This window comes from Acinonyx jubatus, chromosome C1 (genome assembly GCF_027475565.1).
Source record: "Acinonyx jubatus isolate Ajub_Pintada_27869175 chromosome C1, VMU_Ajub_asm_v1.0, whole genome shotgun sequence".
In the NCBI taxonomy this organism is placed as follows: domain Eukaryota; kingdom Metazoa; phylum Chordata; class Mammalia; order Carnivora; family Felidae; genus Acinonyx; species Acinonyx jubatus.
Genome location: NC_069381.1, coordinates 5426721 through 5487344, shown reverse-complemented (window position 1 = coordinate 5487344; position 60624 = coordinate 5426721). Strand labels below are relative to the sequence as shown.

Genomic DNA, 60624 nt, shown 5'->3' with positions numbered 1-60624 from the left:
GACTTCGGTCCCCTTACTAAGGGCAGAGACAGGGAATTCCCTAAAAACAAAACAAAACAGACCAAAAAAAAAAAAAAAAAACGCAAACAAAACGCTGAGATTCTTCTTCAGGTGAGTATAATGTTCGCATCCCTTTGGGAACCAAGACCCTCGAATAGAGAGCACATCACCAGACTCTGGGAGGAGACCGTCGGCTACGCTAAAAATAAGACTTCACATCAAATGTTTCCCAGCTTAAGAAACGTACTTGCCTTTCACTGTGGGCTTTGATCCTTCCGACAATCCCACAGCGCAGCACAGACAGGTTCTTGACCTCTAAAGAGACGAGGGTTTCCTCCTTTTTACGATGGGTGACGACCTCAGCCCCTTGTGACGGGCTGCTGGCCTCGAGGATCCGGCCGACCGACGCGGCACACGCGTTTCTCTGCGCTGACGGGGAGCAAGGTCTCCAGACGACAGTGCGTCAAAACGAGGGGCGGAAAAGTGGAACAAACCGCACAATCCCTTTTGTATAAAGTGTGAAAGACCCGCCTCACCTAGCTCAGTGATCGGCGCACAGTAGGCGCTCGATAAGCCGTGTGGCCCCTTCCCGGTCCTACTATTCAGCACCCGGGGAATGGACGGAAGCCTTTCCCAAATCATACGGAAAGACGGGTACCGACTCCCCCTTCGGAAGGGCAGGCTGGCGGCCGCTGCCCCAGACGGGCCCCAGGAACGGAGCCCGGCCGCCTTCTGCCCCGCGCTGGGCTGCGTCCTGCCAGGGAATTTTCTTTCCCAAGGAGGTTGAGCTCCGGGGTAAAGCTTCATTTCTGGAGCCCCTGGCCTCCCTAGCCCTCCCGGAGAGCTGGGCAGACCCCAGGAGCTCTCGAAACTGCAGCTACTGTCCCTGAGGTTGTGTGGGCGGAGTGGTACCAAAGTCCCTCCGAGTTTGACCTCCGGTGACCCCAGGCCTGGGAGGCGCCATCCGGTTGGGCTGGGGGGGCCACACTCCTCAACTCCAGGTACTTCCAAATGTAGCCAGCCTCCCCCCCACCGCCAAACTTCAGTGCCCAGGTTTGGTGTGCCTCCCCCCCAGCCTCCCACCCCCCCAACTTCCTGGAAGAAGGAGAGCAGGTGTGCTCAGCACAGAGCAGCAGCTAGAGAGGGTGGAGGCTTCACCTGCTATCACTGTGCCTAAAGCCATAATTCTTGACCAAGCCAGGAAAGGCCCGAGCCTTAGATAAGGCGCCCCGCGGTCCCTGCCCCAAACCCTGTCCGGAAAAACCCTTCACTACAACACCTGAGCTCTGATAAAGGCTCCCCGTAGAAGTGCTCTTTTCATCGTCGGCCATTCTAGAACCACCTTTTTTTGGCTGCCCTGAGGGCAAAAAAATGCAAAAAAAAAAAAAAAACGTTTCCCTTCCTTTAGATCCCTCCAAAATTCCAGGGAGTTTATTCGGAGCTAGGGGCTGGCTGGTAAAACCCCGGTAACGTGGGAGAGTTTACAACTGCTCACTAGTAACATTTTCAGGTCGGTAATTTGGGACTTTCAAAGTCCCAGGTCTCTGGGTTTTCTTTCCTTAGTCAAAGTGTATCTTCTCGACCTGTCAGCTTCGTCCAGCTGATCTCTAAATTCACCCCACTCAACCCCAATCGCGCTCTCTGGCTCCCCACACAGAATCTCCATTTGACCTTGTGTTCAAGATGGGACAATTGTCCCAGAGGCCCCACTGCCTCCCCCTCCTGTGCCTGGAGCTTCCCATCCGGGGCCTGCAGCAGGCCTTCTCAGCAGGGCCTTTGAGCCAAGTAGGGTTGGGTCCCTCCTCCACGGCTCAGAGTCAGTTCCAGGCCTTGCCTCCCCAGCCTCGCCTCCGAGTTCCCCCTCAACCGGCCCTCTTGCTGTCCCTCCACACCCCACACTCCTCCTGCCTCAGGCCCTTTGCATGTCTGGCTTCTCCTTCCTCAAATGCTAACAGACTTGCCTCGTGCACACCCAAGACTCCACATTTTCTGAGGTCCCCTTCCAGAGAGGACTTCCCTAACATGGCTGCAGAAAAAAACCCCATCGCTGCCTCCTTACCCCACTTTTCTTCTCAGAACACAAAGTCTCTCCTGCTGCCGTCTCTCCCCTAGCCGTGTCTTTACAGCTTCATCGTTTCCCAAAATGTAGTTACATATCTGCATTAAAAAAATGATCTGCCTTGCCTCCTAGCCCAGGGGTCAGCAAGCTGCAGCCCGAGGGCCAAATCCCCACCGCTCCCTGGATTTAGGAGTTTTGTTGGACACAACCATCATCCCTGCCTCACGTGTGTCTTTTGTCTGTTTTGGTGCTACAAGGCCAGCTGAGTAACCGCGACGAGGCTTTGTGACCCACGTTTAAAATGGTTACCAGCTGGCCTTTCCAGAGAGTTTGCTGACAGCTGTTGTTTGCCAGAGGACGGAGAGGGGGAAAGGAACAGGAGGAAGAAAAGGTACCGCGCGATGAGGCTGTCTGCCTACGTGCTGGCTCTACGTCAGTTGTGCGGAGCAGCTCAGCTCCCCGTGCAGAAGCCGGAACTCCGTTCCGCCCCTCGGCCGGGCAGTACACGCCGGTCACGGGGAGACAGAAAAGCCAGGGGAACCTGCTGGGTCCTGGGAACAACCCAGGAGTCGCTCTGGCTCAGCTACAGATGGATCTGCCTTCCTGGGCGGGCTCTCCTCGGGGACAGGGTGGCTGCCGGTGGCTCCAGGCGCCCTGCCCGTCCTCCTGACCACTCGGCGGAGAGAACGCCGCCAGCAGGCTCGGCCGAGGCCCCGGGGTGGAGCCGCGCTGGCTGGTGGGCCCGGGCCCCTGGTGCCGGTCACCAGAGGAAGGGAAAACGGAGGCCGGGCCAGCCTCGGAAGGTTTTCACTTCCACCTGAAGACTCCTTCTGCGACGTCAAAAGGAACTGGTCTACAAAAATTCACCATTACAGCCAACTTGGTTGGTATTTTTTAATAGCACGTTAATGATACGCAATTGACAAATGAGAGAACATCACGGCCTCTTAAATCCTTGCTTTTATGCCTTTCCTTCTTCTGCGACAAATGTGTTCACTATTCGTTCACCTCAGCAGCCGTATCAACAGCTAACAGCTGCAAGTGAGGCTGATCATGAACTTGATTTCACAAACAAAAAAGGGGAAACCAGAGATAAATGAAAACCATCAGGAGCTCGCTAAATGCCATCTACGGTGCAATCCAGGTTCAGGACCGTCGGGGGGGGGGGGGGGGGGACACGAGGCAGGCGGGGAAGGCCTGTGCGGCTGCCGCCACCGGCCCACACCGCTGGGGGCAGTGACCACGATCCTCCGCACGGTGACGGCTCCTTTCGCTTAAAGTGAACACGGGGACAGTGACTGCGGACGGCCCGTTTCTCTAACTCCTTCTCGAAGGTTTCCGCTCTAATCCTTAAGCACGAGCGGGGCCTTCACTTGGTCAGCCACGTCCTTCCCACTCAGCGCTTCAACAATCGCAAGAGCAAACTCGAAGCTGGTTCCAGGCCCGCGGCTCGTGAGGATCAGGCCGTCCTTCTCCACGCGGTTCTCGGAGTAGCTGTAATGACCTTCGGAGGAAGAACAAGAGAGGGCTGCGTCCGAACGGGCTCCGCTGGGAACACTGTCACTCCGCCCTGCAATCCAAATCCCCGTTACCGCACAAGATGGGTCTCACAGAAATTTCCAAAAACCCCAAAACCCAACCCCACGACAAGGGCAGCTGGAGGTGGTGGCGGCGGCCCGGCCCCGCGCGGAGATGCTACGGCGGCGTGTGCAGCGGAGGGAGAGGAACTGACGGCCGCGGCGGAATGACACGAACACACGGAGGTCAAGTGCAGTTGCAGAAGACCTTGTAAGTGGGCAGGGCAGCGGGAGGGAGGCCGAGCGTTCACATTTCTGTCACCAACCAACGCTCAAGGGTCCGCCCTGTGCACTGAAGGGAAAGCAGAAGGGGCCCCCCGAAACGTGCCGCTTTGGTACAGCGACTACTCTGGGCTGAAGGCACCGGACAGACGGCAACCGCAGGGAGAGGCTTTCTCTGAGCCCCCCTCGCCCCCGCCCTGCCTGAAGACAGGCCCTAAGGGACTCGGCCGTCGTGTCCCTTCCGGGAGCCCATCAGCCGGGGAGGATGGACTCTTGTCCCAGGAGACAGGAGACCAGAAGTGGACACCAGACAGACTCTGTCACAAACCATCCCACCTCCCATCTCGTCTCCCAAGGGCCCCTTCATCTTTCCTGAAAATCATTCAGGTCTCCTGAAAGGCCTAGGTCCCTGCTCCCCCTTCCCTACAGACTGCCTGTCACACAGACTCCTGTCACATGGACTCCCTGTCACACGGACTGCCTGCATCACGCACAGACTCTATCTCAAAAACAAACTAGCAAAAATAAGGGGCGCCTGGTGGCTCAGTCGGTTGGGCATCCGACTTCGGCTCAGGTCATGATCTCGCGATTCGTGGGTTCGAGCCCCACGTCGGGCTCTGTAGGGACAGCTCGGAGCCTGGAGCCTGCTTCAGATTCTGTGTCTCCCCCTCTCTCTGTCCCTCCCCAGCTCACCCTCTGTCTCTCCCTCTCTAATATAAATGAACATTTAAAAAAACATTAAAAAAAAACAACTAGCAAAAACAACACAGAACACACAGGGAGGAGGAGGTGTGTGGAAGGAGAAACACCACTCATTTCTCAGGAACCACTTTCCTTCCGTGTCCCCCGATTGGCTTTTGGGGGGAAATACAGTAAAACCAGCATATGCTTCTCCTATGTCCAAATTCAGTGGATGACGGGACATCTGGGCAGATCACAGCCACAAAGCTGGGAACCTTCAGCGTCAGCTCCCCAAGGCCTCCCCTTCCACACACATGGTCACCAAACCCTCCTAATGCACGGGCCACCCGGCCCTAAGTCCTCGGGAGCAGCCGCGCCCCCACGACCCGGCCCCCCAGCTCCCACTGCCCAGAAAGCTCTCACCTCCTCCAGCGCCCCTCAGAGGCGGCATCTGGGACCGCTCCCCGGATCAGGCCCCTGGATCGCACCACTGGGGCCCCCGGCACTGACAGGACGTGAAAATAGTGTGTCTCCTGCTTTACCGCCTGCCCTTTAAAAGGCCGGGCCCTCAGCCACCCCACGTGGCCTAGGACACTAACGGACCCACGGAGGTGCCCCCAAGCATCAGGTGAACGTTGCCTCCTCTCTGCATCTGCGGCCTTCATGCAGGATCTCCATGTTCCGGCCCTGCCTTCCACCTGTCCTTCCCTCCACTCTCTGCTCAGCGCCACAAAAAAGGTCACCTTTCCAAAGTGCACGTCGGAGCTTATCCAGTTCTGCTCCCAGGAGAGGCCTTTGCCTACTTTCTCCAGCACCTAAAGGCGACTCTGTTCCACATCCTGGCAGGCACGCCCTCTGGGTCTGGCCTGCACAAAGACTGGACCAGAAGGAACCAAAGGGGAGACCGAAAAGAACGTGCCATCCAGGTGGGAGGGAGCTCATGGTGACCTGGGTGGGGCCAGGGGTGACAGGGAAATGAAGGTGTGAGAAATCACGTAGAAAACAAAATGCCCACAACTCCGAGCAGGACTGAACACGGGGAGGTGGTGAAGAGAACGCCCAGCTGTCTGTCCTACAACTGGGTGGATGGTGGCACCACACCGAGACCAAGGACACAAAGAACAGACTGAGGGGAGGGGCCGCCGCCCCTGAGACTAGTCTCCCCCTACTGCCAGATTCAGTGCCCGCACCACCGGGCTCTCCCATCAGATAGCTTGGGCTTGTTCCTTTTTCTGTTCTCAGAGCCACGGAGGAGCTCAGGAAATGCTTGTTCGATGTCTACAGACAGAAAATGGTCACCTGATCTAATGAACCCCCTTACAGCCGAAGTGATCTGCTTCTGCCGTATTCACGAGCTTTAGAAACCACGCGATGATGTTCACGTCCTTTCCAAGTGGTGGAGACCTTCAGTAGATTAGGTCTTCCTGTCCTCGTTACAAATCCAGTCACCTGGGGGACGCCCGGGGGGCTCGGTCAGTTGAACATCTGACTTTGGCTCAGGTTATGACCTCACCGTTCGTGCTGACCGGGCAGAGCCTGCTTCGGATCCTCTGTCCCCCTCCATCTCTGTCCCTCCCTTGCTTGCCCTCTCTTTCGAAATTAAACAAACATTAAAAACAAAAATCGAGTCACCCACTGAAATAACGAAATACCGCACACGAACATCTTCCTAGTGGTCAGCCAGTTAAGCATCGGACTCCGGCTCAGATCATGATCTCCTGGTCTGTGGGTTCGAGCCCCGCCTCAGGCTCTAGGCTGACAGCGTGGAGCCGGTTTTGGATCCTGTGTCTCCCTCCCTGCCCCTCCCCTGCTCTCTCTCTCTCAAAAATAAACAGACACCGAAAGACAAATTTCCTAGTTACCCTGCCGCAGAGGAAGAGCATCTCTGGGTTGACGTCTAACCTCATTTACTGACGGCTGAACCAGGCCGAGACATCTTCAGATGCCCAACCAGGAAACCCACTGGGTCTCGTCTTCCAGGGCGGCGAGATGCACGGCCTGGACTGGGGCTGGGTGAGGCCATTTCTGAACGGCTAGCTGAACGCTCTCTTCGTGGGTAAAGTATTACAACCACGGCTTGCACCAGTTACGGACAATTCAAGGTTCCAGGACTCTTTTCACAATTCCAGCCTGAAGAGCAGGTCTACGCTCGCCGGCTACCTCCACCTAGCGGCGACGCCGGACAAGGACACCGCGCGCCCCAGGGCTGCGAGGCAGGTGGGCACGCCTCAGCCGACTTGGATTCACGAACTCTGCAAATCCACACCCCATGGTCCACTGGCACAAAGCATTAGTTGCCGACTTCTTTTTAATTTTAACCAAACACTCCAGAGCCAGGAAGGAAGGCTCTTCAGAGCAGCAGCAGCCAAGGGAGCCTAGACACGAGGGGTTGGCACCTAATGGCTGCTTTTTATTGGTCAGTGGCTCCTCAAGAGAGTAGTTGCTGGAGAGACCCGAAGTCCCCGAGAGCCCGAGACATTCACTATCTTGCCCGTTAAGAAAAGTCACCGACCTCTGGGAATGGCAGCCCTGGGTTCCAATTCCAGGTCTGCCATTTAGTAGCTGTCCCATGTCGCTAAACCTCGCCTTTCTCTTCTGTAAAATGGGGTTGACACCAACCCCCCGGGGCTGCCACGGGAGTCCGATCAAGTGGAAGGCCCGGAAAGAGCGGTGGTGTTACTCAGCAGGCAGCAGCCGGGGGAGGACGGCCGTTCACCGCCGTGTTCCCAGCGCTCGGCCGGGAGCCGGGACCGACCGGCCCTCCACCCCCTGCGCGGGCTCGCGCCAGGCCACGTTCTGGGTGCGTCACACACACTGACTCACGGGGCCTGTCAACGACCCTGTGAGGCGAGGGCTACTGATATCCTCATGTCAGGATGGAAACCGGGGCCGGGAGGGGGAAGGAGCCCGCCCACGGCCGGCCCCACACTGCCTGGCCCAGGGCCACAGCCCTTCACTGCTCACCTTCGTGACGGGGGGCTTCGGGTGCTTTCGAGAACAGACACATAGCAAGCGAAAAGACTATTAAAGTAACAATTTCTTCATTTAAAAACTGAGACACGGGAGGACTGCGCCCTTCAGACCGGATTGCTTATGTGAGTAAAAGTTTCACGCCGCTCTGCCAGGTACGTGAGGAGGACCAGGGCCCCCAGGAGTGATTACGGCCTCGCTCCTCAGGCGCCCTGAGAGGGCAGATACTCAACCGGTCTTTCCCCACAGGAGGACTCACCGGCTGAACCCAGCACCTCGTAACTTAACGCGCGCGGGAGCCACACCGGGACAGAGGTGGGCTCGAGCTCCAGCCCGACTCCGGGCAAGTGGCCCGGCCTCCGGGAGCCGGTGTCCTCTTCCGGAAAGCCAACAGCTGCCTCGCTGGGCACCGGGGCCCGGGTGGCTCCGTGGAGATCACGCCCGCGAGTGCACCTGACCAGCGCCGAGGGTTAACGACCTAAGCTCTCCTGTTCCCGACCCACCTCCGTGTTCTTGAGGCAGGAAAACAGACACAACAGATCCACATTCGGATAAAGGAGGAACGCGGCCGACTGGACGCGTCCCCCCCCCCAACATGTCGTAACCACTAAAGGAAGCCTGATTCCGATCTTTCCGACTCTCTAAAACCTGTCCGTTAGCCCACGTTAGAAATGCCCGGCAGCCAGAGCCCTCTGTAAAAAAACCCCACTTTTCACATAGATGGTTTTATCGACAACTGAGGATCTAGCAGCTCCAAAAAAGTGATAAGATATGTAAGACAATACTACCTTGGATCATGTTTGAAAATATTCTGAACATCCAACACCAAGAGCAAACCCGGACGTAAATGACGGATTTGAGGTGGTGATGCCGTGTCCATGCAGATTCATCGACTGTGACAAAGGTACCCCTCTGGTGAGGGAGAGGAAGGCGAGGGAGACCGCGTGTGCAGGCAGGGCGTGCGGGAGGCCTGCACTTTCGGCTCCATTTTGCAGCGAGCCTAACACTGCTCTAAAAAGCAGCACCTCTTCGTTAAAGACAGAGCAACAGGGGCGCCTGAGTGGCTCAGTCGGTTGAGCGGGTCAGGATCTCACGGCTCATTAGTTCGAGCCCCACATTGGGCTCTGGGCCGACGGCTCGGAGCCCGGAGCCGGCCTCGGATTCTGCGTCTCCCTCCGTCTGCCCCTCCGCCGCTTGCGCTCTGTCTCTCGCGTTGTCTCAAAAATAAATAAACATTAAAAAAAAAGACAAAGCAACACCGTGCAAATGCGCCACCCGGCCCGGCCGTGAGAAGATGACGAGGAGATGTTACCCGCCTACTTTGTGTGAGGTCAGAATGAGCCTCGAGTGGGGCTGAGACCGGGGACAAAATCTACCGCTGCCTGTTTCCCAATCAGCTGCCACCATTATTGTTTCCTCTTCCAGTCCATTCGCTGGTGTTTGGCTGGCGATGTTTCACACACGGCCAGCCTCCCGGTTTCCTTGCTGGCTCCATGCCAGCCGAACCACTTCTGGCTTCTAACTGGAAATTTCAGACGCTCTTGCAATCATCCACAACAGTGTGTAGTTTTCTTTCTCTCTGCAAGTTCCAGAGTCTCTGTCTCTCTGGTGCGTGCACTCCAGGGACAGATGGCAAAGGGAGAAGCCACCTGTCTGGCAAAAGACACTACCTGGCTGGTGTTCCGAGTGTCACACTGAGAAGCCGCGGCTGTTACTGAGGGAGCATCGTCACACAGTTGTACGTTTACGTGGCTGGTTACACTGCGCTGTCGTAAACTGCACGTTGCCTTCTGGTTTTAAATTCGACGTGTGTGTCCTGTGTCTGTAAGCTGTTCCCTCCCGGAGGACAGAGACCACGGCAGGCTCTGCACTGTGAGCGCAGAGACTGATCCAGGCCTCGAACTCCTGAGCCGTGAGCTCAGGACCTGAGTTGAGATCAAGAGTCCTACATTGAACAGACTGAGCCACCCAGGCGCCCCAATGGCGTGCTTCTTTTACAGCCTCTGAGTAAGTAACCGGTCACGCAAAGAATTAAAGAAATACCTGATAGATTACTCTCCTGCCCCCAGAAAAGGATACAAGATTGTAAACCTAAGATTAGGCTTAAAAAGCAACATGCAGGGGTGCCTGGGGGGCTCAGTCAGTTGAGCATCCAACTTTTGATCTCTGTTCAGGTTGTGATCCCAGGGTCGTGGGAACGAACCAGTGTCAGGCCCCATGCTGGGAGTGGAGCCTGCTTAAGATTCTCTCTCCCCCGCTCTGCCGCTTCCCCGTTTGCACTCTCTCTCTTTCCCTCTCTCTCAAAAAAAAAAAAAAGTTGCAGAGCAATATATTTAACAGACTTCATTTGAATAAAATTATTAAACTACAAAGGATAATGAGTGTATGTGGAGAAAATTCTAGAGTTACACAAGAAACTTTCTAACAGAAATTACCTCTGAAAAGCAGAAAGGGGGTGAGGAAGAAAGAGAAAACGCAAATTTATGTTTTTACTTCACCCCCCTTTTGCACTGTTTGCACTTTTCACCATGAATAGAAATTGTTTTCATAAAAATAAATGAAACTTAACAGTCTAGCTGATATTTATGAAAGAAACATGTCACCTAAGGAACAGACCTGCCACCCAGGGAGAGAGCAACATTCACTTTACTTTGGACTGTGGGCAAAAGGGCATCTTCTGAAATTGCTGTCGAGGTTTGAAGTTTACCCTCAAGTGTCTGGCAAGGTGGTAAAAACCTGAGTCAGCCTGGCATTTCATAACCACGCCCATCCAGGACGACCGGGGCTCCGGCTGGCCTCTGCTCGTCAGCCCTTGCGCCCCGTCAGGGCGCACACACGGGCACACGCACCACCTCCCCCCACCGCTCGCTCCCTCTCCGGCGGCGACACCGGCGAAGCAGGTGAGGAACACGCCATGCCTCAACCCGCGGAGAGTCCCTCTACGTAAGGTGACCAGGCAGGACACAAAGCTGAGTCACAGCTTTCTGAGAAGGTCTTTCCGTACATGAAAACAGAAGCACAGGGTGCCTGGGCGGCTCAGCAGGTTAAGCGTCTGACTCTTGGTTTCGGCTCAGGCCATGGGTTCGAGCCCCGTGTCGGGCTCCGCACTGCTGGTGTGGCGCCTGTGGGGATTCTGCCTCTCCCTCTCTCCCTGCCCCTCCACCACTCACTCTACCTCTCTCAAGAAAAACTTTAAAAGGATGCTTTAAATACATAAAATATAAGCATATACTTACTCCCATTCATCATTTTGTCTTTAGCAAGCGGGTGTGTCGTAACTTTGCTTCCAAAACCTATTTCATGAGCCAAGAGAGCCGTAGGACCTAAGAAGAAGATTAATAAAAAGACTTAATTAAGTGTGGATATAAAAAAACTAATGGTTTAAAAATTGCAACGGAAGAATTTTTCAAAACCAGGAGGCTCTCACCTAACATATCCTGATGATTCTGAAATTAAACACCTTTTAGTATGAGAGGCACGGTTTGTTTCTAATAAACCATCTGCTGAGCACATCTGGCAGAAGTGTACAAGCTCAAAATCCTTCACCAGCCATCTCACCAAATGATACGGAGCAGCGTCAGATAAACAGTGTGTGGTCCCTCAAGGAACTGCAGGCAAGCCTGCCGGGGATTCCCGGAGGGGAGACCGCCAAGGCCTTACTCTCGGCAAATGGAAGATTTAGTCACACACTAAAGGCAGCTGGCACTCTCCAAACTTCTGGACTTGACTGCTACTTCACAGACTCATTTTGGTTTTCTACTTAAAAATGAGCACTCACTCATCCGTCTATCCATCCGTACATCCCAGGTGACTAGGACACTGCCCAGCCCTGAAGAAGACACACCTGTGAAATGCCCAGAAATCTGGAGACATAAAGGCACCAGCGTTTCTTTATTAATAACCACTAACGACCATGCACAGATGTCCGCTTCTGATCCTCTAAAATAGGCAGTTGCTAACAGGAGATTTTGATCCAAATGTACTCACTGAAAATGGTCAATTTCATGGAGCATCACAACCATGTTTTGTATGTAATGTTTCTCAGACAAGGACGACAACAAAGACATTTTATGACTTTGTCATGTTACCCTGAAAGTATAAAAAAAAAAATTCTACCTTTTTTCTCTAAGCCTCACGTCACACCTAGAAAAACAGGCTTCAGAACAGCAACGCGACCCTCAAAACAGGTCAGGATGCAACGCCGTGGCCGGGACCCGAGGACAGAGCCCATACGCTTCAGCTTCAGCCACCCCGCCCACCTGCTCTGACCTTTCATTTTTCAACCCAGTTCCAAGGAAAAGGGAGCTACAGACTACACCTGCCGGCTAGATCATAGCAGCTGCACACAGGAAGATCAACAAATACTGCTTAATTACATAAGCTTTCCACCTGACAGGCCAATCCCGATTTATATCTCCTAAATCAAAGTCCTCAGATAGATCTGATGTCCCTCTCACCTTATTTTTACCCATGTACGAGACAGCTATGTATGGTGGCAAATTGTAAGTCTGTAAAGACTGAATGATTACCACTCAATATTTATGTGAATGGACTCATCAGTTTCCCTTAATTCTTACACTGTAAGATGTTAAGAAGTAACTACCTACATGATCTTGTATTTTATGAAAGCAAACCTCCAGAGGTGACCGTACAGTGAGGAGAACAATCGCTCGTACGTAAGTTAGAAATTTTTAGGCTGTTCCCTTCAGTTGATGAAACTGCTGCCTACGGTAATGTTAATAAATTTACGTTTCGGCCAAACATAGGACTTTAGTGATGGCTTATTCACCCTGATAAGCCCATAATTTCTGCTTTCTGGAGCTTAAGATTCCTATTTGGAGAATTCGAGAAGAAATATTTAACTCCCATTACTTGAGATTTTGGCAGATGAAAATACTGCTGCGTGTATGCGGGGATCCGAGAGCACCGCAGCGGGAGCCCCTGGGCAGCCAAGACACTACGGCCAACAGCGCCACCGTGTGGTGACTCACGCAGACAACACCTCGGTCACCCCAGCTCCTCCAAGCCCTTGCAGGTTGTACCTAGACCCAGTCTCCAGGCTCCTTTCCCTCCAGACCCAGAGTGAATCTCATTTTACTTTCTTATCCAGATAGTCTGCCCTCCAGTTTCTGTCTCAAGCACTCAATACTCGGGGCTAAGCCAACAGTCTTTCAGTTCAGTAAGCAGCCCCCGCTTCCTAACTGCGACACTGAAGAACCACCTTATTTTTCTCCACACTTCCTACTTTCTGCAGCACCAGAAGGCCAGGCAGCACAGGATATTCAACGATACAAACACCGTATTAGAGCACTGTTTATGTCAACAGCGATTTAAATGATTCTAAAGTCTAGGCTCCTTAGCACAGCATTCGAGCTGCCTGAGCACAAAACAGTGAACCAGATATGGCCAATCATCCAGCCACCTCAGTGATACAAAAGGACAAACCCACGAGTGGCTTTTCCTTTCAGCCAACTCATAAGGGAACAAATCCAGACCAAAACCTCCCTTAGGTTAGAGAACCTAAGAATGAGGCCGTGGCCAGGGGCTGAGAGTGACTGGACCAAGTCCTCGTACATCGAAGAGGACCTGGGACCCCCACCCAGAGAGAGGCACCTGCGCGGGCGGTAGGGACCGCAGGGTCCTCCAGCGAGGACAGACCTGGGCCCCCAGGGCAGGTCAAGAGGCTGGTGCTGCCTGGAACCCAAGGACAGGGCCTGCCAGGGTGGTCACCTCTGTGGTCCCTCCCAGGCTCCAATGCAGGGGTCCTCGAACATCCGGGTCTTTAGGAACCCCCCCTGAGCTTTTACGTGAGTTACATCTACCTGTAACTGCCGTGTTAGAAGTCAGAAATTACAACTGGGACATTTTTACGACACAAGAATGCGGGAGCACGTGTGCCACACCCCAATGGTGGCATCATCACACTCTCCATAAGAAGGAAAAGGACAAATAACATCAGGATCTGCTTTCACCTTATGACACCTTTGAAAGAGCTCTGAGAACGTCTGCTGTAACGCCAAGTCCCCAGGGTCCCCGACTTGTAACTTCTTTAACAGATCCACTGTACTGAACAAAACACTGTGTCATCAAACCATCCATCTAGTCACTGATTTACTTGCTCTTTTGACAAATGTCCCAGAAAGACCTATAACAAAGAATTGCACTCTGGAAAGATGCAAGATGGCGGGACATCATGATACTGGAGCATCAAGAACGGATTTCACGGTGGTTCCAGAAAAGAAAGTATTACTGACTTCCAAAGATGTGGGGACATCCAGGAAGCACGAACAACCTTCTTCTTCTAACTTACGTGACAGACAGTACAGTGCCCGAAACCAAACATTCCACGCTGAGGACCAGGCGGAAAGCACCCGAGGCCTCAGAACCCGCAGGGCAGGCACAGGACAGAGCTGTTACGTTCACGTCTGACCGATTCTTGCTGACTGGTGCTGGCAGACCTAGTTTCTGGCACAGAGATTTGCTGTAACAAGCTGTTTACTGAATTCCAGAGGGCGTTATTTTCCTCAGAGGTCAACCAAAGACGGAAAACATGTAGTTTCACAGAACGCAGACCAAAAAGCACAGAGAAGCAGAAAAGAGAGCTGTACTCATTTCTGAAATGACACTGAGTTCATGCCGCCCAAACTAAATATGCCCATACAGATGCCCTGCACGCTCTGTGAAGGGAAAGAAGTATCTGGAACAAAATCTCACAATTAAAGGCTACCCCATCACGTATTTTTGGGAGAAACCCAACAACACATTTTAACACAGGATGGTTCTGCACGTTACCTGCACAGATAGCGGCAATAAGGCCCTTCCTTTTTTCTTGTTCCTTCAGTATCTCTTTCACAGCAGCAGACTATTCAAAGAAAACCCAAACACATCAAGTTATCATTAAGCCACAGCCAATGGCCAGCTGGAAACTGGGAGAGAATCTGCTTTTAGTTTAAAATGCAAGATCTTCAATCTATTTTCTAATAGTATTTCTAAATCATTAATAGAAAAATTCTCAAATTCATAGTTTCTACATTTTTAAACCTAATCAAGGTGTTTGTTACAGGAGAAGGGCATTCTTTTCTTAAAGGTGTTTAAAGATGAGACAAGAAAAGCAATTCCCCTTGGGCACGCTGACCCCTGCCGCTTTGTGCTCCGCGGAGAAAGCAGAAGGGGGGGGGGGGGGGGACATGTGGTGTCTGGAGCGTTTTCAGAAGGCAGAACCAGGAACAGGGCCCGGCAGCGTCCCAAACGTCTGATTCCACCTGCCTTGCACGCTGCTGTCTCTTGCCCCTCCCTCCCCTCTCTCTTCCCACAGGTGGACTCGATGAAGACTTCGATGAAGAAGCAGGGGCCTATTCCGATGCCATTTTCACGCAAGCTGGCATTTCCAGCCTCTGCAGCCCCCGCCCCCCCCCCCCCCCCCGCAGCCCTAGTGTTGAGCAGACAGCCAGTCTCTTATCTTTCTATGCTTAAACCTTCATAAGACACAAAATTAGGTTCATTTTTCTACTGTGGGGGAGGAAAAAAGAAGTCTTACATTCGGACTGTATTCACAGAATCTGTTCCCAAATTAACCGTTCCACCAATTCTGCTCACTCATATAGTAAATGTCATTAGGGATGTTTTTCCTAAATAAGCTACAACACCATTTTGTTCACTTCACCTGTTTCTAGTTTACTCCCAGCCTCCTTCCTGAAATATTTTAGTAACAACAAGACCAACAGAACATGGGCAGATGCTGAAGTACTTCCTTTACACGGTTTTTACCTCAGATAAATTCTGTGCACCCAGGTTACCTCCCGGCAGAACCACTACATCGTAAGGTCCCTGCAGTTTAAAAACAAAACAAAAAAAGTAAACAAACACTTTTCATCTGAGATGTGCACCAAAGTGATAGTCCGATAATACTTTCACGTTTTAAACGTGGGTCACAGCAAAAAACTGTTCATGGAAGCACAGCTAAACAAATTAAGATATATATCTCTATGATGGATTGTTGTTGTAACTAGCAAAAAATCTGAATATAGTAACAGGAAAGGATGCCCGTGTTGCAGGATTACAGGGGTAGCGTGATCTCATTCTTATAAAAAGGGAGGAAAAAAAGGGGGCGCTTGGCTGGCTCAGTCGGTGGAGCACGAGACTCTGGATCTCGGGGTTGTGAGTTTGGGCCCCATGTTGAGCGTAGAGCTCACTTAAAAAAACAACAACGCAGATGTGTGTGTATGTCCCTGACACACACGGGGTCTACAGGTACCCACACACGGAAGAGAGCTCAGCTGCTAATGAGATGTGGTGTGGGTTGGTGGGGCGAGGACAATGAGAACGGGGACATTTAACATTTTCACTCTGTAGGTATACACGGTCTACACGCATTATTTTTTCAACGATAATGTGCACAGTAATAAAAATAATTAAAAGAACAATTTCAAGTAAAATGCACAGAAAAAGGTTTTTTACCTCTATGAAAAATGAAACTTAGGGGAGAATAATGATACAGTATTTTAGTATCCCAAACACCTAACATCCTACAAATCTGCTGATTCCAAACTTGATTCAATTCATGAAATGGAATTTGATGTAACAATACTTTAAGATGTTAAAAAAATTTTTTAAAAGTTTAGTCATTAGCATTTTAAAAATTTAGTACATACTTAGTGCAACATATACTACTCAGAATTACTCAAGACTATGAACATTCCGTTTTCAAACCAAGCAAAACTACCAACTAAACAAAGTGTGTGAAGTACAGAATTTCTTTCACTCCTTTTAGAATCTGATAAACAGACACAAAAGGTAACCACGGTTCTAAAATACCCAGACACCACAAGATGAAAAAGACCAGAGAAGAGCGAGTGTTTACTTCTACTTGGCCACTCGAAACATGCTATTTAGAATGTTTTCAGCAATTTTTATGTAAATACCAACATTCCTGTACCCCACAATCTGGCACTGAAATAGGTGAATTTATTAGGAAGGAATAAACTTTTCTCTATGCATCTGAGGCCAGCTGAGCATGGGAATCATGCTCCGGGTTCCTCAGCAGGGCACAAGTGGCCGTCCATGAGCTGCCTCCACTTTTTTTTTCTGCCACATCTATACCCTGAGAGCACAGAGCCCACACCCCTATCACACTGGCCATTAAGCAATGAACTACATGAAAGGGTGTGCAAAAGCATCTGTGCACATGTGGGTGAGCTTGCGTCTGAGGACAGGGCCCTCAGCTCTTGACAGATTCCCCGGTGTTAGCTGCCACCAAAGGTAACTGTCAACATAAAGTGACACTATTTAACAACAATTCTTAATGCTCCCTTAATCACACCACTAATCAACTACGAGCTGTTCACATAAAATGAATCACATAACTATGTCTGGGACACTGAAAAAGGAAAGGCAAAAAGGAACTTTTGCATAAAGAATAAGAAATGAGGGGCGCCTGGGTGGCTCAGTCGGTTATGCGTCCGACTTCGGCTCAGGTCATGATCTCACCTGCTTCGGATGCTGTGACTCCCTCTCTCTCTGCCCCTCCCCTGCTCACATTCTGTCTCTCTCTCTCTCAAAAGTAAATAAACATTTTAAAAAAAAGAAGAAATGAACAGGAAATGTGGCAGGTGATTCCTTCTATCAGGTACGTCATAACAGGAGGCTAAGCTGCCTGCGAGGCCAGAAGAATCCTGATGAAAACGTCCCACCCCCCCAGCCAGCACAGGCAGTAGGGAACTGCCAGATTCCATGGATACAAAAAAGGAAGAGTCCCTGACTTCCCAGGGCTTATTATAGTGGGGAAGACATCCAAGCAAAGTAACTTTCTTAAAATAAGTCTGTGCTCACAGCCTTAAATGTAGTCAAAAGACATTTCAAGAAACTGACAAAGAAGGCACAGGAAGGAGTAATTCCAGGTATGGAGAACAAACCTCTTTTTTTGCATCTTCCAGACTGGCATCCGGACAAATGAGAACATCTCGGCTACACTGTACCGGGTCTTTCCCAGCCAGACCCGCAATGGTGACTTTAATCTAGGAGAAAGACATCATCACATTTAACACTGAAACATAAATCTAGAGTAACATTTTCACAGCTGCTGTGTTTTAAAATAACTTGGCAGGAAATACTGCGACAAAACCATGCTGCCTTGCAGCCAGTAAGTTAGCTAAATATATTTAATAACCAGGTCTGTCCCGGTTTGCCTGAGACAGTCCTGATTTACAGATGCTGTCCCGGGACCCTGTCTGGTGAGTGTCCTTTCTCCCACAAGTGTCCTTTCTGGTTTGGGCGACAATTACATGATCATCCTGTTAATAATCCATCTTACAAAGTTACTGTTGTCATTTAAGCGTCATGGAATTTTCTGAAGATACAAAGACAAGTTAAAACAATGAAATCCTACTTTAGCTTGAAAAATGTACAAAGTTGACATAAGCAAGAACTGGTACCGGCAACATGGGAATTTTCCTACACTGCTGGTGGGTCCACATGTTGGTACTTTGGGGAGTTGACAAAATCTGGTAAGGCCAACTATGGGCTGTCCTTTGGCCTAACAATTCCACTCTCAGTCATAAAACCTGGAAAAACTTCCACACATTTGCATAAAGAAACCCGTACGAGAATATTACAGAACTGAAATGGCACAAAACTGGAACAGAGCAGACTGCAGCATATTCGTACAGCATAATACTAAGCAGCAATTTTAAATAAACGAAGTGCATCTGTGTGGCTTCACTTATGGGAACCAGAGAAATGAAGGTAATAGACCCTGGGACCAGACTGCTAGGGTCTGAGTACCGGCTCTTCTAAGTCTACAATGTCGACACTTCATCTAGTGTCGTTGTGCCTCAGTTTCTTCAGTTGTACAATGAGAATGGCAATAACTCACAGGGCTGTTGGAAGAGTTAAACAAGTTTACGTTAAGTACTTAGAATGACACCTAGCATCAGTAAATGCTATTTAAGTGCTCACTATGGATGCATATATGCATACACACACACACACACAGACACATGCAAAATGCAGCTGCAGTTTAATGCTACTTTGAAGACATGCATGGGATGGACACACACCAGTGAGGGGACAGAGCTATCTCTGGGGCAAGAAGGGGAATAGTATTGGGGAAATTTACAGAGGGCTGTGTAATGCTTTATTTGTTTTAAGCACCTGTTCCTAAAGGGGCACCTGGGTGGCTCAGTCAGCCGACCATCCGACTTTTGATTTCAGCTCAGGTCATGATCTCTCGGTTCATGGGCTCAAGCCCCACACTGGGCTTTGCGCTGATAGCACACGGAGCCTGCCTGGAATTCTCTCTCTCCTCCCTCTCTACCTGCTCACATATGCACGTGCTCTCTCTCTCAAAATAAATAAACAAACAACAAAAAAAACTGTTTTAAAGCATCTATTCCTCTGGAAGTGGGTCTAAAAGAAACATGGCAAAATACTAACATGTACTAAACGTGGGCAGTGAATAAACAGGTAATTGTTATTATACAGTCTTCTGTATTTGTGGGTGTTTGAAATATTTTATAAAGTACACTGAATATTATTTTATTCAAAATGACTTCAAAACCCAAAAATTTTGAAAAAGGTAGAAGACATCAGGGGACTTACTCCGGCTCGCCTCATGACATCTACAGGAATGACTGTCTCCATCTCCTCTGCTCCTTTGGCCAGGATGACCAGAGCTCTTTTGGAAGCCATTTTTGTGTTGTACTTTTTAAAGACTTAATTAAAAAAAAAAAAAAAAGAATTAAAAAAAACTTCCATTGCAACCCTAAAGCAGCCAGAACCTTTAAGCTTAGTAACATTTTTAAGCAGGGTAACTAGGTGCCTCTTAGGGGAAAAGTTCGGAGAGACAAACATTTAAAAAAAAAAAAAAAGCACCTTAGGTTAATATTGGTTTACACAGAATTTCAACGGCTGGATTTCTGAGAGAACACAGTAAGGTTGTTAATACGTGATAGTACCACTCGGATTTCCTTCGACCATATTTTTTAAAAACCCAGGATACAGTAACACACAGGCCTTGCATTTCACACAAAGTAGGGAGATAGTTTTCTTTTTGTTAGCACTATTTCAGAGAAACGACTAAACTTAAATTTCACGGGGAAAAGCTGCACACAGTCTTTGGCAATTAGCCAGTGAGATTTTTGGAGGGGATTTTTTTTTTAAGTTCCAATAACTGTACGAAAAATTCTGGAAAGTTAACGGTGTTAAATATTTTATCACACTCTTTGATGACGCAGAAAGATGGGAATCCCCCACTACATTCAACCCAACTGGATTCTCTCTCTGCACTTTGCCCTCTCGTTGCAAATGGCAGCTAGCTAAGCAAGGGTCTGGATAGTTCTTAGCCTGTTCTTTTTCTGCAGCTTGTTGTCCATGCAAATCAGAAGCTGATAAATGCACTCCCACAAACACAGCACTGGCCAGTTCCAAACTGCCGGACACCCTGCACACAATCCTGGAGGGTCCGAGGTCGCCCCGTGCGCTCCTGGCCGAAGGCCGCCCGTTCCGCAGACGCGGCGGGGCCTCGTCCCTCGGCGCCCCCTTCCGAAGCCCGCGCCGGGATGCCCGCGGCCCCCTCGCCACCCTCAGCGCTCCCGAGACCCCGACCCGAACCTCGACTCTGCCCAATCCCGCGTCGGGGACGACCGAACGGAACCAGAACCGGACTAAACGGGTCGCACGCACACACGTACGCCCGTCGCCAGGGTTCACGCCCTCAGCCCCGCACTGCGCAGACGCGCGCCCCCCGGCTTCACGTCCTGCCCCGCCTCCCCGGTACTGCGCAGACGCCCGCCGCGCAGACTTCACGTCTTCCCCCCCCACCCCCCGCCCGCCTCACAGCCCTATAATGCGCAGGCGCACGACGCCCAGCTTCTTGTTCTGCCCCTCCCCCCCTCCCCCCGGTATTGCGCAGACGCCCGCCGCCCAGGTCCCCACTTCCTCCTCAGCTCTGAGCTGCACCGACTCGAGCGGCTCGCTAGCTTACGTCACATCCGGCCGAGCCCACCTTGGACCGCTGCGAGGTACGGCTCGCCTTTCCGCGCCCTGACTCTGCGTCTAGGGGACGTCTTCAGTTGGAGCACCCAACGCGAGGAGAGTCCCGTGGGCTCACGCGTGCTCACGGAATCTCCCCCGCCCCGAGTGGCGCGGTCTGGCCTGCCCTCGGCGCCGCTCGAGTTAACTCGCTTTTCCCCACGGGCCGGAGGCGCCCGTCGGGACCCCTTCGGGAGCTGTGGCGGTTTGCTTTAAACGTGCGTTTTCCTGGAGTGGAGTTGTGCCTTCACGCTTCTGTGCACTTGGCTTTCCTTTCTTGGAGGGCCTGCCCGTGTCCCCCTCCCCCCGCACCCCCCACCTGTTCCCGACCTCGTCGCCCCAGGGCGGGCTGCAGGTCCTCGGTCTCTGGCGACTCTTAGCATTATTTGCATGCGGTAATTTCACGTGTGCTAGTTTCTCGAAAGTTCTTTTTTTCTAAAGATCCCAGGGTGTGGAGCCCTGCTGAGCACAGTGATCTGACAGTCCCTTTAATGACATCTGTTTAAGTTACAATCTCAGATTTCGGTTTTACAAATGTTAATTGAATACTGACGCCTTTCCCAAAGTTTTTATTTATTTTGAGAGAATCCCAAGGAGGCTCTGCACTGTCAGGCAGAGCCTGAGCCTGATGCGGGCCTCGAACTCCTAAACCATGGGATCATGACCAGAGCCAGAACCAAAAGCCAGATGCTTAACCGACAGAGCCGCCCAGGCGCCCCTGAATGCTGACGGTTTAACCCATTTCAAAAACCAAGTTGATCAAAGTTACATTGAACAGATGGACTCCCAGCCTTGTCCCCATGTGGTTCCATCCCTGCTGCTGCCTACCGGTAACCTTATATTCGTTTCCCGGCCATCTTTCCAGTGTTTCCTTATGCAAGCATAAGCAAATACACTTTTACTTCTTTCTCATGGAAATGTAGCAGATTATATTGTTGTGTCCTTCACCTCGCACTGCCACCAGCTTATTAAACGAATGTGGTGGAGATTTTTCCTTATCAAAAAGAACTTCCTCTCTTTTTTCCAGATAGTATGGCATTGTGGAATGTCCCATAGTTTATTTACCGATGCCCTACTGATAAGACTTAGGTTATTTCCAGCTGTTTTTTGTACAGACAGCACTGCACTGAATAACCTTATTTATATGTCCTACTTGTGTAGGTGAAACTGGAGAGGAAATTCTCAGAAGTGTGAATACACTGGAGCAACTCCATGCAAGTTGAGTGAGTCACTTAGCACTCTCACCAGTAATGGGTGAGCTCAGTCTTCTAAGTATGTCAGGTTCTTGACATTTCAGTTTAGATGTTAAAAACATGATTATTTTCAAGAAATAACTTCCATTCCTTTGTTCGTTCACGAAGCACTTGAATAGGTTTCATGAGATCCTTACAATGGTGGTGAGCACGGTTTTTGTTTAATTTTAAGAATTGTAAGTAGATTTCTTCATGCACCACTGCGTTGTGCAAAAATTTTTGACTATCTTTAATCTTTTGGCATTTGAAAAAGACATTTGGGGAGTTCTGGAATGACTTCGTCTTTGACAATTTGCCAAGGAAGCAGGCAAAAGCCACCCGGTTTTAGTTTTGAGTATGGTGGGGAAAGAGGCAAGTGGTCAGATGTGTTTCAAAAAGGTGGGATTTTAGGTAGTTGGAGGAAGACCCAAGAGAAGATGGGCTGTTGGGTTCCAGTCCCCATAGCATGGGGAGACAGTAAGGAGACATCCATGCCGGTGGCCTGCTGTCGTGCGAGGTAGGACAGAAAAAGGGAAAGGCAGATGGTTTTAGTTAAAGGGAAAGAGGGAATGAACCTGACTGAGCACTCCTGAGACATCTGCATCACCAACAGGATCTGAAATCGACCTGGGTCAGTATCAGTGTTTATCCAATGAATACATCACACACAGCGTTCACAACTAAAGTATTACTTTTGGTAGATTGGATTATCTTTTAGAAATGTTCACTCTCTCCTCTTTGACCTGCATGAGTGGGGGATACTCCCTGCCCGTTGACTTTGCGTTTGCCCTTGTTTTCGCTAATAGAATGTCAACAGTCGAGGCCCGATGAAAGTTCTGAAAAGCACTGACCTGCTGATCAGGCGTGCTCTCTAGGAGTTTTCCGCTGCCGTCGGAAGAGCTTTCCTCCAGGGCCGCTGCTGCCCCTTCAACCCGGGTTTCAGAATGAACACAGGTGGAACAGAGCTGCCTCGGCCAACCCGCACCTGCACCTGAAGGAGTCACCGTAGCCAAATGGTGCCCAGTAGCTCAGATTTTGTTACACCTCAGCTCAGTGATTCAACTTTAAAAGATTTATAATGAAAACCAGCAGTCTTCTGACTCAGGCCTTCCTACCCCTCAGCCCTGCTTTCCAGAGGCAAATACTTTCAGCTCCTTAAATTATTTCCTGTAGTTCTGTGAATACGGTTGACCCTCGGACAACATACACGTGAACTGCGTGCGTCTGCTTGTGCTCGGGTTTTTTTCAATGGACGCAGTTCAGTACTCTGAATATTTTCTCTAATGATTTAACATTTTGTATTCGCTAGGTTTATTACAAGGCTACAGTACATATAAAATATAACAAACAAAATATGTTAACTGACTGTTATCAGGTTTCCCCCATCAACTGTAGACTATTAACAGTTAAGTCTTGGGGCACCCAGGTGGCTCAGTGGGTTAAGCGTCCGACTTCGGCTCAGGTCGAGATCTCGCAGTCCGTGAATTTGAGCCCTACATCGGGCTCTGTGCTGACAGCTCAGAGCCTGGAGCCTATTTCAGATTCTGTGTCTCCCTCTCTCTGACCCTCCCCCATTCATGCTCTGTCTCTCTCTGTCTCAAAAATAAATAAACGTTAAAAAAAATTTTTTTAAAAAAGGAATTGTTAAAAAAAAAACAAACAGTTAAGTCTTCCCCGGAGTCAAAAGTTACATGTGCATTTCTGACTGCCTAAGGGGACAGGGGGTGTCAGTGCCCCTAACCCTTGTATTTTTCCGAGAGCCAAGTGTATTTTTAAATAATACTCTAATACTGTTGTTTCTCCTTCTTGGTTTTAGACATTGTATATTGACTTCCTGGAAAACATACTTTCCATTTGACAGATGCAGAGGTTGAGGGTCCGGAGGGGTGAAATGACTGTAAAAGGTCCTGCAGAACCTTGGTTAAATTCTCATACCAAATTTCACACTCTGCCACCATAAACTCTTATCAGTATTAGTAGGTCCACAACACTCATGACACTCTCTTAACTTTCTAGTTCATACCTATTTCGCATCACACATTTGCAGAATAAAACAAAAAAAAAATTAAACCATTCACAAAAAAATAATTGCTCTATTACTGGTAGCGAAGAGGCCTCCTAATTAAGTCCTTTATTTCCGGGCAGAAAAACCTCATTCTATTCACTTCTTTTATTCGGTATTTGACAAGTCTTTATGCACAAATACCAGCTAAAGGACTGGCTGTTTTCAAGGAGCTTAAAATCAGTTTCAATTTATAGCAGTTGCAACATTTAATTAAAAGATACTGTTCCGCCTTGCTGAGCTCAAAATCCAACAATGGAGAAATGATGTCGATAATGTTAGTGACGGAGTTCAGGACATGCTATCTCCAAATATGTCACGTTGGCACATTATTTTGACTTAAAGGCATTTTTTGTTTTTTAATTTTTTTTAACTTTATTTCTTTTGAGACGGGGAGAAAGCATTTGAGCACAGGTCGGGGAGGGGCAGAGAGTGGGAGAGAGAATTCCAAGCAGGCTCCACAGTGTCAGTTTAAGCCCACAAACTGTGGGACCATGACATGAGCCGAAGTCAAGAGTCGGACGCTTAACTGACTGAGCCACCCAGGCACCCCGAGTTACAGGCATTTTTGTAAACAACAGGTGCAAGAAAGGTGCTCAGCTTCCCATTTTTTCTTCCTGAAAGCGGAAGGTGAAATCCCAGCACCAGGAGGAAAGAAACCTCGTCAGAGAGGAACTTGAGTCTGGAAGAATTTTCACACAGAGACCTTAAAATAACTTCCTTGAGCCTTCCCTGTTTTATTTTAGTTGCTTTGCCACAATAGCCACAATTGTTCAACCCCGTATGTAAACATTTAGCTTTTGTCCCTTCTTTGTGTCATTTTCTCATGAAAGCCCCTGGGTCATGTAACACACTAAGTTTGTGTACTTTTGTCCTGTTAACCTTTTTTTGTGAATTTAGTTCTCAGGCTCTGCCAGAGAGCCTAAGGAGGCAAAACTTTCGCCTGCCCAACGTTAACAGGCCACCAGTGGCCATTCTGATCCTAATTCCAAAAAACAACTCTCCCCCAAATTAGCCTGATCACCATAAATAGCAAAGAAACTGCTGCCAGGTTTTCATGCCTCATATTTCGCATCTCATCTCAGTAAAAGACTCTTTCTATTAATGTGAATGTATCTTTTATGTCACTGATAGTACCTATTTAGCATTTTGTCTTTTGTTTACTTATTATGTGTCTTCCTCTAATCCTGTGAACTCAGTAGGACCTTCCTGTCTCGGTCCATAGCATCTATCACAGTCCCTGGCACACAGCCGGTGCTCAATACTTGCTAAGCATTATCTTAACTTCACCTAGATGTTCCTTGCTTTGACTATCGCTGTAGGCTAACACTTTGTAATACAACACTACAGTTAACAACGTGGCTCCAACCAATTTCTGATCCCTATTTTAATCTTAGTCTCCACGTCTAATTCATTTCACCGCACAGCGAACAGGAACTTTTATGGACAGTGGATAAGGTAACTTTCTTTCCATCCGTTTCCTGGGTTCACTAAAAAGGGCGAGGGCGCTAAACTGGAGTTACTGGGTGGAAGGAAGCCATTTGCGGAATTCAACGAATGTATTTTTCAACATCCACTGAAGGATGGTTCGGGGCAAGCTCCGGAGACGTCCGGCAGAGACGGCGAATTTCCCCTCCGAGCACCCGAAAGGTTAGGTCGGCGAAACAGGAGAAGAGTGGGCGAGTCCTGACATTTGAGGCAGCGCTGGCGCAAGGGGGAAATTCTGACACCGAGGCCTGCGAGGGGCCCGGGGGGTGGCTTCGCCTCTGCTTCCCCCCCCGGTGTGAAAGCCCCCCGAGCGTGGGCCACCCGGCACCCATCCCACTGCCCTCCAGGAGCCGGAGGCCAGCAGCCCGCCCGCAGTGACGTCAGGCCCGCGGCCGGCGGCCGGCGCCCGGGATTGGTCGGGCCGCGCCGCAGTGGGCGGGGCGCTGCGCGAGGGGGCGGGGCGGCCGGCCGAGTCCGAGGTCCAGGTCGCGCGTCCCGTTCCCTGTGGGCGGGCGGAAGTATCTGAGCGACCCGCCGGACACGGTGGGGGTCACCGTCGCACCCTTGCGACACCGCGAACTTCCGGGGAAGGTTGCGGCCCGCGTAGGCGAGGCAGGAAGTTCACCCTTCCCGCCTCCTCAGCTCAGATTGGTTCCGGTGGCGGACGCCAGCGGGCGCGCGGGGTCACAGAGGGCTCCACCGTGGCTTTGGGGGAGGATCTGCGGAGCCCGGCGTCGGAATCGAGGCTGTGCCGCGCTCGCCTCGTTTGCTCTCACGTCTCTCCGGGTCTTGGTGGGAAACACTGCTCTGCTCTCAACTGGCATCTTACTGCTGGAAGAGACAGTAGGGTCTGATTGGGGCTTCGGTACTGGGTTATCAAAAGCTTTCAAACACCCCCCCGTTTGTAAGACGTGAATAGGAATGCCCGCCCTTAGTTTGGTGAGGACCTAGTGAGATCTTACGTAAAAAAAGAGCTCAGAGGAATTGAAACGTGGCTGGTCCCTGCGGCGGTGCTTTAGTCCTGTTCTGCTGCAGTGTTTGCAGATTCCAGTGATCTTGGGATCACGGTGATCCGGGAGCCACGCCGACGTTTCTCTCGCTGGTCAAAGTGATCAGCTACTCCTCCCAGCAGTACACGTGTGAATCTAGCAGAACCTTGTGACTCCTTGCTCCTGCCCTTTGACTGTATCCTGTATCCCTTTCTTTTCTCTAGCCCACTTAGTGTACGTGGGGGCACCCACGGTGAACACGTTTTGGCAAGCTTTGGCACGCCCGCGTAGTGCTGTGGATCCGCTGGCTTCGGCCGCGCGCGCCCATGTAGGAGATGACAATCAACAGAAGGTATGCTCATGCGTTCAAAGCCCTCCACACTGGGGTTCAAACATCTTCCAAACCTTTCACGTTCTTACCTTACTCTCCCTCATTCATTTTTTCTGTTCCTTGAACATGCGCTGTACTTTACCTCCTCCATGCTTTGGCATAAAGCAGTTCCCTCTAACTGGAATGCCATCTGCTTCCCACGCCAGCCTTTCAAGCCTTTCTCCATCCTGCAAAACCCCGTTCCCTTGTCAAGCGCTCCAGGAGAAGGTATATTCCCACAGCACTTTGTCCTCCTATTACAGAATCTGTAAGGCTGTACGGCCTTATCTTGGTTATGGGTATAAACGCCTTCCTTCCTCTCTAGGCTGTGAAGGCTGTTGGGATGGTGTCCTATCCAGATATGCCTCGCAAGGCAGCAAAATTCACTCACGAAGCATCTATTGAGTGCCTGTCCTGTGCCCAGCACTGCTCTGGGTGTCCGGGACGCAGCCGTGAAAAAAACACCTCCCCTATGATAGAGCTGATGTCCATGAGAGTGCGAGAAGACAGTCAGCAATTGCATGGATGACTGTGGGTGCCAGGTGGCGATATGTGCTAGGAAGGCAAGTACAAGGGAGAGGAGATGGAGAATCACAGGGTGGTGCTCTTTTAGAGAGGAGAAGACCTGGGTAAGATGAGGGGACAAGTCACCTAGAAGGTGAGAGGGCAGGATCTGAGACGAGAGAGCAGCGAAGGCCCAGGAGTGGGAGTGTGGTCCATCCGTCCGAGAGGGGCAGGACACAAAGCAGGAGAAGTGACAGATCAGGTCCTGGGCACACTTGCATCAGACATTCAGTAGATGCTTGTGAGTTGAACTTACTGAATTGCTAAGGGATAGAGAATAATTTAATGACAGTAACAATGAAACTTGGAAATTGTTTGAGTGGTATAGACCTAGTAGGCGTACCTAAGTACCCACAACTTACGCGCAGGTATGTTGGAGCTCTCATTTAGTGCAGCGTTATCGAATGGACAAAAAAATCTTTTTTTTCTTTTTTTTTCGAGAGAGGGAGCAAGTGAGTGAGGAGCAGAGAGAGAGAGAGAGAGAGGGAGAACCCCAAGAGGGGCAGGGAGAGAGAGAGAAGCAGGGCTCACGTTCACCCGAAGTGGGAGTTGAACTCACAAACGTAAGATCATGACCTGAGCCCAAGTCAGATGCTTAACGACAGCCACCCAGGCACCCCCGAAAATCTTAGTGAAAACCAATGGTTTATGAAATGGCCCTCCATGATAATGAACATTCCGGAAGAAAAGGAGGCAGGTTTTGTGAAGGAAGATATGGGTTGACGTGTGAGTGGAATCATTTGGGAGACGATTCTGATCACCATTAAAAAGTTCAAAAGGAAACCAAATCCATCCTCTGATGCTGTCTTGCTTTTGATTTGGAGGAAAAATACTTGTGTGTCAGTTGACAGATATACTTGTATATGAGTTGACAGAAGTCGAGCTTAGGAAATAGTTGGATGTGTCTGTGTATTTGTTAATTATAGAAGCACTCTCCTTCCCCAGGGCTAAGGGGAACGCTAGGGAGAGGAGGCCAGTACTCCACAGGCAGAAGCTGGCTTTCAGCAGAAAGTCATAAGCTTCAGGATAACCTTGCTTGTTGGGGTGACTTTTCTTTCATCCTAGTTATCAGCTGCAGGCCACAAAACATTTCCCTCTAAGTGACCTGTGGCAGCTATCTCTCTCCAGTAGAATTTTCAAATGCAGACCACTTGCTTACTTAAGAAGCTTTGGTTCCATGCTCTTAAATGTTAAAAAGTTAACCTAGCTTCCTCCAAAACGTGGCTGCTATTGGTTCCAGCCTTCATCACATTTCTCGAGGTTGAAATTGACTGTCAGTTTATTGCCAATCCTTCACATCGATGAGATCAGATCAGATGTGGTTTCCGACTCAGCTCGCAAACCACTACGTCGGCAGTCTCAGGCTCAGTCTCAGGCTGAGTCAAATATCTTTGTGTTCATTCACAGGAACGAGTAGCTCCCAGGTTAGTCAGAGCCCTTGGCCAAATGCTAAGGGAGCCTGGGAATGAGAACACCTGGGCTCAGGCCTTGGCATCTCCTTGCTCTAAAGGTGGCTGTCTGGTGTGCTGAGAAAATGCATGTGCTCGAATTCCAGCCTGTCTGCGTTTAAGCCCAGCTCCCTCCATGCTAGCTGGATGATCCTGAACGAGTTCCCCGACCCTCACGCCTCAGGATCCCCGTATGAGTTAGGGCCCTCACTTCATAGAGTTAGGATCAAAGGAGGTCACAGAGATGAAGCTGGAACGTTGGTCCGTAGTGGACACTCTGGTGCCGCCATTAACGCTTGGCTCAGTCACTTGAGTTCTCTCAACTTCTGTTTCTTTCACATTAGAAGAGTAACAGCAGCTCTTGCCTTGTAGACTCGTTCAGAGGCTGCGTGTTCAGTGTGCTGAGTAGAACATCAGCGACGCAGGCAGCAACCGACAAGTACTGGCTATTATTAAGCATTAGAAGACATTGATTTGTCAGTGTTGCAACCTGTCTAAATTCGTTGGCGAAGGGCCCATAGGAGAGGAACACGGGAAGTGATAGACCATAAAAATGTGCCACCTTGATGGGGATGGTGAGGGATAGAAATTGTACAGAGGGACCTTTTGCCTTAAGGTGCAGCCATAGGATCTGTATAAAGATTTGGAAGAAGAAAGGAAGAGCAAATTCCCAGAGCTAAAAGCAAGCATTGAGTGTCTGTCTCAACACAAGACATGAAAGGCAGCAAGGAGGCCTTGTGCATAGAGGTTGTGATCCTGGGGTCCTCAGATGCCCCAGGGGCACAGATAACATTCAGGGGTCTATGAAGCTGGACAGGGAAAATCACATCTTTTATTTTCACTAACCTCTAGCAGAAATCTAGTATTTCCCTCAATCTTGAATTTAAAACTCCTCATAAAGAAAAAAAATTTCTTTAAAAAAAAAAAAAGGGGCGCCTGGGTGGCTCAGTCGGTTGAGCATCCGACTTCGGCTCAGGTCGTGATCTCACGGTCCGTGAGTTTGAGCCCCGGGTCGGGCTCTGTGCTGATAGCTTGGAGCCTGGAGCCGGCTTCAGATTCTGTGTCCCCCTCTCTCTCTGCCCCACCCCTGCTTGTGCTCTGTCTCTCTCTGTCTTTCAAAAATGAATAAACATAAAAAAAATGTTTTTTGAATTTAAAAATCCCCGGAGCATAGCCAAGGGAGCGGAACCTGTGATATTGCACCAGTAGAAATCAGTTATTTTCATATCACGTTACGGTTATTGCAGATACCCAAAAATACCATTTACACTCCTGATTAATCTGTAATTAGGACAGGTATGTCTTAATGAAGGAATCCATCTATTACCATACATTGCAAGTTGACTTTAAATTTTTTTTTTAACGTTTTATTTTATTTTTTGAGAGACAGAGACAGAGAGCAAGCAGGAGAGGGGCAGAGAGAGAGGGAGAATCCGAAGCTGGCTCCAGGCTCTTGAGCTGTCGGCACAGAGCCCCATGCGGGGCCCGAACCCACGCACGCGAGATCATGACCTGAGCCGAAGTCGGAGGCTCCATCGACTGAGCCATCCAGACAAGTTGGCTTTTTAAATATTTGGTGGGTAGATTTCCAAACAACTGGTTTCCTCTGTCATCCTTTGTATTATATTTTACAAACTTAAGAAGCGAATTCCATGAGGGGTCCACAAGCATAGAGTCCACAGGATTGAAGGGTACTGAGCACAGAACGGTGAAGAGTCCTTGTTAAGAGCAAGGGCTCCAGAGCCAGCCAGCCAGCCAGGTCTGAACCCTTTCTCTGCTTCTTCCCGGCCAGGTGACACTGGGCAGCCTACCCGGGTTCTCCGTGCTCCGGTCCTCTCATCTGTAAAGTAGGGACAGAGGCTGTTGGAAGGTATGATTGGCATAATCTATGTAAACGCATACAATAGAGCCTTGCAGGAGTAAGGCCGCAGCAAATGTTAGCGACCAGCACAAAAGCATCTTATGTGAGCCGCACGGAAGGGAAACTGTAAAACTTAGGCTGGGATACACCCACCAGCATGATCTCACAAGGGAGAGGGGAGGAAAACGTTAGGTCATGAAGAGGGAGGCAGACTATGAGACTGGAGTTAACAAACTCGTTTGTTCATTTACCCGTTGATTCATTCGGCAAAGGTTTCTTGAATGCCTGCTTCGTGCCTCTCAATATTGTCACCGACGTTTGCGGGGCCTAGAGCAGGTGTAGAAATGGCACTCGCATACCGTTTCATATGTAAGAGTGGCAAATCAAGCTGAAGACGTGTTAAATGTGTTCTGTTTTTCTACTCCAACAGAGAAGTCTTCAAAAGAACAAAATAAAAATAGTATTCTTTCTATGTGACCAAGTTGGGAAAATATCAGTGATGACTGAATTTAATGATTGCAGATGCCTGAATGTACTCTGATGGTCTGGAAATGTTTAAATGGGTGGTGAAGACACATAACTCGTAAATTACTATCTGTTTGCTCCATACAATTTCTTTCTCTTGCCTTCATTTCACTTGTTGAGAACTTCACATAATCCGTGCTTTGCTGACAGTACTGACTTGAAGGAGTAAAAGAATAAAATATAATTGTACTCAAAGAACACAGACTTTATATGCGTGTGATGTAAATTGTAAATGTGAATATGCAGAATTTTTCAATTCAAATTATTTTTTGTTTTCGAAAAGTTATTCTACTAAAAGCTTTAAAGTTATTAAAATAAAATTATAATTGATACATGTCAAATATCTAAAATTATTTAAATATATCTGAGGCTTTTTATTTTTGAAATGTAATTAAATTCCATTAAATATTTTTCACAGAAATTTAAACCTCTGCAATTCTGAGGTTCAATGTCCTTCTTGTTGATTTTAGTAAAGAACCAATATTAAAATTCTTTTCTTAAAAATGTTCATTTATTTATTTAAGTAAGCTCTGTGCCCAACATGGGGGCTCTGACTTCGGCTCAGGTCACAATCTCACGGTTCGTAGGTTTGAGCCCCGTGTCGGGCTCTGTGCCGACAGCTCGGAGCCTGGAGCCTGCTTCGGATGCTGTGTCTCCCTCTTTCTCTGTCCCTCCCCTGCTCGCGCTGTCTCTCTCTCTCTCTGCCTCTCTCTCTCTCAAAAATAAATCAAACATAAAAAAAAATAATACGGGGGGCGCCTGGGTGGCGCAGTCGGTTAAGCGTCTGACTTCAGCCAGGTCACGATCTCGCGGTCCGTGAGTTCGAGCCCCGCGTCAGGCTCTGGGCTGATGGCTCGGAGCCTGGAGCCTGTTTCCGATTCTGTGTCTCCCTCTCTCTCTGCCCCTCCCCCATTCATGCTCTGTCTCTCTCTGTCCCAAAAATAAAATAAAAACGTTGAAAAAAAAATTTTTTTTTTAAAAATAAAAAAAAAAATACGAATTAATGTTGCAAAGGCTTCCTCAGACTTCGTGTGCGACTGTTACAAATCCTGTGCTGATTCACAAGGACTTTCAGAACTACAGGAACATAAATAGGACCAAGAAGATGGACACTTGGGACTTCTGGAAACTACACTGGCCACAATATTCTTGCAAAATAATAGATTATGTGGGAATCGGTTACGTGTCAGGTATTCGAGACGGATTTGGCTTTGCTGCTCGCAGCACGCTGGGGCTCACTGTGTCTGCGCTCTGAGGCTAGTCGCCCAGCATGGGGATGCTGTCGCCATGTGATTCTACGCCCTAGACCGAGAGTGGTGGGGAAGTGTTTATCTTGATGAGCTCAGATAGTGTGTGCATCAGGTGAACTACAGAATCTGCCCATGACGGTTTTTATCAAAGAAGAATGTGGTGACACGAACAGAGGACAATTCCTTAAACACCGGAATCAAGCTGTGCGGAGCCTTCAGTGGATTAATTCTGAAAATGGTGGATTTTGTGTAACATGAGCTGGTCAAGCTAGCCTTGAGAATCTTTTCTCTAGGTAAAGACTTTTGTGTCACTGGCGCCGCTTGAAACAGGGAGCTAACTGCTGTGCTGGGAAATGACAGACGTCACTTTTCAGAGGAGGCAGTGTGTCTGCCCACAGACTATCCAGAACGTAGCTCCGTGAGCAGCACTGAGTTAAATGAAAATACAGTCCAGTTAAATGTCATGCTGCAGTGTTAAACCCAGAGCACCACATGTAAATGAGGAGGTCACCTGGTTAGATCGTGACTTTGAAAGTGTTAGGTGATCAGCAGTGTCATTTTTATGCGGTATGAAACTCCCACGGGGCGAACTCTGATGAAGTCGCTGCAGGGGATCCCACAATGACCACAGGTAAAGTGGCTTTTGGAGGACTGTCAGACTCTGGGAATAAATTCTGTAGACAGCCCGTGCATTTTCCTTCTCTTTTGCTACTTGCCCTGGTTGCTTTACAGATGATCAGCATGGGAAACTGGGGGAGGGAAATTTTAAAGTCATAAGTCACATAATAACAGCTCCTTTCTTCTTGAGAACTATGTGCCAGGCACTGAGCTAGGTACTTCACGTTCAATGTCTCATTTAGTCCTCACTAGATAAGGATGAAGTACAGTGTTATTGTATCTGTAGGACATGATTGGAAAAATTGACTCATGGAGGTTAAGAAATTTGCCCAAGGTCTTATGACCATTAATTGCAGAGCCTCGATTCAATCCAAGCCAGTCTGACGGCAAAGCTTGGGCTCTTAAGCAGCTGCCATACTCTACTGGTCCCATTATGTGGAGGACAGTGTGTGGGGGGGGGGGTACATAATAAAATTGGACTAAGGGTAGCAAATGAAAACCACAATGAAAGGCCACCTACCAGGATAACTATAACAAAAAAATTTTAACTAAAAATAGGGGCGCCTGTGTGGCTTAGTCGGTTAAGCGTCTGACTTTGGCTCAGGTCATTCATGATCTCATAGTTTGTGGGTGTGAGCCCCACGTCGGGTTCTGTGCTCACAGCTTGGAGCCTGGAGCCTGCTTCGGATTCTGTGTCTCCCTCTCTCCCTGCCCCTCCCCTGCTTGCACTCTGTCTCGGTCTCTCTCAAAGAATAAATAAACATTAAAAAATTAAAAAAAAATTTTTTTTAATGTTTATTAATTTTTGACAGAGAGAGCATGAGTGGGGGAGGGGCAGGGAGAGAGGGAGACACAGAATCCGAAGCAGGCTCCAGGCCCCGAGCTGTCAGCACAGAGCCCGACGCGAGGCTAGAACTCACGGACCGTGAGATCGTGACCTGAGCGAAGTCGGATGCTCAACTGACTGAGCCACCCAGGCGCCCCTAAAAATTTTTTTTTTTAAATACGCTTAAAAAAACAAACGGAGGGTGCCTGGGTGGCTCAGTCAGTTGAGCATCCGACTCTTGATTTCAGCTCAGGTCATGATCCCAGGGTGGTGGGATTGAGCCCTGTGTCAGGCTCCACACTGAACTTAAGATTCTCTCTCTCTCCCTCTGCCCTCCCCGCTTCCCCCACCACTCGAGCATGTTCTTACCCTCTCTCTCTCTAAAATAAGAAATAAACATTTAAAGAATGGAAAAATAACAAGTGCTAGCAAGGCTGTGGGGAAATTGGAATCCTACGCACTGCTGGTGGGGGATATATAATGGTGCAGCTGCCGGAGAAAAGAGTCTGGCAATTCCTCAAAAAGTGAAACAGAATTACCATGCAATGCAGCAATTTCACGCCTAGGTATGCACCCGGGAACTGAAAACCTGCTCGTACAAAAACGTGTACACAAATATTCATGGCGACATTATTCATAGTAGTCAAAAGTGGAACAATTCAAATGTCCATCGACTGATGAATGGCTAGACAACATGCGGACCTCAGTGCGGCGGAATATTACGCAGCTGTGAAAAAGAATGAAGTCCTGATACACGCAAGGACGTGAGTAAACGTGCTAAGCGAGAGAAGTCTGATGCAAAAGACAAGACACTGTATGATTCTGTGAACAGGGAGCATCTAGAATGGGAAGATTCATAGAGACAGAAAACAGATTGGCGGTTACCAGGGTATGCTGGGGAGTGACTGACAGCTCATGTGTATCTTTTTGGAGGGATGAAAATGTTCTGCATTTATATACTGATGATAGTTGCAAAATCTAGTGAATGTACCAAAATGCACTGAAATGTACACTTTAGTGAAATTTGGGGCACCTGCATGGCTCGGTCGGTTGAGTGGCCAACTCTTGGTTTTGGCTCAGGTCATGATCTCACGCTTCATGAGACAAGCACCGTGACGGGCTCTGCACTGACGGCATGGAGCCTGCTTGGGATTCTCTCTCCCTCTCTCTCTGCCCCTCCCCTGCTTGTACTGTCTCTCTCTCAAAATAAATAAAAAAATAATAATAAAGCAAAATAGTGAAATTTATGCTATTTGAGGTATATCTTAATTAATTTACTTTTTAATGTTTATTTATTTTTGAGAGAAAGAGACAGAAACAGAGCGTGAGCGGCAGAGGGGCAGAGAGAGAGAGAGAAAGAGACACAGAATCCGAAGCACGCTCCAGGCTCCGAGCTGTCAGCGCAGAGCCCAGTGCGGGGCTCGAACTCACGAACTGTGAGATCATGATCTGAGCAGAAGGCGGACACTCAACCAGCTGAGCCCCCCCAGGCGCCCCGTTAATTTTTTTAAACGGAGACTTCAGATCAGGTCTCAGAGGTCCTTGAATATTGGTCCCTCTGGACCATGGGATCCAGCTTTTCTTTCCACTTTGTTTTGTTTTGTGGACAACAGGGAGCCACTGAAAGTTTCTAAGGAGCACGGTGGCATCATGGGAGTCGTGGAAACATGTAAAGTGCTTAGCACATAGCAAGTGTTTACTAAGCATTCGCTCCCTCCTCCCCTCTCTTCGTACCCCATCTCTCCTGGGGGGAGACCCCAAGCCCCCATGTCTCCTGGGGGGAAATAGTTCTTTTCTGTTTGGATCCTAACAGAAAACCATCTGTTTTCGTTGAAACCACTCTTGCTCTACAGTTCCCTTGGTTGTCTTCCTGAGGGCCCCTAGCCTCTCGATACTGGACAGGTTCTTCTTAGTATCTCTGGAACACCCTCCTCCTCTTCCTCCTGCCTGACCACCTCCTCCACCTCTCCTTCCCCTGCTCTCCCCTTCCTCTTCTTCCGTTTGGAAAACAAAAACGGAAATAATGGTTTTCTGAAAAACCCTCGTAGCTCTCAACTTTACCTAAAGTCATCCGCCATATAAGTTCTATGCTATTTCTCCCTCCTCCTTCCCGCATCTCACCCACACAGCAAGGAGCCCAGTAGAAAGGAATCAGGTTGACCTGGGTTCTAATCCTGGCTCCCCGTCCTGCTGATGGTCTGGCTAGACTCATAGGCTCAATGTTCTCATTTGCATAGTGCCGTTCTAATAATGATGATGATATCAACTCCTGGGGGTCTTCTGAGGACCGTATTCATTAAAGGGCTTATGCAATGCCTGGTACATCAGTGCACTCAATGAGTTACAGCTATAGAATCATCATGATTATACAGGTAAGAGGCAGGGTATAGCGAAAGTGCTGGTATTTATCTAAGAGGTGGGCTTCATCCCTAACACCTCAAAGATGTTCGGGACCCATTAAAGGTTTTGACATGGAAGATTCTTTTAAAAAATGACAAAACCCTTTTCCCAAAGTCATCAGAGAGATGTCCTAACAGTAGAGAGCTGCTTCCAAGAAATGGTTTGAAGTGCCATTATCAAGTGGGGACGGGGGCTCTAGGGGATTTTGGGGTCAGCAGATATCAAGTGAGCAACCTCACAGAGTTGTGGCGGGGATTTCCCACGAGGCCCCGCCCCCGGCTGAGTCACCAAACTCTTGGGTTTGACCTGGCAGCTCTCCTCAAGAGTCAGAACCTCGCAGCTCTGAAGATCAAGGAGTGGAAAGTTCTTCACCAGCCCTGAGATCTCAAGGTTTGTCCGTTTGGGGCAGTCGGGGGAATGGAGTCGGGGTGGGGATAGAGGCTTTATTCTGTTTCTCCAGGTCTAGACTTTTTTCCTTCCAACTTCTAATAACTGTTGATCCATAGTTGGATCCATAAGGACCAAGAACCTGGCCTCAGGAGATTTCATTCTTCTGAGCTTTGTTACTATATGAGCTTCAGACCTCAAAATGGGCAAATACATGTCTATTAAGAAAATATGATAATCAGCTGAGCAGAGAGGTGCTTCAACATTTTAGCGATTCGGTGTTGAGATTTTCACATATTGTTCTGACAAGGGGGGAAGAGTAATAATGAGATGCCTTCCCACTGAGCTGAACTGTCAGATATGACTGCAGATTGTCGACTGGCAGATTGTCATTTTAAGAACTCTGTCTCAGAGGCAGCAAGCAGCTGGCATTGTTGAAATCTGGACGTCAGTGCTAAGTGTCCATGAAAGTCCCCAAAAGTTCTTGCTATTGCTATTTCTGCATTTTGGCAAAATATGTTGGAAAGCGTGCTCTTAGACTTTGGCCAGCCTGCACAAGGCTGTGTGTGTAGTCAGGCCTGTCTGATCGTAGACACGTCTATGAATTCGCCACCTTTTCCATAACATTCCATCAGCGATTGTTTCGGAAAAAAACCCAAGTTACGGTCTTATGGAATTGCAGTGGTAATGGTCCAAATGCAGGTAATTCTAAAAAGGAGAAACCATCTCATTCTTGAAATTTTTTACCTTTTGCAGAGTGGTATTTGCGAAACCAGCTACTTTGACTAAAATCCTTCTGGAATCTGCCTTGCTTGTATCCCATCTATGCAAGACTTCATCATGGGCAGTGGCTATTACAACATATTGGCTACCGTGTTGCTGGTCATGAATTTTGAGAGGACGAGACCAATGCAGGATTCTTGTAGCAAATGCCCAGCAGGTAAGAACCAAATTAGCATGTGTGTTTGATCTATCCTGTTGAACACCGTGGTTCGGTTAGTCTAGTAGTCAGGGCTAATGAGCTCTGTTTCAATGATGTTGTGTTAATTCACTTACAAATATTTCTTGGATGCTACATTTTAGCTGGGTGGACATACCAGCCATGTCACTTATTCTCTTGTGCCCCAGCTTTGTCCTCTGGGGATAATAAAAGATCCTATCTCCCAGCTTTGCTGGGAAGAACATATGATCAACTGTTCACTGTTGTGAACAGTGCATGGCACATGGCAAGACCTTGGTAAGTGTCAGCCTTATCTGTAAGGATCTGTGCTCAGCAGGGGGCACAGCAGGGCATAAGCCCTGGCAGGAGGCTTCACAGAGTAGGGAAGAGCAGACACACGAACGTTGTTAGTATACTGATCCGCTGAATCGGTCGTATTGGTCTCCTGGGTCCATCAAGAGATATCATTGGTTTTTGTTCAGCAGAGGAAGGAAACTGTGCTCTTTCTGTTGGTTTCTCTGTTGCGATATCTACACTTTGTTTAGTTGTAGCTCTGTGGCTATGCTAAGGGCAATATTGCAGTTCTAGAAAGTCCACCAAAAGAAAGTATAGGGCTGCACCAGCCAGAGACGAGAATCATTGGTTCGTATTCTAGTTTTCCTGTCAACGTCACGATACTTCGGGTGATGCCTGTCCATTGTCAAACACGTACAGCCATTATCTACCTTCCTAGGTACTTTCTGTGAGAAAAACAAGGATCACATCTGCATTGCTTGCCCTTCAAATAGTTTCTCCAGCACCAGTGGACAGAGGGCCTGTGACATATGCAGGCAGTGTGAAGGTAAGATTCAAAAGATGTATTGTTGGGGCGCCTGGGTGACTCAGTCGGTTGAGACTCCGACTTCGGCTCGGGTCATGATCTCGCGGTCTGTGAGTTCGAGCCCCACGTCGGGCTCTGTGCTGATGGCTCAGAGCCTGGAGCCTGCTTCGGATTCTGTGCCTCCCTCTCTCTCTCTGCCCCTCCCCCACTCATGCTCTGTCTCTCTCTGTCTCAGAAATAAACACTAAAAAAAAAAAAAAAAAAAAAAAAAAAAAGATGTATTGTTTACCCAGACCTGTGTTGGGAGGACAGGTTCTTATTCCCTAGTGTATTGATTTCGATGGAAAGTGTTAAGTGTTAAATAGGCTGGTTCCTTTGTCAAAAGGCAAGTCCAGTAAAATAATTCACTGTAAAAGCAGTAATTTGTGGATTGAGCTTTTAAATATTAGAGGAAACACATATCTGACAAGAGAGAAGCTTTTAATTGGGAAGATGTAAAAATGTCTTCTGTAGAGATTTAAAAACAAACTTTATACTTGAAGGTCATTAGGAACATCGTAAATAGAGTGAGCATGTGGCTTTTTTTTGTTTTTGGTTTTGTTTTGTTTTGTTTGCCTTGTTTTGTTTTATTTTTGTTTTTGTTTTTGTTTTGTTTTTTGGGTTTGTTTGTTTTTGAGCATGGTTTTTTGTTTGTTTGTTTTTTTTAAATCACAGAACAGGGGCGCCTGCGTGGCACAGTCGGTTAAGCGTCCGACTTCAGCCAGGTCATGATCTCGCGGTCCAGGAGTTCGAGCCTCACGTCAGGCTCTGGGCTGATGGCTCAGAGCCTGGAGCCTGTTTCCGATTCTGTGTCTCCCTCTCTCTCTGCCCCGCCCCCGTTCGTGCTCTGTCTCTCTCTGTCCCAAAAAATAAATAAACGTTGAAAAAATAAAAATAAAAATAAAAATAAAATAAATCACAGAACATAAATTTTCTTCCTGGGTTCAGAGGTCAAGTGTAATGTAACACTGGGAAACTTTGTAGGTGTTTTCAGGACCAAGAAAATGTGTTCCCCCACCAGCAATGCAGAGTGTGAGTGCATCTCAGGATTCCACTGCTTGGGGGAAAGATGTACCATGTGTGAGCAGGATTGTAAACAAGGTCAAGAATTAACCAAAGAAGGTAAGTTCACTCTTCCTCAATCTAGTGCAAGTCTGTTCTCTAGATGTATGTCATTGATTTAGGTCTTGGTCCTTTGAATATAAAGTAGAACATAGATTAGTAGAAACTAAAAGTAACACACAATGAACCACTGAGTCAAGTCTATGATGTTTACAAAATTATTTTGCAATCAATGGAAAAAACTTGAAATTTCAACATTTGTTATTCACCAGGATTATGTATTTTCATACATTCTCTACATATATATAAAATCCTCTATGTACAATTAGAATGAAAATTTTAATCATCTTGGGGGTTCGTTTCCAGGAGCATTGTTGAACAATCTGTGTAGATTGTACTAAGTTAATGCCTTTATTATTATGTAATTATGTTCATCTCAGAGAGAGCTGTAAAATCATGAAAATATTCCCTTTCTTATTGTTGCTTTAATTTTTATGCAAGGTTGTAAAGACTGCTGCTTTGGGACATTTAATGATCAGAAACATGGGACCTGTCGACCCTGGACAAAGTATGTATAATTTCCTTTTGCTTTCAAAATAAAAAATCTGGGTTAACCTTTTTGTTTTTTTTAATGTTTATTCATTTTTGAGAGAGAGAGAGCCAGAGTGTGAGCGGGGGAGGGACAGAGAGAGAGACACACACACAGAATCCGAAGCAGGCTCCAGGCTCTGAGCCATCAGCACAGAGCCCGACGCGGGTCTCGAACTCAAGTACCGCGAGATCATGACCTGAGCCGAAGTCGGACGCTTAACCAACTGAGCCACCCAGGCGCCCCTCTGGGTTAACCTTTTTAAAGAAAAAGAATGTTTTCACTGAAGCTTTTAAAAATCTATCCAGTATACAGGGGCGCCTGACTAGCTCAGTTGGTGGAGCGCGTGACTCCTGATCTCAGTGCTGTGAGTTCAAGCCTTTATGTGGCCTTGGAGCCTACTTAAAAAATCTATCAAGTATAGGTATAGAAGGACATACGAATAGAGAGCATGGGAGAAGTATGAGGTAATAGTGATTTGATGCACAAAGTGGGCATTTTCTCCAGAAGCAACGCCCAGAGCATTTAGCTCAGATTTGCTGGAACTTTGTTACTATCAGCCCCTCAGCCCCAGCTGTTCTGTTCTGTTGCCTTCCAATCTCTTTGCTGCCTCTTACTTTCCTCATCGATCAGCCCATCTTCAAGTACAATGCCAGCACTGAGAATTGTACAGGAAGGGTAAAGTGTATTTCCTACCCCCCAAAACATAACATCTACCTGGGCAGACACGACCATCACAGAAGTAAAACAGCCAACAGCATACATGAGAATATGCTTGTTGCCTTGTGTGATCAGGACCAGAGCTACTCAAATTGTGGTCCGCGGACGGGTGCTGACCTACAGACAGTTGGTTGTCCGTGGCAAGAACACCACACACATTAAGAATAAGCATGTAGAGGGGCGCCTGGGGGGCTCAGTCGGTTGAGCGTCCAACTTCGGCTCAGGTCATGATCTCATGCTCCGTGAGTTCAAGCCCCACATCGGGCTCTGTGCTGACAGCTCAGAGTCTGGAGCCTGCTTTGGATTCTGTGTCTCCCTCTCTCTCTGGCCCTCCCCCTGTTCATGCTGGGGCGCCTGGGTGGCTCAGTTGGTTAAGCGGCCGACTTCAGCTCAGGTCACGATCTCGCGGTCTGTGAGTTCAAGCCCCGCGTCGGGCTCTGTGCTGACAGCTCAGAGCCTGGAGCCTGTTTCAGATTCTGTGTCTCCCTTTCTCTGACCCTCCCCGTTCATGCTCTGTCTCTCTCTGTCTCAAAAATAAATAAACGTTAAAAATTTTTTTTTTCAAAAAGAATAAGCATGTAGAAACTTTTGAGGTAATCGGCAGAGTCACCTAATAAAAATTTAGGTCTTGTATTTTGTATGCCTTTGTTCTTTCTTCATTTGATTTTCTGGCTAGAAAATCTTTATTTTTATTTTTATTTTTTTATTTTATAAGTAGGTTTCACACCCAGTGCAGAGCCCAGCACAGGGCTTGAACTCACAACCCCCAGATCAAAACCTGAGCTGAGATCAAGAGTTGGACGCTTCACCAACTGAGCCACCCAGCCTAGCCACCCTTACTGGGAAATCATTTTATTATTTTACATTTACATTCTTAGGTTTTACAAAAATATTGGTTCATACAGATTGGAAAAGTGTTGTTGTTGTTTTTAACGTCTTATGACACAAGTAGTTCAGAGAAGTCAGCGAGTCTGCGTGGAAAGTGGGATTGAACTGGGCTTTGGAGAATGAGTGGGTTTACATTAGGTAAAGGGACAGGGGAAAAGAAATAAGGACAATGATGATGATGGTGATGGTGACGGTGATGATGATAGCTTCCATTTATTGGGATGTGTGGGTCTGGGTTCATAGAGTCCAGCCCATAAAAGTGTGTCCTTGGGCCATTCATTTGCTCTTCACAAAGTCCGGGGGGGCACGTATTCCTTATTTTGCAGATGAGAAAACTGAGGCCCAGAGAGATTTTCTAACTTGCCCATGGTCATTCTGCAAAGGGACAGACCCTGGGTTCAAACCCTAGTCTGTCTGATGCCCACAGGTCCTAGGGTTAAGAGCTCCTAACGCTTATGCCAGGTTGTCTGTCCTTCATATATGCCAGACATGGTCAAATACGTTTAAGAAATTAAGGGTGATCTGGGGCACCTGGGTGGCTCAGTCGGTCAAGTACCCGACTTCAGCTCAGGTCATGATCTCACGGTCCTTGGGTCCAAGCCCCATGTGAGGCTCTGTGCTGACAGCTTGGAGCCTGGAACATACTTCAGATTCTGTGTCTCCCTCTCTCTCTGACCCTCCCCCACTCATGCTCTGTCTCTCTCAAAAATAAATAAAGATTAAAAAACTAAAAAAAAAAAAAAAAAAAAGGAAATGGAGGGTGAGAGACTAACCAGTCCAACAGTGAACCAAGCTGTCATGGGACAAGGCTCCGCAGCCTGGGAAGAAAGAAGAATCCAGTTAGGTGGGTAGAATAGGATGAACTACAGAGAGCCGTAAAAGCTGGAGGAAGCCAGCCAGTCAAATGGGCATTTTCCACAATATCTTTATGAACCCAGACCCACACGGCTTCGTCACTAGGCTGCTTTATTGGATGGGAAATGTCAGTATTTTTAAAGAGAATGATCTGTACCTAAATTAATTCTCTGAACTCTTTTCATTGGACCATCTAAGCTGTTCGTTGGATGGCAAGTCTGTACTTGTGAACGGGACGAAGGAACGTGATGTGCTATGTGGACCAGCTTCGTCCGACTTCTTTCCACCTGCAACCTCTGCCACCATACCCGCCCCTGCAAGAGATCCAGGTAGGTGACTCCTTGCTATTAAATCGGAGGGAATGTATTATGGCTCTTCCGATTGGAATCGAAGTCGCCCCAGTGCCGTGATGTCTCACGTCTCTGCCTACGACAGGCACCTCGTCCGTGCCTCCCTTCTTGTATCCTGGCATCTAGAAGCCCACCAGTTTTCTTCAAGTGTTTGTCATGCAGTTTGACACACACCTTAGTAAGCAGAGCAAGGTGAGACTTGACCCAAACACCTCACCTTTGATAATGCGACATAAAGGCGGCTATGGAGTCCCATATTTTCTATATTCTAGAGAAGCCAAAGCGCGTGATGTGTGTGGGCCTCTAGGAGAATTCCTTAGGTTTTTAAAAAGAGGTCTCTTATACGCAGGCAAGTCGATCAGGTTAGCTGGTTCGAGATGTCCAAGGTACCACTTGTCTTTGCGAATGGGGGTTTACCAGTGTGACTTACACCCATGTAGATGTGAGCATATTTGCAAAACTGTATATCTGCATGCATTTTGCATTTTTCCTCTTGCTCTTTTTTGAAGGGCCTACCTCCCAGATCCTCGTCGTCTTCCTTGCGCTCACGTCAGCTGCCGCGCTGTTCCTGGTGTTCCTTCTGGCTCTCTGTTTCTCTATTGCTAAACACAGCAGAAAGAAACTCCTGTACTTACTCAAACGACGTAAGACCAACACAATTGTATTTGTTATGAGCTCTTTTGAGGCAAGAGTGTTTATAGCAGAAAGGAAAAGTTTCCTTTTGGGGGGCTAGTACAGCACAATGGTTTCGAGCAGGGGCAATTTGGCAATTTGGCAATGTCTGGAGACAGTTTGAGTGGTCACAACCTTGAGGGGGTGGAGGGCACCTGGTGAAAGGAGTCAGGGAGGCTGCTAACATCCCACAATGCACGGGAAAACAGAGTTATCCCCCCCCCTCAGCTCTTACCAAAACCTCTGATTTAAAGAATTATCCTTCCCACCTTCAGCCCCGGTTACAATGGAGTTCTTTATAAAAATGCTTCGGGAGAGTAGTGATGGGCAATTAGTGAGACGCGATGAACTGTAATCCATTTTTTAAGGTTTTAGGTCGTTTACACAAACTTTCTGTTTTGAAATAACTATAGGTGTACGGGACGTTGTAAAGACAGTATAGAAAAGTCTCGCGTGCCACTCATGGGGTTGCATCCTCCGTAACCGTAGCACAATATCCGAACCGGGCAGTTGACATTGGCGTGTCGTGTGTGCACAGCTGTCTGTCACCTGATCACGCGCGTGGACTGGCATAAACTCTGGCACAATCAATACAGAACTGTCCCCTCCCCGCAAGGATCCCCATCCTGCAGGTCCCCTGTGGTCACATCCGCTTCCTCCCCCCACCCCAACTCCTGGCAGTCACGAGTCTATTTCCTACACCTGACACTCTAAGAAGGTGATATAGATAGAAGCATGCAATATAATAAGTGGATTATAAGCGTGTGACCTTTTAAGAATGGATTTTTTTCACTCAGGTCGATGTCCCTGAGATCCCGAGGTCTAATGTGCTTCCACAGTGGCCTTTTTTTTGTTTTTCCCTTACCATCGACCAGCATTCCGTGGCATCATTGAACCTCGGTTTGTTTGACCATTCACCTACTGAGAGACATTTTGGTTGTTCCAGTTTCTCACTATTGCATGTAAAGTCTTTGTGAGTAATCGCGCACAAGTTTCGCGTGGACTTACATTTTTGTATCTCTGGCATAAATGCCCAGAAGGGCAATTTCTGGGTCATATGGTAGGCGTATGTTTGTTGTTTGAAGAAACTGCTGAACTATTTTCCAGAGGAGTCGTGCCCTTTGACATTGCACCAGCGGTGTGAGTGAAAAACGTCTCCTCATCCTTACCAGCATTTTGTGCAGCCACGGTGTCTTACGCAGCTTTTCGAAGAGGCCTACGGTGGTGGATTACTTTGGTCTTCAGTTGCCTTGCCCTAGGGAGCGAACAAACATCTTTTCATGTACTGACTTTCCATCTGTGCGTTTTCCTCAGTGAAAGGTTCCTTCGTGCCTTCGGTCTGCTTTCCGATTGGACTTTTGTTTGCCAGTCTTACTGTTGACATTTGAGAGTTCTTCGTATCTTCTAGATGAGTCCTCCGTCAGGTGTGTGGTTTCATTGTTTGGCCCCACTCTGCAGCTCGCCTTTTCTTCCTCTTCCCAGGGTCTTCTGCAGAGAGAAAGGTTTTACTTTACTTTTATTTTTTTAAAGATTTTATTTTTAAGTCATCGCGACACCCAACATGGGACCCCACCTCACAACCCTGAGGTCAAGAGTCGCGTGCTCCACCGACTGAGCCAGCCAGGTGCCCCTAGAGAGAAAGGTTTTAATTTCGATAAATCCAACTTGCCAGTTTTTTGTTTTGTTTTGTTTTAATTTATGGAGTCACGTCTGAGAACTCTTCAAGTTCTGGATCGCAAAGATTTTTATTTTCTCCTGTGTCATCTTCTAAATGTTTTACATTGAAATCCATGGTTTAATTTTAGCTAAGTGCTATATAAGGTGTGAAAGGTTCACATCAAGATTTTTTTCAGTGTTACCTATTCATTTATTTATCTACTTACTTTGCCTGGGGATGTCCACTTGTTCCAGTATCGTTTGTTGAAAGCATCCATCCTTCTTCAGTGAATTACTTTTGTGACTTGGTCAAAAAATCAGTTGGCGGTACTTGCGTGGGTGCTATTTCTGGTTTCTCTCTTTCGTTCCACTGATCTGTGTGTTTATTCCCTGCCCATACCACACAGTCTTGATTAAAGCAGCTATAAAACAAGTTTTGAGTTTAGGTAGAGGGTCGGTGGATTCTTGCCACTTTAGTCTCCTTTTTAAAAATTGTTTCGGCTGTTCTAGTTCCTTCTCATTGCCATATAAATTTTAGGACACTCTTATCTGTATCTACAAAAAAGTCAGCTGGGATTCTGAAACCAGTTGTGTTCAGCCTGTATATTAATTTGGTGAGAACTGATGTCTTTTACTAGGTAAAGTGTTCCAGTGCAACAAAATATGTCTCTCCAATTTATGTATATTTTCTTTTATTTTTTATCAGCATTGTGTGGTTTTCAGCACAGACGTCCTGTACGTATTTGGATAACTTTAGGCCTTAGCATTTAAAGTTTCTTAACAATTGCAAGTGGTCTTGTATCTTAAATTTTGGTTTCCGCCTCTTCATTGCTACTATTATCGGAATGCGGTTGATTTTTGTAACTTGATCTAGTATTCTGATTTTGTTGAACTCACTTGTTTGTCATGGGAGGATTTTGTGAATTCCCGGGGATTTTACGTGGACCATAATGTCATCTGCAAATAGAGACGGTTTTATTTTTTCCTTTCCAAACTGTATGTCTTTTTTTTTTTCTTGACTTATTGTGCTGACTAGAACTTCTTTTTCTTTTCAATTTTTTAAATATTTACTTAGTTTTGAGAGAGAGAGAGAGACAGAGAGCATGAGCAGGGGAGGGGCAGAGAGGGAGGGAGACACAGAATCCGAAGCAGGCTCCAGGCTCTAAGCTGTCAGCACAGAGCCTGACGCGGGGCTCGAACTCATGAGCCGTGAGATCATGACCTGAGCCAAAGTCTGATGCTCAACCGACTGAGCTACCCAGGAGCCCCATGTGCTGGCTAGAACTTCTGGTGTCAAATTCTCTTAGTTTTTCAGCCAAGAGTGTCTTGGTTTCTCCTTCATTCCTGAAAGATACTTTCGCCGGCTATTGAATTTGGGCTTGCAGGGGTTGTCGCCGGCCCTTCAGGTCACATGGGGCTGGAAGACATTCCCCACAGCAGGTGGAGCTGTGGTTCAGCTCCTTGCCTGGGCCTGGGCAAACCAGGCTCTCGGGTGGCCAAACCCCCTTGCTCGAGGGTCTGAATCAGGCAGATTTGCACCCTGTCAGCTTTCCTGTTCAGGGTGAGCCCTCAACTTGGCTCTGCAGAAGAACAAAGCTACTGGTCGTGTTTGCTACTCGGGCTTCTCAAGTTCGTACTCCGTAGGCCAGGATCTGTGTGCTGGTGGCCGTAAGCGCCTCCCCCTTCTCCACTGCCGTCAGATTCCCAGTGGTTGGACCCTGAAGCTTCCTCTACCATCCCAGTGGCATGAGATCAGAACAGGGGCTCCTGCAAAGCGGCCCTAGTGCTGGGAGAGGCTGGTGGTCCCCTGGGGGTTCTCTTTTCTTTGGCACTGGAGGGGCCGGAGGCTCAGGAAGAACCTTTCTGTGTGGTGCTGTGCTGGCCTGATGGAGGGGCATTGAGGTCAACAGTGGCTGCTTCTCTCACTCTTCTAATACAGTCTGTCTTGACCTCTGTAGTGTCGAGGTGGGGCATGCTTCGGCCTCACCCCTGCATCCTAGGATTCTGCCAGTGGTGTCTTGCCCTTGAATAGTCTTTTTTTTTTTTAATTTTTTTTTAACATTTATTTATTTTTGAGACAGGGAGAGACACAGTGTGAATGGGGGAGGGTCAGAGAGAGGGACACACAGAATCTGAAACAGGCTCCAGGCTCTGACCTGTCAGCACAGAGCCCGACGCGGGGCTCGAACTCACAGACCGCGAGATCATGACCCGAGCCGAAGTTGGCCGCTTAACCGACTGAGCCACCCAGGCGCCCCAACCCTTGAATAGTCTTTAGTCGTTCTTCTTGTGAAGGGGAAGCAAAGTCAGGAGCACACGCGGTTGCCGTCTGGGTGAGGTCATTCCCTTCGGTGATTTTTTACAGTAAGAAGCATGTGATATCGAGGCAGGCGCTTTTGCTTCGTCACGCTACTCAAAAAAAAAAAACTCAGTTTAAGATGCCGAGCTGCTCGTTGGTAACACAAATTACTTCACACCAACGCGTCAAAGGAAACCTGGGAGCGAATGTGCAAATCAGTTCTTTCATTGCAGAGATGGAAGTGGTGGGAGTATCTAATATCTTGGTGCCATAAGCATTTTCTTCAAAAGAAAGTGTCTAGGGTGTAATCGAAGCACCTTAAGACTCAAATAAGCACCGCTGAATTGAAACTATGCTTACGTTCGGGATATGACTAATTTTATGCTCCAGTGATTCACGCTCGAGTTTTTAAGCCCTTGCAGAAAATAAAGACAATCACTGTTCAGGGCCAATAAGAGTAACTGGCAAAAAGACATTGCAAACAATCCTGAGAAAAAGCTCTTCCGTGCGTGCTATCGCTTTTCTTGTCGATGAACTTGTTCAAATCAAAGTTGAGCGCGGTTGCTAGAAGATGTCCTGTGACTGTGATTTGTGGAACCGGGCTGTCAAATGGTTAAAGCCGACAACAAAAGATGACTCACTTTTAAATTACTTTTCAGCGTTTATGAGACCAGTACAAACCGCCCAAGAGGAAGATGCCTGTAGCTGCCGATTTCCAGAAGAAGAAGAAGGAGAGTGTGTTCACACTATTCTGTGAAGCAGCCGCTGGGACTGTCTTGAGAAGAATCAGCACAGAAACATGAGTGATCCCTCTATCGTAGCTTTCTAAATCGAAAAAGACCATCCTAGATAAGACTCAGGATTACCCCCCAAGTTTTCTCAGAATGCTAACAGGTTGGCCTTTAAAAAATGTATCCCTTTTAAGTGGATGTGTGGGACCGGGGCATTTTCTAGATAATGTTTAATAGCCTTGAGATGCTTTCTTTTCTTTTCTTTTCTTTTTTTGTTTTTGAATTCTAAAGAGACTTATACTTCAAATGAAATCATGTGGGCCAATGGTCCAGCTAAAATGATAATCAAATTTAATTCCATTTTGTGTGTGTGTGTGTGTGTGTGTGCGCGCTAATAAGACAAAAAGCCATAAGATGCAGGAAATACCCCCAACCGAATCTTCCTTTGGTTCAGACATTCGACACAATGAGCTCTACTAATGTGAGGAGGGAAATTATGACAGGGCCCAAATTTGAGGTCAAGGGCAAAATATCTCAGACCTTCAGGAAGAGTTTTGGAAAGAGTTCGGATGTCTTTGCACATCTTGTGGTCCCCTCCACCCTTGTGTCTTCTGCTTTGTGACTCTCCTCTCCGAGACAGGGTTTATGTTTTGTTGTTGTTGTTGTTGTTTAATGTTTTTTTTTTAATTTACTAGTGAAGTGTAATTGACAAGCAATGTTATATTCGTTTCCAGTGTAGAACATAGTGGCTCAATTCTGTACATTACTCAAGCTCACCACGATTATAAGTGTAGTCCCAATCTGTCACCATAGGATGTCATTACAGTGTCATTGACTGTACTCCCTGTGCTATACTCGTCATCCCTGTGCCTTATTTATTTTACAACTGGAAGTTTGTGTCTCTTGAGCCCCTTCATCTGTTTTGCCCATTAAAAAGAATTGGCTTATGTGTTTTTAATTCTTAAAACCATTAAACATAATATTTGATATACTAATCGAGGAAACGGGTAGGAATGAACAATTCTAGAATGAACACCCGTGAGCCCGTAGCCCAACCAGGGTCCGAGAGCAGAAGTTGCCAGACCCCGAAGGACCAAATCTGAGGCTTTGTATGGCTTCTGAGCTAAACGTGATTTTTACATGTTTAAATTGTGAAAAACAAATCAAAATAAGACTAATATCTCATGACATGTATGTATGTATGTATGTATGTATGTATGTATGTGAAGTTAAAATTTCGGAGTCCATAAATAAAATTTTATGGGAACACTCAGCCACACTCAGGTGGCTTTTGCATCACAACAGCAGAGTTGAGTAGTTGTGCAAGAGACTGTATGGTCTCTACAGAGCCTAAAATATGTAACATCTGACCCTTTATAGGGTCAGGGTCAAGGTCAGAGCATCCTCTCCGTGTTGCTTTTCCTCCCTCATCTTCTGCCTACCTCTCCACCTCACCCCCAGGCACCGTCTCTCAGGAACATCAATTCGATCGATTCCCTTGCTTTAAAAAAAATCATTGCTCACATATGTATGTACTCCAAAACTACGTTATTTAGTTTCGCTTGTTTTTTAGCCTTATGACAATGATATTACACTGTATGTGACTTGGTTTAATCACTCAAAGTTCTATTTATAAGATTCATTCATATAATTGTGTGTAACTAGAATGCATTCATTTTAACGATTGTATAATTTTGCAAATATACCATAATTTATCAATGCGTTCTGAATCAAAAGATATGTGAGTCATTTGCAGTTGTTTTGTTTTTTTTTTTTTTTTTGCAATTATAGGCAATGTTGGTATGAATTTTTTTTTTAACCTTTATTTATTTTTGAGACAGGGAGAGACAGAGCATGTACGGGGGAGGGTCAGAGAGAGAGGGAGACACAGAATCTGAAACAGGCTCCAGGCTCTGAGCTGTCAGCACAGAGCCCGATGCGGGGCTCGAACTCATGCACAAGATCATGACCTGAGCCGAAGTCGGACGCTTAACCGACTGAGCCACCCAAGCGCCTCGGTATGAATGTTTTTTCTCATGTGTGTCTTGTGGAAGAGTGTCTCTAGGGAAACTTCCTTCGAGTGAAATTTCTGGACCTTTGGGCATATGAATGTTCAACTTTATAAACTAAGTTATGCAGAAATAACAAATGTCCCTCCCTGCCCCCCCCCCCCACAATCTTCATGGACTTGACAAAACAAGCATTTCTTGCTATCATTACATGGCCACGGCAGGCTGAGAGTGGCTCCGTCCCACGTGATTTCACTCAGATTTAGGGGGAGGGGGAGCTTCTGCTTGGAACACTGGCCGTCTCAGGGCAAAGGCATATGTGCCACTTTGCTCAGAGCTGGTTGGTTAGAGTCTAACCTTTAGAGCGAGTCATGTGGTGAGGCTGGCATCGAACAGGGCAGAGAGCGTAATCTTTGCGCAGGGAGGACCAGAAAATATGTTTGAACAATATAACTCTGCTACTGTGCTCAACGCTTCTCAGAGCAGTAGTTCTAACTCATGGTCATGTCAGCCTCACCAAATCCCATCGTTGCTAGCATCTGGGATTGGCAGACTCTCGATTTTGCCCATCTAGTGGGTTTTAGAGGGCGGTTTCACTGTGGTCTTATTTTGTATTTCCTGAATTACTGATGAGCATCTCATCCCGTGTTTTTATATCACTGGTGTTTCTTTTTGTGACACGCTTGCTCATGTTGTTTGCTCGTTTTTAAACACTTGGTTGTCTTCTTCTTATTGGTTCGTCATTCTTTATATATTCGCGATAATAATCTTTGGTTGCCTGTACATATCATGAATATCTGCTTTGTTTGTAATTTTTTTCTCTTTTTCATTATGGCCTTCTCCGTCTTTCCAGTAATCGGCAAAAAAGTTCTGACTCTGGTTAAGTTTACAACTCGTTTCTTATATCGTCAACACATTTTTGTTTCTTGATGAAAGAAACCCTTCGACGCCTCGGTATCATAAAGATACTTCCACACCTTTTATTCTGAAAGTTTTAAGTGTAATCTCTCAAGAACTGATTATTGTGTGTGCTGGGAGGTGATGGTCCAATTTTGAGCCCTGTATGCCGATAACCGCCAGACCTGGTGTCGTTTATTCCACGGTCCATCGTTTCCCCATGGATCTACACTACTGCCTCTGTCCTTCTCCAAGTTCTCCATATCCGTGGGTCTGTTCCTGAGCTCTCTGTTCTGTTCGACTGGTCAACGAGTCTGTCCCTGTGCCAGTACCACACTGTCTTGGTTACAGTAGCTTTATAAAAACTCTTGATCCTCGGTAATACGAGTATTTAATTCAATGTCCCACAGAGTTTTATAAAGTTTCTCCAGAAGCTTTGCTCGTACATCTTTTATTAGATTTATTTCTAGGCACCTTCTTATTTTATAATTTTGTTTTATTTATTTTTCTATTAAGTTTATTTATTTTGGGAGAGTGAGAGAGCAAGAGCAGGGGAGGGGCAGAGGGAGAGGGAGAGAGTAAGAATCCCAAGCAGGCTCCACACTGTCGGCACAGGGCCCGATGCGGGGCTCGAACTCATGAACTGTGAAATCACGACCTGAGCTGGAACCAAGAGTCGGATGCTTAACCGACCGAGCCACCCAGGTGCCCCCATAGTTATATTTTTATTTGTTATTATTTTTAAATAGTCTCCGCCCCAACACGGGGCTCAAACTCACCACCTGGAGATCAAGAGTTGCGTGCTTTACCGACGGAGCTGGCCAGGTGGCCCTTGTGTTTGCTTTTTAGATGATTGTGTTTATTGTGGGAGTATAAAGATATAATTGATTTGTTTCTATTAGTTTATAGCCAGCCTCCTTGCTAAACCTTCTCTTTTTTTTAATGTTTATTTATTTATTTTGAGAGAGAGACCTCGAGCAGGAGAGGAGCAGGGAGAGAGAGAGAGAGACAGAGAGGGGGGGAGAGAGAGAGTCCACTCTGAGCGTGGAGCCTGACACAGGGCTCAGTCTCACGACTGAGATCATGACCTGAGCTGAAATCAAGAGTTGGATGCTCAACCCACTGAAGCACCCAGGTGCCCCTTAAACCTTTACTTCCGGTAGTACGTATGTAGATTTTGGGGGGTTTTCTGTACAGATAATTGTGTTATTTACTATAATAATAGTTTCTTCCTTTCTAGTCCTTTGTCTTTTATGTCTTTTCTGATTGACTTAGTGCTGGTCCTACAGTACAAAGTAATAGTCTTTTCCATCTTATCTATAGGGGATATTTTCAGGGGATTTTTTTGATAAATTTAATCCGTCAGGTTAAGTTCCCTTCTGCTCCTGGTTTGTGCAGACATTAAGTTTTTAATTTTAAATCATGAATGCATGTCAAATTTTACCAAATGACTTTTCTTGGGGGAGAAAAAATAATTTGATTGCCGATGACTCAGCCAGAGGTTCTATCATCTTTGATTTGGATCTGAACTTCAGCCACATTCCAAGAAAATTACTGTCTGAAGGAAATTGAATGTCATAATAGGTATTCCTGTTTTCCTCTCTTCTTTAAAGGATGTATTTTTAAAAGTACTTTGGTGGATGATAAAATTATATGCGTTCAGAAAAAAATGTGTTATTTAAAATTTTTTTAATGTTTATTTATTTTTGAGAAAGAGAGAGCGCGTGAACGGGGGAGGAGCAGAGAGAGAGGGAGACACAGAATCTGAAGCAGGCTCCAGGCTCTGAGCTGTTAGCACAGAGCACGACAAGGGGCTCAAACTTAAGGAGCCGTGAGATCATGACCTGAGCTGAAGTCGGATGCTTAGCCAACTGAGCCACCCAGGTGGCCCCATCAAAAATGTGTTATTTTAATTTAAGTAGATGGAATACCTTTATCTGCCTTTGAATCTTGTGGATAACAAAGGCCACTTCAGGAGCAAGGCTTGGGAATAAATTCTGATGTGGCTTCCTTTCTCCGCTTCCGACACCCGATGTTTAATTTTCCCTTGGCCATTATCCTCAAAGGGATTGGTAGTGGCCTACCATCATGGGTCACCCTCGCTAACTCAACTAAATTCATCTGTCCCAGATGAGAAACACGGAAAATCCACCGTTTATTATGCCTCGCTGACAGAGGCTGTGTTTATGACACAGATTGTATGATACTTTTAACATAGTAGATTTTGGTAAAATGTGTAAAATTTAAACATGAAAACCACGGCAACTTGGAGAATGAGTCATTTTTTCCTTAAGTGGCAGTTAACAAAGGAAGGAAATCAAAACAGAATAATAGGATCCCCTTTAAGAGTTAATTTAGGAATCCAAGAGTTCAGTTTAATAGAAATGAGTGTACATTTTTACAAAAATAGATGAGCATATTTAGGGAGGAACAAGTTGGAAATGGTTTTCTAAATACTTAAAAACAAGCTTAGGTTACTTCTGAACAAATTTTTATTTTTTTTTTCCTCTGGTGGAAGGTGTCATTCTGATGGAAACTTTTGACATGAAGGGCATACAACTGCTAAAGTGAGTGTCTTCCTTCTGTGGAGAGCAGACGTTTCCATCTGTGGGTGGGATGTACGAATGGGCGTCAGCTCTGGTGCGTTATATGCGGTCTGCGGGGTGGGGGTGGAGTGGTGGGAATATTGGTCATTATTGATGTTTTTAAAAAAGGGATTCTATAATAAAACACAAAGTTACCATTTTCACAGAAAAAAAAGAATATCTAAGAAAAACGCTTATCTTGTATCTTATTTTCTTGTAAAGCTTATCTTTTAAAAAGTTCACGTTACTCTTGCAACATTGAATTGTAAAGGCTAATAATGAAATAACATGTCGTTCTTTGGGAACCATGCAGGCAGACTTTAGTGCCAAGGTATGTGAAGGATTTAGAGTTTGGGATTTCTTGCTCCCAGCGACTGACATTTTAGTCACATGAAAACGAATGCTGCTTTTTATACCAGTATTGATTCTGATAGCTGTCTTTAGAATTAATTGTCATTGAAGCCTGTCAAATATGTCCTTTACAAATTCGAGTGAGTGGGGAAGGGGCAGAGAGAGAGGGAGACACAGAATCCAGGCTCCAGGTTCCAGGATGTCAGCACAGAGCCCAACGCAGGGCTCGAACTCGGATACTGCAAGTTCATGACCTGAGCCGACATTGGATGCTTAACCGACTGAGCCACCCAGGCTCCCCGTGAACAGGCTGATTCTGATGAACCCATCGAAGGGACTGACTCTGAAATATAAACGACCTGTTCGCTGAACTAGCATCCTTCCAGTGCCCTGCACCTGGGGCCATGTGAGGGCACAGAGACAAAGGACCCACTGCCCGCCTGAGGGCTTTGAGTCCAGAGGACTGACCAGTACAACCCGAGAAGGACGCAATGTCACCAGGACCTGCTCTGTGCCAGGAATACCACTGTGCAAGTAGCTGGAAGGAGCGCTGCCTGCCTAGTCCTCCCAGCCTGGTAGGGAGACAGCTGTCGTGGGGGGGGGGGGGACTCTGTGCCAGTGGGAAGCCCACTTGAGAAGGGGTGGAGGGAGGGCTTCCCGGAGAAGGAGGAGGAGCCATCTACTTCCACTGTGTTTCCCAGAAGGAGCAAAGACCCCAGGCAAATGGGAGGGAAGGCCAGGGCTGGGGACCAAGGGCAGATGAAGGAAGCTATAGGGCCAGCAGGGACCAGAAACCCAGATTTCATAGGCTACGTGAAGAAACTTGGATTTTATTTACTTTTTTAATGTTTATTTATTATTGAAAGACAGAGTCAGAGCGTGAGCAGGGGAGGGGCAGAGGGACAGGGAGACAGAATCCGAAGCAGGCGCCAGTCTGAACTGTCAGCACAGAGCCTGATGTGGGGGGCTCGAACTCACAAACCGTGAGATCATGACCTGAGCTGAAGTCAGACACTTAACTGAGCCACCCAGGCGCCCCAAGAAGCTTGGATTTTAAACTGTGGATAATGGTTGCAGAGCCAGGTTAGGGATCTGAGCAGATACGCACTTAGGAAAGATCTCCCTGGTTACAGTAAGGAAAATGGATTAATGAGAGTCAAGACTCAAAGCCCTCAGGTGGCCAGTGGGCCCTTTATCTCCAAGCCAGATGAGGGGGCTCCTACAGGAGTCGGGGTGCCTGTCAGGGTGGGGCACGAGGCCTGGTTTCCGGCCAGGGCAGCTGTGGGGAATGATGCACAGGAAGAGCCGAGGCCCTGCAAGAGATGAGGGAGGAAGGAGCTGGTCCAGTGTCAGTGCAGACCCTGGGGGTGCCCCGCAGAGGGCCACGTTGGTGGTGGGAGAGAGGGACAGGGAAAAGTGGCCTCACAGAGAACCAGGGCAGGGTGCCCAGAACCGGCGGATGAAAACAGAGTCAGGAGGGCCAAAGTCACCAAGAGGCCAGGAGGTGACAATAGAACATACCTTAGGTTTGGCAACAAAGCAGTCACCTTACTGGAAGGCCTTTCAGGGGCGTGGTGACCCTAAAAGTCAAGCCGTGGGATGGAGGAAGGCATGGGGAGTGACAGCAAATGTACCCACACTTTTCAAGAGTCAGACGGTGGAGATGGTGTGAGACGTGGGGGTTGCCTGTGGGTCAGGCGTCACAGAAACACGGATGCCCTCTTAAATCTGAAGTTCAGATAAATGATATTAATTTCTCAGTATAAATGTGCCCCAGACAAGGTTTGGGACATGCTTTTACTAAAAATTATCTGTTGCTTATCTGAAATTCAAATTTACCTGGGAATCCTGTATTTTTTTATTTGCTGAGTTTGGCAAACCTAGTGGAGTGGGGAGTACCATCGATTCTTGAACAATGTGGGGGGGATTAGGGGCACCCATCCCTCCACCCCCATGGCAAAAATCTGCCTGTAACTTTTGAGTCCCCCCCAAACTTAACTACTAACAGCCTACTGTTGTCCAGAAGCCTTAAGAATAACAGAAACAGTTGATTAACACATATTGTGTATGTGACATGTACAATAAAGTAAGGCAAAGAAAGAAAATGTTAAGAAAATGATAAGAAACAACACATGTACAGTACTGTATTGTATTTATTGGGGAAAAAAATCTGCCTGGAAGTGGACCTGGGCGGTTCTTTTTTTATGTTTTATTTACTTTTGAGAGAGAGCAAGCATGAATGGGGGAGGTGCAGAGAGAGAGGGAGACAAAGACGCAGAAGCAGGCTCCGCACTGACAGCAGAGAGCCCAATGTAGGGCTCGAATTCAAGAACTGCAAGATCATGACCTGAGCCAAAGTCAGACCTTCAATTGACTGAGCCACCCAGGTGCCCCTGACCTGTGCAGTTCTAACCTGCGTTCTTTTTATCACTATATTGCCAGTCTAATTACAATATGTCTTGGTGTGGGTTAGCTTTTGGTGATTCTGACAGGAGTTCTCTGTGCCTCTTGGATCTGGATGTCTGTTTCCTTCCCCAGATTAGGACAGTTTTCAGCTATTATTTCTTCAAGTAAATTTTCTGCCCCCTATTCCCTCTCTTCTTCTGGGACTCCTATGAAACAAATGTTATTATGTTTGATGGAGTCACCAAGTTCCCTTAAGTCTATTCTCGTGATCCATAATTCTTCTTTCTCTCTTTTGTTAAGCTCCATTATTTTCCATTATTCTGCCTTCTATGTCACTAATTCATTCCTCTGCTTCTTCCAGCCTGCTGTTCATTGCATCCAATCTGTTTCCAATCTCTTGTATTGCACTCTTCATTGCTGATTGATTCTTTTTTTTTAAGTCTTTTATCTCTGTAGTACGTGTCTCGCTGATGTCTTCTTTTCTCATGCTCTGTGAGTATCCTTATGATTGTTATTTTAAATTCTCCATTAGGCATGTTACTTATATCTGTTCCACTTAGATCTCTGGCCACAACTTTATCTTGTTCTTTCATTTGGGATGAATTCCTCTGTCTTGGCATTTTGTCTGAATCTCTGCTTTCTTCTCTGTGTTAGAAAAGCAAGTTATGTTTCTTGCTCCTGAAAGTAATGGTTTTTTGAAGGGGAGATCATGTAGTGTCCAGGACCTGGTGCCTCATGGAGTGTCTCAGGTGTGTGCTGCGTGCACTCTGCTGTTGTGTCGTGGCTGCTCTATTCTTCAGGCTGTCCTTGCTGTGGGCAGTGTTTGCTCCCTGGCCTGAATGTAGTGAGTGTTAACCACATGTGCTCTGGTCTGCTTGTAAAATGAGACCTGACACCACCTCCACCAGAACTGAGGCCCTGTAGAATTCTCTGGTCAGAAGATATGGTGTGGGCCTGGGTTTGTGCTGGTCTTCCAGGGGCACGGCCCACTGTGCTGGGACTGAGGCAGGCCTGACTTAGAAGGGGTGTCCTGCCAGAGCACAGGGGGTGGGGTCTGGTATAAGCAAGTTAGGCAGCCAATGTGAGTGCTATGGGGCTTCCTGCAGGTAGCTCTGTGTTTATGCTGAGGGGCAGGGGAGGGAAATGGTGCCAGACAGCCCCTTTGTTCCCCAGAGAGGTGTCTTCATGAACACTACCTCTCAGGGACACACTTTGAGAAGAGCAACTAATCTTTCCCACTGTGTGTCCCAAGCATTTTTCAGATTGCTGTTTCCATGCTTTCTGACCCTTTTTGTTGTTGTTGTGGGGGTTTTTTGTTTTTGTTTTGTTTTCTGTGGGTTTTTTTTTTTGTTTTTTTTTTTTTTTTTTTTTTTTTTTTGCCTGCTTTCTCTTCAGGAGCAGTGCAATGCCCTCTGGGCTCTATCCCAGTCAAGCCCTGTGGGTTGCAAGAACTCGTGAGATTCAACCCCTCTCATTTTCCAGTCCAGTGGCATTGGGGAACATTCTCCTTGTGCGTTCCCCTGTGTGCTCCTCTCTCTTACCTATCTCCATGACCATGGCTCCCCCCACCCCCTGCAGCACCCGAGATCTGTTTGTCCCCCAAGCCACATCTCCACACTTCGTACCTTCTTTGATGTGGCCTCTTCTCTCCCTTTAATTGTGGAGTTTGTTCTGCCAGTCTTCAGGTCAATTTCTGGGCTATTTAGGAAGATTTAATAGTTATCTAGTTGTGTTCCTGGGATGAGGCAAACCTAGGGTCCTGCTACTCTGATGCCATCTTTCTCCCCCTCTAAATTGTGTTCTCTTTTAGTTGAGGAGACTCAACGTGATATACAAATGTTCAAGTCATGGCAGCTGGTGCCTGGTGACCCAGAGGATGGCCCAGAACACAGGGAACAGTGATGACAGAAGACCCCAGTTTTATAGGAGGATGGGGCCAGATGAGTGAAGATGGTGGTAGGCCCCCGGTTTTGATGGAGGGGAACAGGAGGGGTGCCTGCTAGAAGGTTCTCCGGGGTCCTTTATGGGCATGGGGGGTGCAGGGGAGACTGATGGATGGAAGAATGAGATCTGCCTTATTGGAGGCTTGGATTGCTGCTAGAACCCAGGTGAGCCTTCGCTCTGCAGGGATGCAGGTCCAGATACGCTGGGGGCTGTGTAGGGTCAGGAGAGGCAGGACAGACTGCCCCCAGACTGACAGAAGGTCAGAGGGACAAGGAAATTGAAGATACAGGCAAGAGAGTGGCAAAAGGACTCCATGTTCATATTTATGCATTATGCATAATGCATTTATGCATTTATGCATTAATTGTGCACTTGTTATAAAGGCCATTTTAATACCTTATTCAATCCTTCTGAAGCCAGGTTAACAAAAACACAGGGTGACGATAAGTTGCAGCAGCACCTTACAAAGCAACAAAGCAGCCTTCTCTGGGAACTGGGATGTTAGCATTTCATAAGGACAGAGTTTCAGTTTTGCAGGATGAAAAAACTGATGGGGACTGATGGTGGTGGTGGCACAGTATGACTGTGCTTTGTGTACATAACCTGTACACTTAAAAATGGTTAAAAAGGTAAATTAAAAAAATGTTTATTTATTTTGTTTTTTTTTATGTTTATTATTTTTGAGAGTGCATAAGTGGGGGAGGGGCGGAGACAGAGTAGGGGGGGACAGAGGATCTGAAGTGGGCTCCATGCTGACAGCGGGGAGCCCAATGTGGGGCTTGAACTCACAAACCATAATATCATGACCTGAGCCAAAGTTGGATGCTCAACTGACTGAGCCACCCAGACGCCCCAAAAATGTTTATTTATTTTGAAAGAGAGAGGGAGAGTGAACAAGCAGGGGAGGGGCAGAGAGACAGGGGGAGAGAGAGAAAATCCCAAGCAGGCTCCTTGCTGTCATCACAGAGCCTGACATGTGGCTATCCTATGATCCTGCGATCATGACCTGAACTGAAATCAAGAGTCAGACGGTCAACTGACTGAAACACCCAGGTGCCCCAACTTTTATTTTTTTTATTAGACAAATAACTTTTATAGACAATTAAGAAATACTTTTTTTTACATTTAAAAAATGATAAACCCACCATTTGCTCACGTGGCTTTGTAAGAGAGGAAGGGTCTGTTGAAGATGATCCACATAGGATGCTGGGATGTGGATCAGGGCATCTTCCTATCAGTGTTAATGACAGAAGAAAAATTATCCTTTCATCTTTTCTGATTTTATCTAAGATAATCTATCTAAGTGTCGAAATAAAATTTTCTAGTCCTGGGGTGCCTGGGTGGCTCAGTCGATTAAGTGCCTGACTCTTGATTTTGGCTCAGGTTACGATCTCATGGTTCGTGGTTAGAGCTCCACCTCAGGCTCTGTGCTGGTGGTGTGGCGCCTGCTTCGGATTCTCTCTCCCTCTCTCTTTCTCTCAAAAATAAATGGACAAACTTAAAAAAATTAAGAAATTTCCCGTCCCAATCAAAGAAAGGGAATTAAACATTTATCCTGCCTGTCCCATATACATCATCTTTCAGGGCAACCAAATACCCCCGATCGGGGAGGGAAATTATGATACCAGAAAGCAACAGCAATGACACCGTTTTGCAGCCCTTAATGAAGTAATTAATTCAGACAAAGATCATCAAAGGAGGAAACCATCAGATAAAAGTGAAGACTGAAAAGTAGAAGGATGGAAACACGTGTAAGTACATAGATACAGACACGCCGACAGAAGGCTGGCTGGACAGATGGAGGAGACAGAACCTCTAATCCACATGGAAGAGGTTTCGTGTTCACTAAGATTTCAAAGCTGAATTCACTATGTAATCCCTAGACCCTGCCCCTCCTCCAGCATCCCTGCCCTCTTGCTTGAGGAGGCCTTAAGGCGAACACTCCTACGCAAGGACCTGGGTCCTGTCCCTCACCCTCACCATCAAGCCGATTTACAACCTCAGGCATGTCTCCCAACTGCACAGATGTAACCCCATCATTGTGCTGCCCACCCTTGATCAAGGGATGCCCAGTGTCCCCAGGGTGAAGTTCAAAACTCCCAGGTCACCATCCCAGCCAGCACCAAGCCAGTCTTGCATTGAATTGCCAGTTCTCCGCACACACCAGCTGTTTCATGACTCTGGATTCGACCGCAGGCTTTTACCCTCTGCTTAAAACACCCTATCTGCCTGACAAAATCCTGCTCTTCCTTAAAC

The 60624-nt window shown here is 47.3% G+C and overlaps 2 protein-coding genes across 10 annotated transcripts; one reads left to right on the top strand and one right to left on the bottom strand.

The window, feature by feature from the left end:
- Positions 1–2939: 2939 nt before the first annotated feature.
- PARK7 (Parkinsonism associated deglycase) lies at positions 2940–20272 on the bottom strand. Of its 2 annotated transcripts, none has more exons than XM_015080362.3 (7): positions 20116–20272; positions 19105–19217; positions 17421–17522; positions 15277–15336; positions 14302–14371; positions 10746–10832; positions 2940–3563 (listed from the first exon to the last, which is right to left on the bottom strand). In XM_015080362.3, exons 2-7 carry the CDS (start codon positions 19192–19194, stop codon positions 3403–3405), a joined length of 570 nt encoding a protein of 189 aa, XP_014935848.1. In that variant the 5' UTR covers positions 19195–19217; positions 20116–20272; the 3' UTR covers positions 2940–3402. The 2 variants fall into 2 exon arrangements, with proteins under 2 accessions (XP_014935848.1, XP_014935847.1); XM_015080361.3 differs by having other exon boundaries at positions 20110–20267.
- A 177-nt stretch (positions 20273–20449) lies between these two features.
- Positions 20450–49897, top strand: TNFRSF9 (TNF receptor superfamily member 9). Of its 8 annotated transcripts, XM_053206526.1 has the most exons (16): positions 20450–25287; positions 26531–26658; positions 26806–26904; positions 30073–30264; positions 30481–30558; positions 31072–32955; positions 34335–34532; positions 36006–36140; positions 36482–36558; positions 37312–37495; positions 38229–38336; positions 39339–39476; positions 39918–39984; positions 42667–42797; positions 43328–43462; positions 48105–49897. In XM_053206526.1, the coding sequence occupies exons 10-16, from the start codon at positions 37381–37383 to the stop codon at positions 48200–48202; spliced, it is 792 nt and encodes a 263-aa protein (XP_053062501.1). In that variant the 5' UTR covers positions 20450–25287; positions 26531–26658; positions 26806–26904; positions 30073–30264; positions 30481–30558; positions 31072–32955; positions 34335–34532; positions 36006–36140; positions 36482–36558; positions 37312–37380; the 3' UTR covers positions 48203–49897. The 8 variants fall into 8 exon arrangements, with proteins under 8 accessions (XP_053062501.1, XP_053062479.1, XP_053062490.1 ...); XM_053206504.1 differs by lacking the exons at positions 20450–25287; positions 26806–26904 and having other exon boundaries at positions 25870–26658; positions 30079–30264; XM_053206515.1 differs by lacking the exons at positions 20450–25287; positions 26806–26904 and having other exon boundaries at positions 25870–26658; positions 30075–30264.
- The last annotated feature ends 10727 nt before the right edge of the window (positions 49898–60624 follow it).

What these genes read in the sequence shown, in the direction of transcription:
- TNFRSF9 (XM_053206526.1), top strand. Translation starts at nt 37,381, where the DNA reads ATGCAAGACTTCATCATGGGCAGTGGCTATTACAACATATTGGCTACC. An exon ending in TTGTAGCAAATGCCCAGCAG is followed by an intron (nt 37,496 to 38,228) that starts GTAAGAACCAAA and finishes CTACCTTCCTAG; the next exon opens with GTACTTTCTGTGAGAAAAAC. An exon ending in TCAAGAATTAACCAAAGAAG is followed by an intron (nt 39,477 to 39,917) that starts GTAAGTTCACTC and finishes TTTTTATGCAAG; the next exon opens with GTTGTAAAGACTGCTGCTTT.
- PARK7 (XM_015080362.3), bottom strand. Translation starts at nt 19,194, where the DNA reads ATGGCTTCCAAAAGAGCTCTGGTCATCCTGGCCAAAGGAGCAGAGGAG. An exon ending in GTGCACAGAATTTATCTGAG is followed by an intron (nt 14,372 to 15,276) that starts GTAAAAACCGTG and finishes TTCTTTGAATAG; the next exon opens with TCTGCTGCTGTGAAAGAGAT. An exon ending in TATTGCCGCTATCTGTGCAG is followed by an intron (nt 10,833 to 14,301) that starts GTAACGTGCAGA and finishes TCTTCTTCTTAG; the next exon opens with GTCCTACGGCTCTCTTGGCT.